Genomic DNA, 72,089 nt, shown 5'->3' on the forward strand with positions numbered 1-72,089 from the left:
TAAGTGAAAATTCACCTTTGTTCTCTCATTGTTGCTAGGTGATCACATTAATCAAAAGTGACCCTCCCATTTCATAAGCTGCTTATCTTTAGTGATAGTATAAAACCCTAACTGTGCCTGTGAGCATATTCTATGCTTATATATTTTGGGGGCAGAGTGAGTGTCCCAGAAATCTGACCTTCTGAACATCTCTCTAAAATCTGTCAAGGGTCTGGAAATTATGCCAAGCTATGTCAAGTTTTCATTCCCATTTCTCACCCACTTTTGCCTATTCAGAGGCATCTTCTAACACATGCATGCAGTTCTTGGTGTACAGAAAATGGCTCAGAGTTAGGCTTGCACTTATTCACTTAAAAGGCAGAGTCACAGAGACAGAGGGAGAGACAGCGAAACAGAGAGATAGAGATATCTTCCATACATTGTTCACTCCCTCAGATGGCTGCAACAGCTGAGGCTAAGCCAGGCCAAAGCCAGGAGACAGTAAACTGGTATACCATCTGGATCATCCATGTGAATGCAGGGCCAAAGAGTTGGATAATCTGGTGCTGCTTTTCCATGTACATTAGCAGGGAGGTGGATCATAAAAGAGTAACTTGGACTCAAATCAGCATTCAGATGGGGTGCTGGTATTGCGGGAGGAAGTTAAACTCATGGTGCCACAACGTGACCCTAATTGTGTCTTACTACTTCAACCAGGGAGCGTCTCCAACAATAGTGTTTAGATTCACTTCTAAAAAGACTTCAGTAAACAGAATAAGCCAATTCTGGGACTAGAATTTTGAAAGTTTTCAGATTTTTTTTAATGTAGCCCTGGGCTATCTGGAGTGTTCATGTAATGAACAACCATTTTATAAATAATACTGTGGGACGTTGCTCTGTGACAAGTCAGGGGGCCAGAGTCTAACTTTTCCTAAGAAGCACTATGATACAGAGCGGTGGGGAGGGATGTGGCAGGAAAAGGGGGAAAAAACTAGAATTAGAAAAATTAGCCCCAAAGAAATATTTGTAAGAGATGTATTTTGAGCCTAGTGAAACAAAATGGTCCCGAAACATTGGATTGTAGTGTTTAAACAAATTTCAAAAATGTAGCAAATTCAGTTAACTGGGAAGGCTAAACACCATATCTTCCATGGCTTGAGAATTTGGTTCTGCATGAGCTCTTTATTGTCATGCAGGCAACACCAGGTATTTTAACAAATTTCATAACATAATCACTAATTTTATGTTTTAGGTGAAGCTGAATTGCTCAAATTCCTGTAAATATTGTAGCTGGATCAGGCCCAAGCCTGGAACCAGGAACTAAATTCAGGTCTCCCACTTGAGTGGCAGGAAACCAACTATCGAATCATCATGAATTGCTTCGCTTGCATTATTAAGAAACTGTAATCACACAAAAATTCGGCGTCTAAGGCCAGGCACTCAGATATCGGATGCATCCCAAGTGGTGAGGTGAACACTGTGACAAATGCTCACCCTTCAGATCCCATTTAACCAAGAATGACTTTTATATCCAACATGTCCCCAGGCTGCCTTATTCAAGTTTAATATATATTGAGTCTTCATGAAGGGAAGGTGTTTCACTGGATTCTATAGAGAAAAAATGAAATGGAAAATACAAGAGATGCCCTCTAGGGACTACCATTCTATGTCCCTCTCCATCCTGTCTTTTCCATTTTAATCCAGAATTTGCAATGCCTGGATTACTCAGAGTAAGACTCACCCCTCGACCTTTCAGGATCACTTCCATGCTCAACCTGTAAATGAGCCTTACTGAATGCAGAAGAAACAAGGAGTCAGCCATGCCTCTGGGGTTCAATGGATTCCACAAGGAAACTTGCTAATGGGGAGACAACATGGCCAATAAGTGCCGAATCACAAAAGATACAGGCAACACACATGTGGATGTGATAAACACAAAACAGTGTTCTATTCATCAGACTTTTCTTAAGGAGAAATGTGATTTACCAAAGCAAAACTGTAGAAAATGTTTCCTAGCTTGCATGAGGATCTCAGCCAAATATCAGAGTTTTCTCTAAGATACAAAGTCATTGCTGATACTCAACCAACATTTTCAAGAAATCAAATATGGAATGAAGACAAGTAAGGTACAGCAACCCATTTATGCTTTGTCATGTTTCCTGGTGAATTCTCAATTATGAAAAATTGGAATTTTTCCATAAGCAAGATACATATGTAGGTGTGTTATGGCAAAGCAGATTAAGCCATCAATGGTGATATAATCATCACATAATAATATAAGTGCCACTGGCTGCTCTGTTTCTTATACAGCTTTCTATTAATGCACCTTGGAAAACTTAACAGACAGAACAAGGGCATAGACTCCTATCACTCAAGCGAGAGAGATGGAGTTCCAGCCATCTGGCTTCAGCCTAGCCAAGTCCTGGCAGTTGCAACCATTTGGGGATTGAAACAGTGGATATAAGATCAATCAATTGAACTTCTGTCTGCCTCTCGCCCTCCCTTCCTTCCTCCCCGTTTCTGCCTTTCCCTGTATTTCAAATGAATAAAAAAATCTTTTAAAAATTATATTCAAAGTCAAATATATTATCATTGTAGAGAAAATAAAATTTCTTGATGCCAAATTTAGTATTGCTTGGAGTTTGAAATGAAGAGGTGCTAATGAACATTCAGACTAGTAGATTTGTTCAATGAGATATTGCTCAGCCAGCAAAGAAACGAGCTCTCAAGCTAGGAAAAGACATGGAGACACTTACATGTGTATTACTAAATGAAAGAAGCCAAGCTGAGAAAATCAAAGACCACCAGGAATTGAAGAAGAGGGAGAGGCAATGGTGAACAGGTGGAACATGGCATTCTTAAGCCTGTAAAGTTATCAGTGTGCTGTTATAATAGAGTGTATGTATCATTCATCCATCAAAACCCATAGATGGACCATAAAAAGACTAGAATTTAAAATGCAAACTATGAACTTGAATTATTGACAATAGTTCAACATTCGGTTCATCAACTATAACCAATGCACTGCACTAAAATGGGAGACGTTATTAAAAGACTGGGATTGAGAATAAGATGTGAAACATAGGGCAACTCTACTGTCTGAGTTTTCATATAAACCTAAAATTGCTTTAAAAAGCCTAAATTTTTAAATTTTTATTTAAAATTTTGCATTTTATGTCACAGTTCTGTAGAATCTGATTCAAATATTCCATAGTTTAAAAAAAATGTAATCCACTAGGATGAAAATCTTAGATCAAAATGAGAGACAAGCATGATGATGCAGTGGGCTAAGCATCACATTACAGTATCTGTATCCAGTGCCAGGGTATTGGTTCTAGTCTCAGCTACACTGTTTCCAATCCAGATCCCTGCTAATGGGCCTGGGAAGCAGCAGATGATGGCTCAAGAACTTGGGGTCCTGTCATCCACATAAGAGACCCAGATGGAGTTCCTGGATCTTAAGCCTGCAGGTGGAAGATGCCATTTGCATATTATTTGTTCTTTCTCTCCTCTGTTCCTTGCTGTGTGTGTATATATATGTATGTGTATACATGTCTGTCCTTTTGCCTTTCAAATAAATTAACATTAAAAAAAGAAATCCAAATTAATATCATATAAATGCAAACTTGTTTTTAATAAGGAAGCACAATGTAAGAGCGTCGCTTATGTTTTAATTCTCATTTTATTATTCATAATAGGAAGAACTGACTCTCGTGTAGAAAACCAAGTATTTTTAAAACTACAAAAAGATAAAACACAGCAACATACCAGCCAGCAGCCCTGGGAATCACCCGGGGCAACCAGCAAAAGCTGAGATAGAGAAGCAATTAGAAGAAAGGAAGAACACAAAGATACTATCAAAAGAAGAATTAGGGCCTGGTAATGGTAGCCTAGCAGCTAAGGTCCTCATCTTGAACACACCAGGACCCCATATAGCGCTGGTTCTAATCCCGGCAGCCCTATTTCCCATCCAGCTCCCTGCTTATGGCCTGGGAAAGCAGTTCAAGGTGGTCCAAACCTTTGAGAGAGAGAGACCTGGAGGAAGTTCCTGGCTCCTGCCTTCGGATCAGCTCAGCTCCGGTCATTGCAGTCACTTGGGGAGTGAATAATCCAATGGAAGATCTTCCTCTCTGTCTCTCCTCCTCTCTGTTTATCCGACTTTACAATAAAAATAAGTAAATCTTTGCAAAAAAAAATTAAGGTAAATGAACAATACACAAGAATTCATGGGAATGTTCTGAACCACACATCTGCTGTATGGCTTCACCACAGAGGTGCAGGACCTATATAGCATTGTGTAGTCAAAGAGAATTACTTGGAATGTTCACGGTCTCGCAGGAATGTAGCACAGGGAACCACAACAGGGTGTATCCCAGCACTTCCTTGAAAGGTTTTGGTGCTTCCTCACCCCTGGTAATTTTTCTCTCATCATTTTCTATTTTGTAGGGATATTTTTCACATTCAAATGGTTTGTAGACACACTACGTTTGACTGCAACTCAAGAGGATGAACTAAAACACTTCTATGTGGGTTCCTTCTCCAATTCTCTCTGTACTCTGAGCAATGAAGCCAGATCAAGTATAAGAAGGGAAGAATTACTAAAGTGAGGTCCTCTCCTCCCAGCTTCTGCAGTAGGATAAGAGCACATAATCCTTCCCCTCCACCCAAAAAATATAAAAACAAGAGAAGTCAGTATCGTGGAATAAGGAATCAAGCCATTGCTTGCACTGCCAACATCCTACATCACAGCACAGATTCTAGTCCCAGCCGCTCTGCTTCCAAGCCTGATCCTGCTAATGTGCCTAGGGAAAAAGATGTTCGCGAAGTACTTAAGCCCCTGCCACCCACGTGGGAGCTGCAGTTCTGGGACTTCTAGCTTCAGATTTTCCCAGGCAACAGTTGGAGCTATATGAAGAACAAGCCAGCAGATGAAAGTCCCTCTCCCTGTCTCTTCCTGCTTTTAAAATCTGGACAAAATCTGTAAACACTATCATTCCACTGTTGAGAGTGGAAACCACTGTTTCTTGCACAATAGATGCACAAATATTGAAGAACCTTGGCTGAGGAGAAACCAAAATGAAGGAAAACTTGGGAGACTCCTACCTGTGACACTGTACATCCAGTTTTACGGTACTCAGCTCTACTCATATACACGTTATTCTTCCTGGGAGAAAAACCAAATCACAAACATGCTAATAGCACCTGCTGGAGACCGAGAGATCTATTGCATTTACTTGTCCTGTGGAATGAGCAGCTGCTATGAAACACTTCTGGAGATTCAATAATCTTCACAGAAAGGGGCTGTTGCTTCCTATGAGGGTCACAGGATTCTTTAGGTTTTCATCAACATAACCTTCTGTTTAGCTTTTAGAGTGTTTAATGTGGAATTTGTCACAGTGCTTGCACAAGATATTACTGTGAGCAAAGTCTCTTGTCAGAACAAAACCTGTGAAATGACACATGATGTCAGCTGTTGGGCAGCTAGAAATTCATATTAGAGGATGAGTGGTGGTCTGTTATGCAGAGGCAACACTGTGGTGGTTCTGTACCTGTTACACCACACAAACCTACCACACTGAAAATAGAAGATGAATGTGTATCTATTGCAATTGATTGACTGTGGAAAGATGCTGCTAGAAGGGTAAGCTAAGGAAAGAAATTGCAAGTTTGCAAAAATAAGTATGACCAAAATGTGGTTTGTCAATATTCTTGGCCCAGTAGCCCTGATAAACCTTCAACTGAATAAAATGTCTCTAAACAAAGATCTAGTAAAGGGGGTTGTTTTACTTGCAAGGCAAATGTCAAAAACTCTGAAAAAAAATGCAAGGAAAAGGCAAGCTTATTCTCACACAAAATGCTTTTAAAATCTCCAAATTTCTTTTTTCATCATCCCTATTTCTCATGCAGTATTTGAAGTAGTCTCATATTGGTCCACACAGCCTCAATGTAATGGTCACTAATTGTGCAAAAAAGAAAAAATGAGAAAGTAAGTATAAAGTGGATTTGAGATCTGTGCCTCAAAAAAAATGCCTGAATATGGCTATTAACTCATGGGACATACCAGAAACAATTATTAGAAGCTTATTGGATTTCTTAAGGGACAAGTTTTGCTGAAAGAAATCGGAAGCTGAGACTAAAAAGCCTTTGTGACTTAAAATGACTCTCAGGTTTCCATTTTTCACAAACAGGAAGCAGACTAAGGAAAAGATTGTATAAGCTTTTGAGGAGGGAATATTACATCGTGCTTCCTCCAGTCTTTGTCAAACAGATAAAGGCAAAAGAAGAAATCACCCATAGGACTGGCTTACAGCCCACTGGAGAATAATGACAAAGAACTGGAATCAAGCACTCCCCTACACCTGGATGGAGAAACTGTTAGCCAACATCTGGTATATTTCAGACTACTGTGAATCACTCACTGCTAGGCGACTCCACTGTTACCCTCTTAACAAAAAAAAGGGGGGCGGATACTGCTGCATCAGGAAACGAACACGCTTTGTCTTTCTAGTTTGTGGAGCTCCACACCAAGTTAAGACCACATACACAGCTGAGAAGTGATCTACTGGACATTATTTGGAGATGCTGGACTTTGAGCTGGATGCAGTGACAGTATGCATCCGTTTGTCATCCTCAGGAAGGAGTTGCAAATATATTCTATGTGTGAAGAAAAGGAACTGTCAAATTGACTGATAGTGAGATCTGCAGTGGCATCATTGGTCAGTGCTAACCAGACATCCACATATTACTCTGGTCTCCCAGATGCTGAGGTTGGGCCATGTGGCTAGTTTTTATGAGTAGATTACAAGCCAACTTGTTCTCCTCATCTCTTTCACCACCATATCCCCAGCCCTTTTATGGAAACATGGCAGGCCGTTATCACCCATGATATTGCTTTATAGGTCAACCAATTATAGAAGACCTTATAGAAGCAAGAGATAATCATAGGATTAATTAACCTTGGGGGTTGGGGGAGAACATTTATTTGTTATAGTTCTGGAGGTAATCACCATATTATGTCATTTGTTTTATGAGAAAGATGTTTTAATCAGTGTTAATAGAGCAAAAACTCTGTCTACTAAGGAGTCAAATTCAGAGTTCAGTGCACTTTGGTGTCAGCACTAGATTGACTGCAGGATTCAGAATGAAGCATCATTGGGCAAGTCTTATGATAATTCCAAGCTTCTGCTTATCGCTTGTAATAGGAAAGGACAGAACCACAGCATTTCCCAAGTCTTCCCAGCCATAAACATGAACATCCACAATTCTCTTCCATCTAGAATACAGTCTCCCATGTTGGTTCTTCCATTAAATTTCCAAATTAAAGCAACGATTCTGCATTCAGGGGGAAGAATGGTTCATAAAAGCTTTAGAAGGAATAATTTCTATCTCGAACAGCGGTTCTCGGCTGCAGGTGGCCACAGCCTGATGAACAACCCACAGTCTATTCAGAAGCATACCCCAAGTTAGGGATTACTAATCATGGTTACAGAGAAGAATGTTCTCATTTACCTTACACATTGGAGCTGTAAGTTATCCCTGGCAGAGACAGTAAACCTCTGTAAGCAGGGAAGAAGATGGGAAAACAGCGTTTGCCTTGGCATCTCTACAACTGCCTAAAGGCAGAGCCCTTTTACATGTCACTATCACTGTGGCAGCTATGAACTCAAACTATACTGCTTAACGTCCCTGGAGGGTTTTTTTTTTCATAAGCTTCACCATATGGGAATTATTGCCATTCACCCTATGTTCAAGTGTTTTCCTGACACCAACACATCTTCCTGCAGTCTAATTCTGCCACTACCCATCCACAGGTAGTGCAGAGTCCACAAGATAAAGGTCAGGCCCATCAGATTGTTCAAGTGAGATGCCCAGACTGCCTGTATTCCTGCTCTACAGACCAAGTGCTTGTGAATTCCTGTGACAATTTTCTCCTCCTCAGGCCGCATAATTCATTAGACTGACTCAAACTCAGCAAAGTACTGCACTTACTAAAACTGGTTTATTAAAAAGGATTCATTTCAGGAGTAGGTAATGGAAGAGAGGTATAAGGCAAGAAGGCAGAGTCCCCATGTCCTTTCCCATGCTGCCTGCATTTTCCTGTGCTTACTAACCTGGAAACTCTCTGAAATCCATTGTTGAAAGGATTTCTTGTTGGGGAGGGCATTACTGAATTCAATCTCAAGCCCTTCTCTCATTGTAGAAATGTGGGAATGGGTGAATTGGATAGGGTCAGGAGTATATTCTTCTGTCAACAAGTACTATCATGAAAATAACTGAGGACCCATCAAGAATCACTTTATTGTTATAAAGTTGGGTATGGTTCACTGTGGAGCAGGGGACTTATGGATTTCCATGTTTCTCAGGAAAATCAATTAATTTGGAAAGTTGTGTTCCAGGAACTAGGCACAGAGACCAAAAATAATTGATTTGTTATACTACTGATTCACTGGGTTACCCTTGGTTTTGTTTTGGGTAATTGACACTCATGAATGTACAGACATTATAGATTCTAAATAGCTGTCCTTCAGGTTCTATTGGTGCTCTGGGAGCTGGAAGGCAGGCTTTGGCTTGTCACTGAAAAGCCCAGATGGCCCCTCAGTTGGCTTCTGCCTAGTGTGCTGCACACAGACTCCGTGCTACCATTAGCATGTTGACTACAGCTGCAGTTACCTGGTGACAGGGAGAAATTATAGACAGTTTACTTGCAGACCCCCTGCATGGCAGTCAATTTTCTGAGTGTGCCTCTCTTGTAGGGAGTGTGTAATTTTGATACCTGTTTAATTTCAATCCTTCCCTCTTGTTTGACAGAGTGCTTTCTCACCCCTTTTTGATGGTGCCATGCACCCTTCAATTGGGTTTGTTCTCCCTGCTGTTACAGACTGTGCCTGCCTGAAATATTTAGAGCAACAATTCTCCAAAAACCTGCTGATTTAATTGAAAATTCTGGTAGGCAGGCACATACACATTTCTTTCTCCAACACGAAGGAACTGTCTGAACATTCTTATTTCCTGGTTTGTTGAGTTACTTATATTTGGTCTTTACAAATCAAATTGTTGCTTCAGCAATTTTCAAAGTTAAAACATACAAATTATCTTTGAAGAAAATTCAAAAATGGAATTGATCCACATTGACTTTTCTTCTGGTTAGAAATAAACAAGAAGGAATGAAAAATTTCCAATCTATCATCAAGGAGTAAGCTGGACGTCAGAAGCTTCATTTAGATATCCCATATGGGTATCCAGGACTCAAACCATTGAGCCATCTTTCACTGCTTTTTCCAGAAAATTAGTAGGAAGCCAGATGAAAATAGAGCATCCAGGACATGAATTTGTACCCATATGAAATGCTGGTGTCATCTTTATATGCCAACCACAATGCTAGTCCCTCCTCACCTCAATCTTAACCTTCTCTTCTTAGATTTCCTGGACTAGATCTGCTTTAAATACCAGTAGATTTCCATCATTTTGAGGTATGTGCTCTTCTAAGCTATCATTTTGGAACAACTTAGGAACTGAACATTTAGAGTCTGTGTTAGACGCAAAATGCAGCCCTGCATTATTTAACAGTATTGTCACAACACTAAGAGATGGGCATTATTGCCTAGATGTATAGTCACTTACTCAAGACCCTACACCCTTAGAAAATAACTGAATGCAGAGTGAACTTTCAGTGGTGTCACTCCCCAGTCCTCTTTCCATCAGCTGTTTCCCAAGCAAAAAACCTGGAGTTTATTCAGTCAGTATCATAGACTAATGACACAAAGCACAACAACTGCCCTACTGAGCTTGCTTCTGCTACAGCTGGGCTTCATAGTTCTGAAAAATTTGATGCATTTGTCATTGTATACCAATTCTGTGGATGCCGGCTCTTTGGGTGATACATGAAAGAAACCCAACTCTAACTTAAGTTAAACAAAAAACAAAACAAAAACAGTTCTTTTGATTCTTATTTTGGAAGGGCAGTAAAAGCCTTCAGGTACAGAGCTCTGTATCCATCTGTTTGGTTTCTCTCCACGTGGCTTCACATGAGAAAACTATTCTCTGTATCATAGGAAACAGACACATCAGCTTCAGATTTGTTTGGCCTTGTAGTACTGACTTCCAAGGCAAAAATGAACTGCTCATCACCTTAGAGAACCTATCAATCCTTCACAAAGTTCATGGACCCTGCTTAGGAATCGGGCCCACCTTCGCCCCACCACTCTCTCCACAAGGCCAGATTCATACCGCTTTACCTGACTTCAGCTAATTATCACAAGGTAAGAGCAGCACATTATGGAGCCTTTCCTCCTCCCTGCTGACACCATAAAAATGATGTGAAATGAGGAATTAGGAAAAAGAAGGGTTACTGTAAAAACAACATCGTGAGTCCACAGTAGCCTTCATCTTTATATCAGATGCTGTAAGACTGTGAATCAAAATACACACGACATCTGTGCGAGTGATATGGAGTTGAGTTAAGTCCTTTCCATTCACGTTACTGGCAGTTGCTCCATACATGGAGTCAACAAATGAATGCTGGTTCACAGATTATCATCGTTGCTTGAAAAGAAGAAAAATTCACCCAAAGGAATTGCTTCCCTGTAGGGTCAATAAAAATGAACACTGTAATAAGACAAAACAATTTGCTTTGATACGTTCAAGGAAATGATTTAGCAATCTGCTATCTGCCTCTTGATCAGTTAGCCCTTTATCTGCATGTCATCCCAACTGGATTGGCTCCCATCGTCAATTGATGGAGAAAGAGAAATTATTCCACTTCCTACAAACTGTGCTGCTGCTACTCATCATACCATTTCCCTGAATACTGTCATCAGTCAGCTTATGAGGTCTGGGAGAGAGTGTAAAAGGTGTGGGGATTAGTACTGTAATGTCTTTTTATTAAAACACATTATATTCATTCTTCTAATAAAACACACTCAAGGAAGGGCCCCAGGGCATAGATGACTGTGAAGTTTTATTATGTGGTTATTTATGTTAGTTTAATTTTTGAAATCGATTTTCATTTTATTTGAGAGACACAGGGAGACAGAAACAAATAGATATCATATCTACACAAACAGTGTTTCTATCCAATCAGTTTTTGAATATCTTTTAAACTGACAGGACTTGCCAGATTGAGGCCAAGAGGCTGGAACTGAACACAGGTATCCCACATGGGTGACAGGGCTCCAACTACTTGACCCATCAATATTGCCTCCCAACATGTGCATCTGCAGAAAGCTAGAATCAAAACTGGAGCTAGGATTTAAACACAGACAACTTGATATGGGATGCAGGCATTCCAAGCTACATCCTAACCACTTTTCTATCCACCTATTGCTTTTGTTTTTCTAAGTTTACTATTTATTTATTTATGCAAAAAAGGGTGATCCAGAGATAGAGAGATGAGTGGATAGAGAGTGAATTAAACAAAGATCTCCTTTATAATGATTCATAACCCAATGCTTGCAATGCCTGGAGATAGACCAGGCGTAAGAGCCAGGAGCTGAGGATTTAATCCAATTCTTCATGAGTGACAGGGATCCAACTACTTTAGCCATCACCAGTAACTCCCAGACTGTGTGTTGGCAGGAAATGGTATCAAAAGCAGAACTGGGACTTGAACCCAGGGTGTCGGGTGAGAGACACAGGCTTTTCAAGCAGCATCTTCATGGTCACATCCAGTATTGGCTAATTTTAACATATTCCTGCCAAATGTGCAAGCTTCCTGCAGCACTTCTCAAAATTCCACATGCACACAGGTCACATTGTGATTGTTAAAATTCAGTCCTGAGCTAGTAGCTCCAGGATGAAGTCTAAGCTGCATGTCTCACAGCATCCCATGTGATGATGTTACTCTTTCTCAGCCCACCTTATAACACAATGCTATGTGACTGGGATTCTTTGCAGGAATAGAGGATGCCAGATGATTGCCATTTTTCCAGTAGAGAGTAAACTACAACTCAGTTTAAAAGTGGAGAAAGCTACACTGAAATTCATGAATGAAGGTTCTCTCTACAACCACTGTCACTCTATTGCCTGTTGCACATACACAAGGACACCAAGCACTGGCCTCCCTGCTTTACTGTGATCATGGCAGGACATATCTGTGTCACCATAACAAGGGCTCTTGGAAGATCACCTCTCTGTTGCATCAAGTCTGGTGTTATATAGTCCAATGATGAACTGAAACAAATGAGAGAGGAGCAGAGACACTAGTAAACTAATCAGATGAAAAATTCAATTTCAACAGAGGAACTAAGGAACTGATGTGGAAAAGGAGAGAATCAGGTAGATATGGATTGAACAATTCAAACGTGAGGGTTGAGCTGATTTATCTGAAACGCAGAAGGTTCTCCCTTCTCCTATGAATCACTCAGTAATTGAGTAAATAGCCTGTTTTTGAAAATGGAAAAAAAAGGACATAATATCAAATTCCTAGGTTCTTTAAATACTCAAAATTCATAGTTTTACCAAAAATCTGTAATACTTGATGAAAACTTGGATACACTGAACAAAATTCATGGTATTCCCCTTTTCACTTATTTTTAACTTATGAACTTTAAAACTAATAACTTCAAGACAAGTGTCATTAGTTGAGGTCCTGCTTTTGTGTTGCTTTCAACACAATTGTAGCAATAGATTGAAAACTACATTGTAATACATGAATTACAACAAACACCACTAATTTACCTGTTTTCCTCCCAAGCTTTTCCCCAAAAGAACCTCACAGATTCCTGCACGGATTAGCATTATATAAAATGTGACTATGTAAAACATGCAAAGTCTACTCACAGGGCAGGGCTTGATAATACATGTGTATTAGAGTACTTCTGAAAACTGAGTCATTCGGCTCCTAGCAAGGTGATAAGTGGCTGGGCTATTTCTATCTGTGTATCAATTCATCCTTCCTTTCCCTTTCCTCCCTATATCATTTATCTACTTCTTATATATTATAGACAGATATAGATATGCAAAGATGCATACAAATACATGGAGTATAATTATGAAGAAATGGTTTACACAATTACAAGTTCTAAGAAGTATCACAGTCTATGATGTGTAAGCTGAAGACCCATGAAAGCTGGTGACATAACTCAGGCAAAGTTTGAAGGCTGGATAACCAGGGCAATTGAGGTTATAAATCTCAGTCTGAAGAGGAGATGAGATGTCCCCACTCAAGGAATCAAACATGAATAAGGAACTGACCTTCCTCCACCATTTGATTCCACTTACGCCCTCAACAGATTGGATCATGCCCACCCACATTAAAGTATGACAACCATTTTACTGTGTCCATCAATTCAAGTGTTAATCTCATCTGGAAACATCTCCACAGACACATCCAGGAACAATGCTTAATCTGGCACTCAGTCTGGTTGACATCTAAAATTATCACAACACAAGGCACAATCTCAAAAATATGTCCTTGTCATCATCTCAACTTTAGATGAGTGTATTTATTCTGCTAAATTGCCTCTAAATCTTTGTATCTATTTCCACAGTTGAATCTTATTCACAAATATTCACCCCAAGCTCCTTCTACTTACTATCAAACTAAGTTGCCAATGGACCAGATAAAGTGATCATAGGCAGCACAAGAGCAATGGCATGTTGGTGTTTTATCTAGGTCCCTTCTGTTAAGGGCAAGCCCAAAACAAACAGCAGTTGGCCCCACCTTGTAGGTGACACTCCTGCCACTCTTGGGGAGAGCTACCTACCCTCTTGGGCCCTCTTGGAAGGCCTTTTGTCCTGGTCCGGGGAGAAGGGGAACTCTAAGTCCTGAATCCATGACATTAACTGTTTAGAGCAAAAACAGGACAATTCCTTAGACCAGCATCAGCTCAAAGTGTTGATGACTAAAGCTAAATACAGAAGTGTCACTCTACTGAGATTACATTAAACTAAGCAGAGGGAGGCAGCTGCCTTCTAAAATGAAAACATTTGTTGAGATTACTCACTCAAAAATCAACAGAGGAATGAGAAGACTGGCCATGGATGATTAGAAATAGAGGGATGAAGCGGGGAAGACAAATGAGCTCATTATCAAACCCAAACCAACTGGGTCATCACCGATGGCTAGGTCAGACTTGGAGGCTTGGGAACAGACTCAACAATCAAGGTGTCCCTTAGGTTAGCTCTTTCGACTTAGCAGGAGCTCAAGAGCTTGGTACAAAAGCTTACTCAGCAAACACTCTGAAAGAGTAACATCCTCAGTAGTTAGAACTCAAACACAATTGTGGTGCAAACACTTTTCAATCAATACATAATTTTTCCACATTACATATTCCCTGGCAGTTTAGAAGACTCCCTGTATCCAGCTATTTCAGAAACTCTTTTCACCAGCTTTTACAATTATAATTCCATTTTCCATGAACTTTTCCATGCACTCTTGTATTCCATGGTTTTGTTCACCACTAGCTGAATAATGGTGAGTAAATAGGTTGCTTCTTCTAACCTTAGCTTTCTCATCTGTTACTTGTGTAAACTATGAGCTCATTATGCACTGGGCTTGTAAGGATGTGCTATGCTAACCTCTCCAAGGATTTGTCTCACAGAAACTGAAGAGTGATGGTTGCCATTGATCCAAAGGTCACTCAACTCTGAACCAGAGTGTGGGGCTGGTCCAAACACGATAGGCATTCCTATCAGGCAGGGAGTTTACACGGGTTCCAGGGAAGAGAAGATCAGTGGATTAGGATTTGGAGACCTATAGTTGGACCATGGCAGGTGCTGAAATTATCTTAAACTTGATCTTTTGTTTTTGGATTGTTTTTGAAAGATTGATGTATCTCTCTCTCTCTCTCTCTCTCTCTCTCACACACACACACACACACACACACAAACACACTTTAGAGATTTAAAAATTCTTTTATCCTTCAAAAGAAAATTTTTCTCGTGGACCTCCATTTTGCAGATGCTTCCTGCTCTTCCTCCTCCTCCCTACCATCACTGCTCTCAATAACTAGGAAGCACACTTTTATATTCAAAAATGAATGAAATCACAAAACCAATTAAATTAACATTAAATTAATGATATACAAGTTACACGAAATTACCACTTGTGTGTTCTTGTAAATTTACTGGGTTCATATCAAGCTATTGTTTACAAAATGCTGTGAGTTGGGTGGCAGTGGGAAGAGGGAGGGAAAGAGAGAGAGCAGGATCTTTCATAAGCTGAATTACTCCCCAGACACCTCTAACAGGGCTGGGCCAGGATGTAGCTAGCAGGGAGTCTCACACAAAATCTGGATTCGAACTGGGGCTGGAACTTGACCCCAAGCATTCTTATATGCCATGTGGGTACCACTATTTGTAACTTAGAAGTGGATCATGAGCTTGGTGTGGTAGACTAGTGGTTAAAGTCCTCACCTTGCACCCACCAGCATCCCACATGGGCATCGGTTTGAATCCTGGCTGCTCCACAACCCACCCAGCTCCCTCCGTCTGGCCTGAGAAAGCAGTAGAGGATGGGCCAGGACACTGGGACCCTGCACCTGCATGAAGGTGGTTCCTGGCTCCTGACTTCGGATCAGCTCAGCTCGGATCTGAATATTGCAGCCACTTGGGGATGGGACATCATTCTCTATCTTCATTTTCTCTTTCTATCTGCTTTTTCAATAAAAAAAATATTTTACAAAAAATAGGTGACAACATGTACTTCTTGCATGGAATTGCTTGTCTTTATTGTGCTGAACCATACAATTTATGGAAAGTGCATTTCTATTTCTTATTCTGTTTTACCAGTTGCCTTCCACTGGCTCTGTGGCAAGAGGAGACCTATGAACTTGGAGAAGCCAGAGGCAGCACAGATAACAGAGAACTCTAGATTTATTATTCCAGATAACATTCCTAGTGAGACGGATCCACCCTTCTCCATCAGGTATGTATGAAGCTTTTTAATGTGGAAGCCAACAGAGATCGAATAGAAGTCCCATTCATTCAGCTTTCTAAAGCAAGAATAAGAGTCTCCCTTTCTTTTAGAAAAAATAAAACTATGACACATAATAAGGGATCAAGTCCAGTCAGAACATGGTCACAGTATATATGTTACCACCAATGCTTCAGGACCTGATACTGAATTCCATCCCCCCAATAAAAAAGCATATCCAAGACACTCTATTCTTAAATATGTTCAATTTAGTTTGAGATTGAATTAAAAAGTGATTTAGAATTTAATTTTCAAATCAATTTTCTTGTCATGAAGTCAATGAATGTGGTATCCTGGGAGTCAATGAAAGTGTAAATGCATAGATCTGCTATATACCCTCGGTTTACTTGTGTGTTTGAGGAATAATAACACAAATTTGAAATGGAATAAAATGAAAATTTGCATGGATTTTTTAGTTAAAACTTGATCCTTTCAAACATTTTTTGAATTTGGCAAGTTATGTATGGCTGCTCTCCCAGATATAAACCCTTAAAGGTGCATTTTCACCCTTTTCAGCATTAGGTAACTGGAGGTGGAGAGGAGTTAGAATCATTGGAGCAGTGATTCGACCCAAATCATGGCTCATATCTCACCAGTGAGCTATACAGACTCCTAATGTGGAGATGAGGCTGACAAATTTAGAAGGCAAGATAGCTCATTTCTGAGCAGGCAAATTAATTCTATTTTCAGGGCAGTCATGAGAAATGAGTCTCTGTATTAGCCATTCTAAAATTATTCCAGAAGGTTGAGCAAGATGGTGGCTGAAGAGGATGCTCCAGCATCATCTCCCCATGCTGACACCAATTTAAACAGTCACTCATGTACCATCACCTTTCACAAGAACTACCATAGCCAGGGAGAGACTGCAGTACCTGCCTTCAGTATTCTCAGAAGATATGCATGCATTAGAGAAAGCAAGCGGTGAAGAGTTGTCTGTGTCAATCTCCACCCCGTCCCATGCCCACACACTAACTCCAAGTGGTGCAGCACGCAGAGACATACTGTCTCCTGATTAGGAGAGGAAGAAGGAATGAAACACTTGGACTTGAATCCCAAAGCCAGGTCCACTGTGATTCAAAATCAAGGACTATACTACTGTAATAATACGGGGGGAATCAGTGTGAGGGAGTGGGCGGAAGGGAGATAACAAAGCCTATGGAACTGCATCATAAAATTTTTAAAATGTTATTATGGAAAGAATAAGAAAGTAAACATACAGAGGAACCAGAAATAATAATTTAAAACCCACATGGGACCCAATGGCTCCTGCCCCCATGTCTGCATCTGCACAATGAATTTTCAAATCTTCCTTATCCAAATACCAAGTAATTATTTCCACCCATCTCTTCCTCAACTTCTGACAGCAGAAAAGACTCTAGACATTGGGAAGCAGGGCAAGTAAATGAAATTAATGCTTTATATTAAAGGTCAGAAACAGTTCATTGCTGTAAGACTCATGTCTAATGATAAGTACCTCCAGCCTTAAAAAGGCAATCTTGGTTCATATACTGACATCAGGAAGAAAACTGCACTCAAGCGAAGTGGGTTAACTTCAGTGCGCATCACATCCAACCTCATATGAGCCCAGTGTACATTCTTGATATTGTACAGGAACTGGCAATTGAGAAACCCACATGACTCACCTCAGTGTCTTCCTGAATGGCCGAGACTGTATTTGTCACCCCCTATCAATCTTGGGAAGGCAACAAGGAATCACAAAACTGAATTTCGGTACATATTGATGACTTTGTAAAATTCGATACTCGGGGACCCGGCATGACAGCATAGCGGGTAAAGTCCTCGCCTTGCATGTGCCAGGATTCCATATGGGTACTGGTTCTAATCCTGGCAGCCCCGCTTCCCATCCAGCTCCCTGCTTGTGCCCTGGGAAAGCAGTCGAGGACGGCTCAAAGCTTTGGGACCCTGCACTGCGTGGGGAGACCCAGAAGAGCTCCTGGCTCCTGGCTTCAGATTGGCTCAGCTCCAGCCATTGCAGCCACTTGGGAGCAAACCACTGGACGGAAGATCTTCCTCCCTGTCTCTCCTCCTCTCTGTATTTATTTTCTTATTGGAAAGACAGATATAAATCTTAAAAAAAAAAAAAACCAATACTCGGAAGATTCCAACAGTCTCCTTAGCTAGTTGGAGAGAAAAGAATGACAGGAGGACTCATCTTGGGCAAATTCTTACAGTTGTGATCCCTAAGCCACTGCCTGAAGACATTGCCTCTGGGACTGTTTCAATGCCAACTGGAGTCCCTGATGCAGTTTATAAGACTCTTACTGGAGCCAGCATCACCTGAGGCTTGCTGGGGTGGCCTCAGGCAGGGAGCTTTGGTTTTACCCTAATGCCTCACTGGTCTCAGTGTGCTTCTCAGAAGCCTGTAGCTAAACAACAGACTAAAGAGAAAAGACTAGAATAAAATCAGATGCAAAATGGGAAGCATTACAGGTGACACCACAGAAATGCAAAGAATAATTAGAGGGACCAACATTGTAGTGTAGTGAGTTCAGCTGCACTTGCAGTGCTGGCATCCCACATGAGCACTGGTTTGAGTCCCACTTGCATCACTTCTGATGCTGATCCCTGTTAATGTGCCTGGACAAGTGGCAGAAGGAGACCCAAATGTTTAGGTCTGCGCCACCCATTTGGGAGGCCCAGATGGAACTCCTGGATTATTGACTTTGGCCTGCCCAGCCAGCTACTGCAGCCATTTATGGAGTGAATCACCAGATGGAAGACACCTCTTTCTCTCTCTCTCACTTTATGCAGCTCTCTCTCTCAAATAGATAAATAAGAACCAGTACAGATTTAAATGGACATTATGGAATTATGAATAGAATACCTAAAAAGACCAATAATGAATGATGAATAAGATTGAATTAGTAAAACAATCTTCCATCAAAAGAAAGCCTAAAATTTGACAAGTTCAACAATGAATTCTACACAACATTTAAAAGAGAAGTGACTCCAATCCTTCTTAAATATTCCAAAAAGAAAAATAGAGGGATCTTCTAAATTCCTTCTATGCTATCAGCATACTGTAATATCAAAACCATCCAAGGACACAGCATAAAAGGAAAAATCAATCTACTCATTGAGCAAAGAATACACGAATGTATACACATATACACAGACACACACAATTAGGGATGTTGAACCATATAGACTTGCGTGTATATAGCTGAACATACCCAAATCAACAAACGTGATACATAACCTCAACTGAATGAAGGATAAAAAGCATATGTCATCTCAGAATATGCAGATACAGGAAAAAAACCCATCACATAAACAGTGAAAGATAAGGCACAGAAGAAAGTATTTCAGCACAGGATGGACCACATATGCACAGTCCACAGCTAAGGCAATACTGAGCAGGGAGAAGCTGAAGGTTTTCTAAGATCTGGAACAAGATGAGGATGACCACTGTCACCACTTTAATTCCACAGAAATCTTAGAGCAATTAGGCAGAGGAACAAAGTAAGGGACCTCCAAACTGGACAGGAGGAAGTCCAAGTATCACTATTTCCGGATAATTTGATTTTTTTTATATAGAAAATCCCAAAGAATCCATCAAAAGAAAACATTACAATTAGTAATTGCATTCGATAACATGGCAGGATACAAAGTCAGTATATACAAATCAGTAATATTGTTCTGTACCAACAGCAAATTATCTGGAGAAAAATCGAGACAGCACTCCTACTTCCAAAAGCTACAAAAAGCATAAAATAATAATTAATCAGAGGAGAAAACTAAACCACAAGTAATTAATGAAATTCATTCAACAGGAGACAAGGAAATGGATAACTATCCCATGTTCGTAGATTGTCAGAATAATTTTGAAAATGTCCATAATACTCAAAGTAGATACAGATTAATGGCAACCTATACCAAAGCACAGATGACATTTTTCATAGAAAAATATCTCAAATAGCCAAAGCAAACCGGGATGAAAAGAATAAAGCAGCAGGCATTGTACTGATTTCAAAATGTTAAAAAATGTCCAATAGTTAAAACAGCACATCATTGTACAAACAGAAATATAGACTAATAGATGATTCAAGACTCTAAAAGTAATTCAACTGGTTATGACAAGACTTAAGAATATGTATTGGAAAAAGAATAGTCTTTTTAGGAAATGGTGTGGGGAAAATTGGACAACAATATGCAGAATAAAACTAGAAAGCTTAACTTTAAGACGTAATACATACAGAAGCATTGTTTTCTTCAAGAAGGTTTTTAAATTTCTTTTTCGTTTCTACAGTAACACACTGGTCACTCAGTGACTACCGAAGGTTAGGATGAATTGAAGGGAAGGAACATGGTGAAAGATCAATTAATGAGTTAGTTACTTAATGTTAACAAGTTCTGCTATTTTACTGAACTATAGGATGGTTACAGACAAAGGACAACAAAATATATCTAACATTTCCTTTAAAAAGTTAGAGGATTCGGGTCCAGCATGGTAGCCTAGTGGCTAAAGTCCTTGCCTTGCTTGTGCTTAGATCCTACATGGGCACCAGTTCATGTCCCAGCTGCTCTACTTCCCATCTGGCTCGCTGCTTGTGGCCTAGAAAAGCAGTCAAGGATGGACCAAACCTTGGGACGCTGGAGCTCCTGGTTTCGGATCAGCTCAGCTCTGGTTGCTGGAGCCACTTGGGGAGTGAGCCAGCGCATGGAAGTTCTTCCTTTCTGTCTCTCCTTCTCTTTGTAAAGCTTACTTTTTAATTAAAAATAAATAAATTTTTAAAGTTAGAAGATATTGATTGCTTTCACCATAAATACATGAGATGCTTGAAAAAAAACAGGTATATTTACCTAGATTGGACATTATCGAAGATATATGAGTATAAAAATATCACATAGCATACATGTACAATTTGTATGTATCATCTAAAGTTTTAAAAGTTCATTCAGAGCAGGTCACTGAAAAGTCAAAGTTCCAGATCCACCCACACCCTAAAGTAAACACACACACACACCCCCAAAAGTAAAGCAAATAGTAATAACATCAAAAAATCAGCTGAGGCATTTCTTAGGAGCTTGCAGAATAAACATGGGATTGTTTAATAGATAGAGTTTTAGTTCTGCATCATGAACAGTTCTGAAAAGTGGGTACTAAACCATGTGAATGTATTTAATATGAGTGATTAGTACATTTAGAAATAGTTATGATACCATGTTCTATGCATATTTTACCACAACATTAAAATGTCTACTGGGGTATCCAAACTCAAGAACCTACAGTTTCTGTCTTTAATCGAAGGACCTGCATATGCAAGTTTCAGGGCCCAAGGAAAACACTAAGGTGATATGCATCAGCCGACTGGGAGGTCTTAGAGATTTCCACCACAGAGGCCAGTTCTTCCAGCTCTTTGGTCTGGAGCACAAGCAACTACTGCCTCTGTGGGGACCACCTAGACAACACTGGGTCCTGGCTTTCACACCCGTTTTTAACCCTTTAGATTATAAGACCTTTTGTCTCCCTAACACGTTAAGCATCCCCAAGTAATGATGTGCAAGCACGTGATGGACATAGGGCATGAACTATCCGGGCTGTGCTAAGAGCCTGGCATGTATCTTTTACACAGATGCTGCACCAATCTTGGCAGGTAGGTGCTATTTTTCCCTCCAGTCTTACACCTACAACGCGGAGCCTCGTTAATGACATTTATTGACCTGCCCACGCCTGCGCTTCCTCTTTCCAAGGAGAGCCACCCACCGAGGGAATGAGAGGAAACAGCTTCTCTTCACTCTGCATCTTAATCCACTACCTTCCGGGTCCTGCACAGCATGCCGAGAAGTTCCAGCAATTACTCCATTCACTTTAACTGAAGGAACATCTGTGGGTGTGTGTGTGTGAAATGCATTCCTTCTGGGCTCAAACACAAAGACTTGTAACAGCAACTTTCTTCATCTTCACACAAAAGAGACGGACTGAGAGCCAAGGCTAGGGGGAAGGCTTCAAGAGGAGTCAAGTGTAGTTGGATATAAATAACATCATTTGCACCAGGAAGTGGCTTGGTGACATAGTAATTCCAACTCCAATCACTTTGCCAGAACAGCTTTCAACTCTGTTTAATGTGATTTCACAAACCCTTGACCTGCACAGTTCCTTCACGCTTGCAGAGGTAATGAATGCCTTTAAGAACCCTTGCAAAGTCAGTTGGCAGAAGTCAAAGCAGCTGGTGGAATACAAGCTCTCCAGAGGCCTTTTCCCCATTCCACACCCGCTGTGCCTCAGTGAGTGGAGAAAGGATGGTGTGCGGGGTGGCTGTAGGCTCACAAACACAATGTCTTCTCTGTTGGAGCCAGAGTCTACCACACTGCATCAGGGCTTGGAAACAAAGGTGAGAGTGCCTCAGGTGGTACAGTAGTAACAAAACAGTACTGCCTGACCTGCCTAGCTCAACTGTAAGGACTCTATTCACAGCCCGCATATCATCTAGACACAGTGGCAAACAGTGCGCATATGCTGTTTGTTTGCCTGTTAAAATCCTTATCTTCAGTCCAAAGAAAGGAGATTTCTGTCATCTTCCCTTTTGCTACCTCCCACCCATCACTTAACTTGGAATAAGTGTCCGAATACAAAGATCGGCCCATGTCCTGCATCATATATTCAGAGAAAAAGAGAAGCTCAGATATGCCTACTGAGAAATTCATAATCAGCATCCCAGTAAGATTTTCAGAAATTGCCTTTTGTGAACATTTCGCAGCAGTGGATTCCACAGCACAAAGGAGAATGTCCCTTAGGAATTTATTAGTAGTCTAAAAGAATTCTATGAATAAATTACACAAACTGTGTGACAGTGTGATCAAGTTAGATGGAATTACTGACTCAAAAATTCTAGTAAATAGACTTAAATCATATGTGTTACATGTTCCACACAATAATTGCTTCTTGCTAGGCACTAGGTGGAGAAAGAAATGCCACAGGAGTGGTTCCTGTGAACAAATGTATCCCTGAATCCCTCAAAGAAAGATCCGTATTGAGACAGAGTGAAATGAAGAGAATGCAATCCCTTTGATGGACTCTAATATACAAACATTCCCTGAAGATGAAATCTGTTGAATGTTTTCTCTGACTTTAGGAGATAGAGTGGGCCTGAAGAATCTTTAGACCATTGTTCATGGTGTTGAAATGGCAGTGAACACAGAGTTCCAGGGCATCAATGATCAGATACTACCAGCCTAACCAAAGGCATTGGATTCAAGTGTCTTAGAGGCAGCTGGTGGGAAGTAAACAAGTCTGGGTGTCAGGGAGACTAGGATTCGAGCACTCCTTCTCCTTAGCCTTCTGGGCGGTGCATTTGGCCTGAGTCTCATGTTCATCACATGTGCAGTTGGAAGAGCATCCCTACTTCAGAGGGTCCTTTCCAGGATGAGCTAATTAACACATCCGTTATCTGACCAATCCTGGCCACAGAGTAAGGTATGCATGGAGACGATTGTGATGCTTACTGAGGGAATTGAGCCTTTTTCTTCTCAGAGAGGTAGCCATGGGCTCCTTCTGGCAAGCCAGGTACAGCATCTCCTTGTCCTCCCCGTGAAAGTGAGGTAGATCTAGTCACTCAAAGATCCAAAGCTGTTTCATCAACTCAAAGTTTCCTACCTTCTGGCTCTTTAAATATAGAGAAACTAGGGATATTTCTCCTATATTGCCTGAGCTAAAAATTGCATTCCTTTGATCAATAGCAAAATATTAATCATTCTTTTAATATGCCTTGTTATAAACCATCTTAAGGCAGATATGATAGAATAGTTTTAATAAGGAGGCTGTAATAATAAAGATACCCAGCTCCCACATTAAAATGTCAGATTTGAGCTCAAACTGCTCTACTTCCAATTAAATTTCTTGCTAAGGCACACTGGTAGTCATCAGATGGGGGCTCCAGCACAAGTCCTAGCAGTCTGTATCAAAGACCTATGCTAGGTTCTAGGATCGTGGCTTCAGTCTGGCCCAACCCTGGCTATTATGGGCATTTCAGGAGTGAATCCATGGATGGAAGACTTCTGTCTTTGTTTATATCTTTCAAACAGTTAAATGTTTAAAATAATAAGCCAGATTGCACATATTGCCACCCTCAAATTGGGTCTGTAGTGTCAGAGTCACAAAATGAACCCTATCAAAAACATATTAAAAATGCTTATTCACAACCTACATGTTATACTGTTTGGCTCAGAGAAAGCATGTCACATACAGAGAGTGAGTGAGTTTTCTTCTGGGTTGATTTGTCCCCCGACTAGAGAAATTCCTGGTTGCTCCGAACACCTTTCAGTGCCTTACCTGGCTCCTCATCCAGTGTGTTTACTATGCTTTCCTCTGAGCTTGCATGAAATCACAGCCCAGACACATGGAGCATTTCACCCACGAATTTGTACTCAGCTAGTATTAGGAAAATGCATCTTACTTTTACCTAGAGCCTGAACCTAGTTTTCTGAGCTTCTAAAAAGTTTAGCAACCTGCCTATCTGAGAAACACATCTTGTACCCCTTTGATCATTCATCAAATGCCTAGCACAACCCCTAGCTACAGCTAGAATAGGGATGCAGAACTCAATCTGAGTCTTGTATATGGGTGTCAGAGATGCAAACATATAAGCCCTCATCTGCTCTCTCCCAGTGTCTGCATTAGCAGGAAGCTAAACTGAGGAGTAGGGACAGGACTTGAAGTCAGGCACTTTGGGGCCCAGCACAGTAGCCTAGGGGGTAAAGTCCTCACCTTGCATGTGCTGGGATCCCATATGGGTGCCAGTTTGTATCCCAGAAGCCCTACTTTCTTTCCAGTTCCTTGCTTGTGCCTTGGGAAAGCAGTGGAGGATGGCCCAAAGCCTTGGGAACCTGCACCTGCATGGGAGACCCAGAAGAAGCTCCTGGCTCCTGGCTCCTGGCTCTGGATCGGCTCAGTTCTGGTGTTGCAGCAACTTGGAGAGTAAATCAGTGGATAGAAGTTCTTCTCTGTCTCTCCTTCTCTCTGTATATCTGACTTTCCAATAAGAAATACATAAATATTTTAAAAATGTAAATAAAGTTGGGCACTCTGATATAAAATCAGGGTATGACAAATGTCCTGACCACTGAGCTAAATGTCTGTCCAACAGGTTTCCATTATCTAATGACTAGACCCATCCCCACAATCACAGGTGAGCACTTACATTGTGGAGGGCACTATTAAAAACCTTTGTGAGTGTACCTTGGATTTTTACAAAAAGGTGCAAGGAGGGTACACATAGGGAACCCATTTTACAGCTAAGGAGATTGAGGCTTAGGGCACTATTGTTTACTTACAATCATGTGGAAAAGGTGTAGCAATCAGGACTTTATTTACAGATAACCTGACTTTCATTTTTCTACTGTTACCTTTTCATAGAGGTCACCTCCCAGAGGATGATTTGAAACCTCTAGGAAGATATTATTCCACATAATAAAACAGTGACTGTTACATGATTGTGTGTGTGAGAGCATGAGAGAGAGGGGCATGTTGTATTTCAGTATAACTTAAACCATACACAGAGGACCATAGGATCTTATTCATAACAAAGGATTTCCCAGGGCCCTGTACAACAGCCTAGTAGCTAAATCCTCACCTTGCATCCACTGGGATCTCACATGGACACTGGCTGGTGTCCCAGCTGCTCCACTTCCCTCCTAGCTCCCTGCTTGTGGCCTGGGAGAGCAGTGGAGGGTGGCCCAAACCCTTGGGACCCTGTGTCTGTGTGGGAGACGCAGATGAGGCTCTGGGCTCACAGTTTTGGACCAGCTCAGCTCTGGCCATTGTGGTCACTTGGGGAGTGAACCAGTAGATGGAAGATCTTTCTGTCTCTCCTTCTCTCTGTAGATCTAACTTTTGGATAAAAATAATCTTAAAAAAAAAACAAAAGAAGGAAAGCAAAGACAAGTGAAGGCAAGTGAAAGAAGGAAGGAAGGAAAGAAGGAAAGATTGATTTCCCAGAGTGGGCAATGCCAAGTCTTATTCGTTGGCATATGGTCATAGTGCAAGGTGGTACAGATACAGCCTAATAATTGCTCATTGATGCAGATCTTTCGCATTTGAACAAGTCGTATTTTTGGTACTTAGTATCTAAAAGGAGCAAAGTAGGAGGGAAAAGGACACTTACTCTGGCTTACAGTTTAGAGAGTCACATTGCAAAGTAGCACCATTATTCTGGGATCTGCTGGGAGCTAGTATTGATGGATCAAGTGCAAAGGAACCATCACATGGTGAGCCAGAAAGCAAAGGGACACTTGATCTACTTTCTCAGAGCAAGACTCCAATAAACTCACGATGTCCCACCAGACCCAACTCCAAACCCTACAATCTAATCAACTCCACATCCTTAACCCATCAATTGCTAACAGATTTAAATCTATTCAACCCATCAAAACATCTAATCCATGACAGTAATGTGAATCAATGAATCTACGATGAATAAATGACACTGTCAAAGTAGGACATCTAGCAATTGTCTCCTAAAGAAAGTAGTGGCCCAGCACAGTGGCCTAACGACTAAAGTCCTTGCCTTGAATGCACAGGGAGCCCATATGGGCACCGATTCTAACCCCAGCAGCTCCACTTCCCATCCAGCTCCCTGCTTGGTCTGGGAAAGCAGTCGAGGATGGCCCAAAGCCTTGGGACCCTGCACCCGCGTGGGAGACCTGGGGGAAGTTTCTGGCTCATGGCTTCAAATTGGTGCAGCACCGGCTGTTGTGGTCACTTAGGGAGTGAACCATCAGATGGAAGATCTTCCTCTTTGTCTCTCCTCCTGTTTATTTGACTTTGTAATAAAAATAATAACTCGAAAAAAAGAAATCATTGAACATGTATAGGTGTAGATGTGTGTATATATAAGGGGAACCAAACAGGCAGGTGTGATGACCCATGGTAAGTAGAGGCACAGTTGTTAGCATTCCTAGGTCTCAAGGAACAGTGTAAGAGCTAGCAGCATGAAGTATCTTAAAATGAGAAGTGGTCAACGGACACAGTTAGGTAGGTTAATGCTTTGGTGGGGAGAATGAAGGAAGGAACAAGGCCCTGTATTAATTGTTCCCTTTGATTCCAAGTTCTGCTGGGAATCTCAACAGATTAAGCTCCACTAGAAACGTAAAGGTAATAGAACCCACTGGCTTGTCCACAGGTATGGATGGGCTTCCTGGGCATAGAGCAAAAGGGAAGGGAAGAAAAGTGGACGTAGAGAGAAGAAAAGGGAAGATAACTAAGTACTCATCCACCTGTGCAAACACAGACAGACCAGGCCTCCAACACAACTATCTTACATCTAAAAGGTGATGCTTCCATTTCATTGAATTTATTTTTATTGTTTGCTTCTATTATGACAGATGGTGTGTGTTTTCATTTAGAGAGGTTTCTTTTCTGAATATACTGAAGTTTTTTTTAAGTGGGTTTATTGAAAGATATATATGCTTACCAGAGCACAGATGGAAGGAGACGATAGCAAACATGCTTAAAGTTGTATGAATAGTGTGTGGGGAAGCCTCACTGCAAACAGGGAACTACTGAAAAGTTCTTGGGTAGAACAATAGGACCAAGCTGCTGCTTTGAGAAATTAAAATGCCCGCAAATATACAACAAGCAATGGGGATGGGGAGAGGGAGTATGTGGTCATAAGACAGTGCTGATGGAATGGAGAGGGAGTACATGAAGAACTGAGGAAGAAAACACCAAGAATCTCTGCTACTCCACTTTATGGAAGACAAGCATGACGCAAAGGAAATGATAATATCTGTTACCAAAATTGCCTTAAAAAATAAAACCTCATTACCAGGCATATGGGATCTGATGCAAGAAAACAAAATGACAGCAATCAAGGCCTGTTAACAGGTAGAGTGCTTACATAATGCGTCTCCTGTGAGGCCGTCTGTGATGAAAGATAAAAACATGAACATTAATCTATGTGGGTCACTGCCTGAAGTTTTCTCCAGAACAGCTGGGTTTGTTTTCCAGCTTGTAGTAGGAAAATTGGGAAGGTCAACCAGGCTTGGCATCCAGCACCAAGAGGGTAATTTTCATGCTTTCGATGACACTGTGGAGGAGGTGTTTTAATAGTGCACAGATAGTTTGGAGGCTTAGAAATGTGCAGTAAGTCAGGAGATCTATTCCATGAAATAAGTGTTTAGTTAGAAAAAAAAAAGTCAAATAGGCATAATCAACCAAGCGTCACAGCAAGATCGTTTGGAACTGGGCGGGGTGGTGGTTAGGAACAGTAACAGCTCATCAGGGTAGAAGCAAAGTTTTGTTTTGGTAAGGACCTTCAGACTAGTTGTTCACTTTATCCTAAGTTTAAAAAAAAAAACGCATGCACCACAATGTCTACATCATGCTTCACTTATACAAAAATTATTTTCAATTAAATTCTCAAGTTCTGGTTCCTTGAGAGTTTTAACCATCTTGTTTTCAAATGAACCAGTGATTCACAGGCACAGGGGAAGGAAGAGGACTACTGGATTATCAAGTCTGTCCCACAAGATTTCTGGGGGAGTGTTCCCTGCAGCTCACTTTCAATTGCTTTGTTCAGGCTTGGTTTCAAAAGACTCCAGCCATGGGACTCATCATCAATCTAAGAGGCCCGTGGGAGCCCTTTCTCAGTTGAAGAGTCTTCATTTTAGAAAAAGAAAAAATGTTCTGATATTAAGTCTTGTTCTACCTCTTGTTGCTCCCAGAGGACCCTTTCTTCTGTGCATTCATGCCCCTCAACCCCTCCAGATGTAAACAAATGGCAGTGGCTTTCTTCATCAGTTATTCTCTCCTTCCCCTTCATCATGTTTTATTTTTTTTAATTGAAAGATTCCAGCTCTTTTATCTACATCCCTCGTCCCTAGCACCACAGTAACTGAAGCCTTTGCCGGGACTGCCATTTCAATAGAGGCCAGCAAAGGCCAGACACCTGCCCTTGGCCTTCATCTATGGTATATAATGATGTTTTTGAGAAAGCTGGGGGTTGCAGACCTGCGTGAATTTCTTGGGTGTCCAGTTACTCACCTGATGGCCAGGATTGACCAGGTCAACTGCCTTTGACCATCACTCAATATAAGTTGGTGGTCAATTTGATAGTAATTCCTACCTTAATGAAAAACTGGCTGTGTAATTGTTTGTAGAAGTGTTAGCAAGAAGAAAAATCAGGGATCCTTTATCTTCTACACTCAACCACTCAGCCATCTTCCACTTTCACTGAAAGAAGGGTTTGGGCTATGCACCAACCCTAACAGCCATTTATGCAACATGATGCTGGAAAACAATTTCAATTTGAACATGTAGCAGTAATGCCTGCTACATTAGGATGCCAGATTTAGCAAAGAAAAACCTCCGGACATGCAGTTAACACTGATTTGCTGCATGCATGTCCTTTGCAATATTAGTGCCATACTCATAATGAAAAAAACAATTCATTATACACATAAAATTCAAATGTAGCTAGATGTTTTATACATTACCTGATTTTCACCTTCCAATTTCACTCTCTTGGTTGATGGCTGGCCTCTGAGTGGCTGAGGTGATGCCTGGCATTCATCCTCTTGTCCCAATACCTGATTGAGTTTACGAGGGGTGACAGAAACTCCATTCTCAAATTTCTCTGAACATAATGTGTGTTCAGTTGCTTCTCAAATTTTTGCAATAGTCCAAAGGTGACCAAAAGATTGAAAATATTTTGTGAGTTAGAAAGTTCTGTGCATGTCAATATTAGACACAAAAAGCCCATAGAAAAATATGAGGACAAAGGCAGTATAAGGCTGCAGTTCCTGCGCTGGAGTCACACACTAAAAGCCAGTCTTCCTTGCTGGGGTGTGAGCACTCACCAAAAAGTGCTACCTACATCACAACTACAACAGCAGTAAAACAACTTGTTCACTTTTTGAAAATCGCCTGTGTGCCAAACAGTGTTAGGGATTATATGCATCTTATGTTACTTAATCAAAGGTTCTATAACAATGAAACTGTGCTTTTACTTTACAAATGAAAATGCTGCTAGGGACACAAAGTGACTGCCTTGAGTTCACGCAGCCCAATCCAGCAGGAGAGAGGATTTTTGTAGTTGATGACAAATTTTAAAAATCTCTACCTGAAAGTCAAGGGTCCAATATACCAAGACACTCCAGAAAGAGGCAAACTGAGATCTGCCCCATAGAGAGTAAGGCTTAGTTTCACACTACCCTGATTAAAACAGTGTCTCCAAAGAGGTAAACAGAAAACAGGGCTGTGAAACATACCCAAGCCTGTCATGAAAACCCTCACTGTGACAGAGGACATGCAGAGCAGTGACTCCAGGGGACTGTTCCATACAGAAGTAGACAGCCAATGGCCTGTAAGGCAAGTTCAAGTTCAACCTCCGCCTCTGCCATAGTTTCACATGTCCCCCATGTTTCAACACTGGAAACAATCCTGATATTCAGATGTTAGTGTTATTTGAAGGAGAGATCTATGGGTCTGTCATGAATGGGTAAGTCTATTGATAAACTAATGGGATATTGAGGAACTGGCTTTCTTTAAAAGTGAGCTCTCTCTGGCTTAATTGCCCTGTCCTATCTCACCAGCAGAAGCTTGCTCTCCACCCTGCTATGAAGCAGCAGGAGGCCCTTACCAGACATTGACAGTTGCCCTGTCTTGGTCTTGGAGTTCAACATCTCCAGAACTGTAAACTACATAAATTTCTCCTCTTACATCATCCACTTTCAGACATTCAATTACACCTAAAACAGATGAAGGCAACCACACACACACACACACACACCACGTAATTCGGTACCATTGTCTAAAGATGAAGGAAATAAATTTAACTACGCAAGTTTTTCAAATTTTAAAAATGACACAAAATATTTTCATTGGCTTTGCTTCGACAGGGATTTTTTTAGTAAAATGCAAAAAAGCATCCAAAAAAGATTGATCCCATGTGATGATGCTCAAGGGAAGTGCTCCTATTTATTATAAGAAACCACTAAAGCAGTGGAAACAAGCTACAGATTGCATAACACTATCATTGTCAAAGGGAAAACAATTAAGTATGCACTGTCAAGTATGTGCCATAAGCACCAAGGTTTGCTGAGCAGGTGAAATATAGTAATGCAACTGGAGACTGGTAATGAGTATAAAAGATGTGACAGAATTCAAGGATTTCATTAATAATTTACATTGATAATAAGAGTGCATTTGGATGAATAGTGCAATGAGTTGTTAAAATTAGTTTTTGTGGTTTCTTTGGCCCTTATTTATGTACTTGGTGAGCAGACAGACAGACAGAAACAGTTTCCATTCATCGGTTCAACGCCTTCCCTGCTGTCTCTGTCTCCCACCACCCCGCCCGGGATGGAAATGTTTGGGACTGGCAGGGCTGAAGCTGGCAGCCAATGAGGGAAACCTAATCACTTGACACATCACTACTGTCTCCCAGAGTCTGCACTGGCAGGAAGCTGAACAGAAGCTGGAGTGGAGAATTCAACCCAAATACTGATCTTCAACATCACTAGGCTAAAAGCACATTTGTGATTTTCTTAATATGGCTACTAGAAAATTTTACGTATGTGCGGCTTGCATTATATTTCTGATGGATAGCACTGATCTAGAATATACAAATAACTCTTGCGAGCTAATGCAAAGAACATTCAATAGAATAGGTGAGACAGTCATAAAGAGGTTTATACAGAAGAAGCATGAATAGCCAGCCACTAAGAAAATATGCTCAATCTTAGAAGCAGCTTAAAGGAAAGAGTAAAACTGCCACTAAATATCTCACATCTTTAGGTTAATGCAATAGAAGAATTCTAACCATCTTCAATTTTGGTAAACATATGGAGTAATGAGAACTACTGTTTAACTTCTGGTGAGGGTAAAACTCGAAGCAAGCATGCTAGCAAATCACTTGGCATTAGACCGCGTTAAAGACCACACAGGGCCCTGTGACCTTGCAGCTCACCTCCAGTTGTCCGATAGATCTCTTCTGCGTGTGCCATCTGAGAAGCACACAAATGTCCTGAAAGCTTTGTGATACCAAATCAGTAAAGGACTCACATTTCCACCAATTACAAATTGATTAAAATAGCTGTGGTACATTTATGTGATGCAACACTATGAAGAAAGCTTGAAAAGGATGAAATGGCACTACTCACAGCTCCACAGCTTCAGTAACATGCAGAGATATGTGTCTCCTACAGTGGAGCTGTAGATGTAATAACCAGAGGGTTCTCTCAGCATGAAGGAACTGGAGGAGGCATGGTTGAAGGGGGTACGGGAGCTGTCAGTCTGGTCCCTTATCTTCCTCTAACTTCAACTGTAAGCATTCACTGCACATCCTGCTTTTAAACAATGGTATTTGAAATTTAAAGGGTTTTGAAAACACACATAGCTGTGTGTTCATGGTGTTTATTTCATCAGAAAGCTGCTTTTCACTTGCTTTTAGTGAAGATGTGTCTCACCAGACATGCTTTCGTGGTCTTTTTTTTTTTTCCTATAACAGGGGTCCTATTTCCTGTCTCATCTATCATCTCCAGATTATTCATGCATAAATGTGTTAATATGAACAACCTTAGAAAAAACCAACAGACTTGTTGCTTTGCTCTGCTTTTGTCTTAAGGAATCTAGTTACTTTCTCTGAAAACAACACAACTGATGGAACCAGGACCCTGATCTCAGGTGGCCACTGAACTTTCAAGCCCTCAGCAGTACATAAAATCCAGCAGCCCTGGATTAATATCCACACACACTCCCTATTCAGCTATATCAAGCCAAATCTCTTTGCTTTCCCTACCTGAACTCCTGCCACAGTTGAACATAACTGGAGACACCCCTGATGGAGGATTAGAGGCATCTTGCTCATATTTCTGGATTTACAAGAAAATAATGTGGTATGGACTCATTGAGTTATGTTTGGTATAAGCAGGTTAACACAAGATTCCATGTCTCTCAACTCAAAATAAGGCAAAAGATTCCCCCCCACCAAAAACAGATTTAGCCAACCTGACAGTCAGACCTATAATCAGGACCAAAACATAACTAGAGAATTTTTTGAAATAAAACCATGATCACATATATTTCTTTTACATATATTCATCATCTTTTAAAATGCCAAATTAAATCCTTCATTGAAATTTTCCACAGATCTAGCATAGTTCATTTTAGAAGACCCTATATTTATATCAGCACATCTATATGTTTTACAGCTTTATTCAGAATACATGAGATGGGAGACTTAGGTATATTGGAAGAAGAGTAAAGAAAACACGATGTTCATACAAAATGAAATACTACTAAACCTTACAAAAGGAAATCCTGTTGCTTGCGACAGCATGGACAAACTTGGAGGTTATTAGTGAAGTGAATCAGCTAGACACAGAAAGGAATATCTTGCATAATCTCACTTCTGCACAATCCTCTAAAAAGCAGAACTCAGGTACAGAGTGGCAGAGTGGACACCAGGGGATAGGAGTGGCCACAGGATAAAATCTTGCTGTTAACAAGTAATGCTGGAGAACAAATTACAGCCTGGTGACTATATCCAATGCTAATGTACTGGATCGTTGCGATCTGCTGAGCGAGCATGCACATGTTTTCATCCCTGGTAGCCAGGTGAGGAGATAGGTCCATGAAGTAGCCTGATGCAGTCATCATTTCACAATGTGTAGATATATATATAAACATGGCATTGTCCCCCCACAAAAAACATATACTTTAAATTTGTCACTTCTAACAGAGATGAAAAAAGTCACCTGTGTTAGTTTCGTGGGTTTTTAATTTTTAATTAGTTTTCTCTGGCTTTAATTCTGTCACCTGCAGCACTTCAGTGTCATCTTCACCTCAAATGTATTACTAAATCAACCTGAAAGCACCTGAGGGCTTTCCCAAGCAAAATCATTTTCACAAGAAGAGATTCCTACGCCTGCCAATCCCATCGATCTTTGGCAGCCTCCTCTAAGGCCTCCACAGCCCCTCGAGCCTGCCTTCTCTGGATAAAGCCCCAACTGCAGCATGTGGAGAATCAGTGTAAACACTGTTGTTCTCACCGAGGAGTGGAACAATTACTAAAATCTATTTGCCAGTAATGTGCCTTGACTTGTAAATCATTGGGTCGTTAACCTTAACAATTGCCATGTGCTGTCTCTAGCCAATTAAAGCACAGACAAGGTAACAGTTAAGAATACAATTCAGACAAAGGAATATACGGTTATAGTATTATATCCTCATGAATTAGATGATACATTTATTCCTCTCTTTGAAAAGGAACACTGCATGACAAACACAGAGCAGAGGATAAACAAAAGCAGTCATTCTAACAATTCTCGAGGGCCCGAGTAGAAACAAGAACAGGAATCTTGAGGCATGACCAAGTCACAACCAACCTCCACCCACTCCCCAGCACTGCTGAACATTTCTGCACAAGTACACTCATATGCTTAGATGCGCGAGCCATGCCTTTGTGAAATGGAGGTTGAACCATGAGGTAAAAACAGCCCACAATCTGTCCCCAGTCTAGCACTACCATGGCTAAAAATGCAAAGCCAACAAGTAAGATAAATTCCGAGCCTTGGCATGAATCGCTGCCATCTAAAAGGGCTCCCCCTCTTTCACACATTTTTCAGAGCAAGTCAAGGAAAGCTGCCTTTTTAACACCTTTTCTCAGTGTCCATCCTGTCTGAGGAGTTAGGGGGAGATGAAGAGGAAACAATGAACAAGTCTTGAGATTTATATCTGTCGAGATTAAGGCATGACGATTCATTTTCTCAGAGTAAAGTAACTTTTTCCCCAATTCCCCTCCAAAATGTCTTCCTCCTGAACCACTTTCTAACCAGCTACAAGCCTCCACATTTTCATTTATAAGCGATATTAGTCACCTAGTACAGTCAAAACAGGTGGGCACAAAGTTGGTGGCTGAAAACAAGACCAATGTGATATCTTAGTGTTATGTCAATTGGAGCTGTACTGCAGGTTACACTAGCTGAAATAAGATGTCCCCGAGGCCAGGCTGTCCTGGAGGCTCTAGGAGACAATCTCTGCTTCCCTCAAGGTGTTGGCAGAATCCAGTTATTTGTCAGTTGGGGGCTTTTCCCTTCTACGAGCCATGCAGTTCAGAGGGGGGTTCTCCTTTCTGCTTCGTAAAGCCATTAATGGTGGTGGATTACTTCTCATACTGGGAATTCCTCCCACTTTTCATTACTGTGTGCTTCTCTCTAAATTTAGCCAAGAAAGGTTCCTCTCCACCCTGACACCACTTCTTTTTAACCTTAAAGGGTCTGTTTAAATGGTTTTACTAACAAGGGGAAATCTCCCCATTTTAATATCTTAAACTATCATCTGCCAAATCGCTTCACCTGTCAGGCAGCACAGCCCTACGGTGCAGTAAAAGAACTTCTTTTGGGAGCATACAGACATTACTCAGTCCATCCCCGTAAAGAAGCAGTAATCCTAAAGACAGAAGATGTATCACCCATCCAGGTCCTCTTTTTTTCCCTCGTCCTCCTCCAAATTCCCTTTTTTTACTCTGAGAGCAAAACTCAGTCACTCACCACAATCCGTTTTCAGAGACAGTCAGACTCCACCTCGCCGTGGCCAGGAAGACTCGTCCACTTCTGCTGGAGTCTCTCTTGATAAAACCCTGCTGTCTCCACCCACTGGTTTCCCAGCATTCCTTTACATGAGAATCACCTGGGAGGCATTTTCCACCATGGAACCTGGTTTCTGAGGCCCGGATGTTAGAAACTGAGTTGATGTAGTGGTCAACACATGAGGTGCAGCAGGCTAGTGGGAGCCATTGTGAGAGCAGCAGGCTGAGAGCCATCAGATAGGACTGGTCTAGAGGAGATGTTTTACTTTGTATGTGATTCCTGGAACAGGTGCATTGTGAATGCCTCGCCTCTCTTTGCCCTGTGGCCAGAGGAGACTCATTTTCCTCCTTAGTGGTCACACCTGTTCTTTTCAGCCTCACCACTTTCTTAAGCAGGGCCTGTGAGCAAAGCTCATCCAATATGAGATGATAAGCAAAGAAGCAGCTAAGCAAAAAGCTCGATGATCCTGGACTTCCCCCAGCATTTTCAGCAACTAGATGTGGGTAATAGCAGCAATGATCTTCGAAGGTAGTCATGAAGATTCCCAGATTCGTTGGGTGAAAGCACTGAGTCTAGTGTTTAAATACTCAGAAAAGGGAGCTGTTTGGAGATCATTGCTATTGTTATTATTTATCATTTTTCCCAAACCACTCTGTGATCTGGGGAAAGGTTTGACCCCTGCTGATATTTTTGCTCCTACTCAGAAAAATGAGAAGCATAGTGAGAACTTCATTAAAGCATTTATTTGCTTCATTGCCCAAACCTGAGGAAACTCCCAATGGGGACCAATTATAGGACTTGTGGAAATGATACACATCTTATGTTTATTAATTTTTTTTAGATTAAAGGCCAATGAATTTTACAATAAGGAGTCAGGTGATAAATTACTCTTCTTTTTCTTTCTTTTTTTTTTTTTTAAGATTTATTTGTTTGAAAGACAGAGTTACAGAGAAAGGAATGGAGGGAAGAAGGAATAGGGGGAGAGAGCGAGAGATCTTCCATCTGCTGGTATACTTCCCTAACAACCACAACAGCTAAAGCTGAGTAGTTCTCAAACCAAGAGCCAGGAAGTTTTCTTTCTTTTTTTTTTTTTTTTCCCTGTGGTCTCCCAAAACTTAGAGGCTTCAGTAAATCAAAAATAATCTCAAGGTTAAAGGTGATTGTTCAAATCCATCCTTGGGCTTGCAAGTTGGGGGATCATGAGTCTGCCAGTAGGGTTAGTTTAATTAATATTTCCCTAAACAAATTTAAATTTATATTCATCGTAGCCACTGTCTCTCAGGTAGGCACAGTTCATCTGCTGCCTTTGTAGAAAAGAGTTATATGCCATTATCATGGTCCCAAAGCCATTGGAGTGTCTGCTCCTTGGTCCAAACCTTTAGGCTCTGGGTTTTATTATTATGACCCCAGCTTCTCGTGTCATGGTCTCATTGCCATCAACATATCTAGAAGAAGAGTCCTTATCTTTTTGAAAACATATGGCCAGTTCCCAGTTCCAAATGATGTCATGAGACAGGTTAACTGCAGAATAAGATGTTTGCTTCCTTCCTTGCTAGTCACTGTCAGACCTCACAGAGAAAAGCTGGCTGGGTCTCTGTTTCCACATTCAGGGGAAATGTTTCTTTAGGAGCCTTCATGCATTTTCAAGGATTACTGCTAATATCCATGTTGAAAACCCAGGAGTCTTCGGGGACACACAGGATATTATAGGGGAAATCTAGCGTCAAGACAAGGAGTCACCCTATGATCCAGGGTAAAATGAATTGGGCACTGACTCCTGGGGAAACAGAGTTTCTTTTCCATGATTAGGGTCAGGCAAACAGGCAAATGTCAGAGGTGTGACTAGTTGCAGGCCTGGATGAATGCCCCACAACAGGATTGCTTGTTCACTGCTGACAAAATTGCCTGAAAGCTGGGCATCTGGTACACCATCGCAGCAAGCAGGAGGAGGTTCTGGTAGGTAATTTTTCAGACCTCTTTATAGTTGGGCTTGGCCCTGGACTTTTAGTGTGTGAGTGCTCAACAGTCACTGGTATCCTGGAAATTACAGAGCTGGCATTTGATTAATGCATTCTGCCCAAACCAGAGTCTACAGCATAGCCATACTGAAAATATTATTCCTAATGTGAAAAGAACTGAGCAATTATTATTAATATGAATTAGATTATATCACTGTCCTCCCCCAACTTCCCATGTCTTCTGGTTCCCTTAAGTAAAACCAAACACCCCATGACTTACAAGATCCTACAGAACCTAGTGGCCCTTCTCTGTCCACATTTCCAGTATCATTCACATCTCAAACAGCTCACTCATTTAAAGTTATATACACTAGTTGGTTCTGGTATGTTCACAGTCATGCAACCGTCACCACAATTGCTTTTAATACATTTCCATCACCCTGAAAAGAAACTTGTATCTCTCAGCAGTCAGCTCTTTTTTCTTCTAATCTTATTATCATTGACAACTTCTAATCTATTTTCTATCTCTATAGATTTGTCTGCTGTGGCCATTCCATACAAATGGAGTTATATGACAGATGGTCTTTTGTACCTCGGATGGTCTTTTTCTGTCATTAGTAAAATATTATCAGAGTTTAGTCATGTTGCAATATGCATTACTACTTCCTTTTGTAGCTGGATAATATTCTGATTTATGGATATACTGTGTTTTGTGTATCCATTCATCTGCTGACTGACATTTGAATTGTTTCTGTTTTTGACTACCATTAATAATATAGCTAGATTATTTATGAACAAGTTTAGCCTTGCAGTATGCACCCAGGAGCTGGATTGCTGAGTCATCTAGAAGCTGTATGTTGAGAAAAACATTGAAGAATCATCAGTCGGCTGTACCATTTTACATGCCTATCAGCAGTTTAAGAGTGTTTCAATTTTTTCACATCATTATCCACCTTTGTTTTTTTTTTCTGTCAGCATGATTCTGGTTGATGGTGATATGTCATTAAGGTTTGAATTTGTATTTCTATTAACTAATTGTGTTGAGTGTCTATTCATGTGCTTTGTGGCCATTTTTTGAAGAAATATCTATTCTGATTCTTTACCTATATATTATTAAGTTATTTATCATTTTGTTATTCACTTATAGGTGTTCTTTACAAATCTTTTATCATATATTCGAAGTAGTTTACTCTTCTTGTGAATTGTCTTTCTGCTTTCCTGATACTTTCAGCACAAACATTTTTAATTCTGATGACATCTAATTAATCTTTACACATTCATGCATTAATATTAGAAGTCAAGAAGAGAAGAGAGGATAGGTGAAGAGGGAACACAGAGAAGATGGGATGTTTGAAGGTGTAATGGTTGCAAGTCTCCCAAATTGATGAAAAATATGTATCTACAGATGTGAGATGCTCAAGGAACACCTGATATGACAAACTCAAAGAAATCCACACTGTCAGAGAGAGAAGCTGAGTGTCATCAGACACAAAGAGGCCCACAGAAACAGAACATGAAAATGGAGACAGGGAATGAAGTGCCATGGCCACAAATCAAACAGCATCATGGAATTCAAGGAAACGAGCAGTAACTAGAAGATGCTCCTCCAGAGCCTCCAAAAATTACACCCTGATGACAACTTGATTCAGACCTCTGGCTTCTTGGAGTATAGGAGGACAAATGCATGTTATTAAAACAAAAGTGGCAGTATTTGTTATGCTACCCACTACCCAAAGGAAAAGGTATTCAGCATTCTTAAGCTTGATATTCTGTACATTCTTTTCATAATAAAATTAGCTTCTCTTCACATGCAGGCATCTGTCATAGTGCTGAAAACAATAATAAAGAAAATTTTGTACAATTTCAGATCATCTGAGTTTCATAGCCAGCTCCAGCTCCTGACTCCATCATCCTGATAATGCAAATCTTGGAAGTGAGTGGTGATGGGCTCAAGTCATTGCATTGTTAATACTCATCTGAAAGACCTGAACTGAGTTCCTAGCTCTGAGCTGCAACCGTGGCTCTGCCCTGGCCATGAGGGTCAATTGATGAGTGAAGTGGTGGATAGGAACTCTCTTCCTGCTCTCTTAAATAAATTATTACTTTTTTATTAATTATTTTGCATTATGTGACAGTTTCATAGGCTCAATTATTACTTTTTTAAAAGTTGTTTTCTTCTGGAGAGAACTCATGAGCTCTCTTCCTATGTCCTGTTTCTCCTCTTGGGCAAAATGACTAGATTCTATTCCCAGAGCTGATGCACTTCTCTCTGGAGGACAGGGCTGAGGTAGGACAATGGCCTAGAGTCTTCTTGGTTGACTTTTCCTAACATGGAACATCTGCCAAAAACCAAATGGGATACCAGTAATGAGAGCCCAGCATTCTCATTTCAGAATACCTAAAGGAATGCCTACCCACTCTGAGTGTTGATTGTGGGGAAGAAGAAAGCCGCCCCAGCCTCTTGGCAATACTACATGAGCCTGGAATTTTGCTTCTGCACCATGGAGCTGTGATGTGGGAGGAATAAGGTAGATCCTGACTCAACTAGCAAAGATTCTGACTATTCTTGTCAATATTTGAGTGACTTTTTAAATGAATGCTTTTTCTTGCTAGGTGTTCGTATGATACCTTTTAGATAATTTAAGTGGTTTCTGTTTCTCAACATATTTTTCATCAGTTATGGTTGCTTGGCCAGCAAGAAGATGATATTGCTCCGCACAACACATTTTGAAGTCAGTTTCCAAGATGAAGAGGATTGGGAACCTGCTCCTGGCTGGGAAACATTCTAGGCTATTGCTGCCTCAGGACCTTCACACCTGCTAATTTCTCGGGCTGGGTAATTCTTTCTTGAAGTAGATCGTTGCTTGCCTATCTGACTGTTATTTCTGCACTGGTTCTGGAGGGCAGCATCCCATCTTGGCATCACTTAGGGAAGATCCTGGTTAGGCTAGGATACAAATCTGCGCAGCCTTGGGACAAATTTTTCCTGTGACATTTTAAAATTGTAAATAATAACAAAAGAACATGCATTGCACATAAGATTCTAAAAAATTAAAATTCTAGTGCCCATAAATAAAGTTTGATTGGAGCTCAGGCTCATTCCTTCCCATTTTGTCCTCTGGCTATAGCCAAACAGCCACAGGTTTGAATGATGACATACTACAAGTCACAGGAACAAATGTACCCTCCTCAGATGGAGCATTTCTGGGCCTCTTGAAGAAAATAGCTGGTGAGTTGGGTAGACCCTCTCCCACTTCACTGACCACTCTTCCTAGCATGGATCACTAGCTGTAATGATCTGACTAGGTACTCTCCCCTCCTCCAGTAATGTAAGAACTTTCTGAGCTCCATATCACTGTCTCATTCACCTGCTACACTGAGGCAGAGAACAGAGTCTAACATCAAGCAGATACTCTGTAGATAACTGTGGAATGGATAAAATACTTACAATATATGATTGAGTTAATGACATTGTTGAATTAGTGTTTCATTATTTCATTATTATAACTTTAATTCATCATTCATTATTGATCAAATCTCAAATTATGATGAAGTTTGCTAAAAGATATTGTTTACTACTAACTATGAATAATGTGTCTTATTTAAACTAATACTTTCTTATATTTACTGCAGGCAGTAGAAGATGGCCCTATAACCATGTGGTAGACCAGAAAAAGCTGCTAATTCCCCGCTTCAAACTTGCCCAGCCCTAGTCATTGCAGTCATTTGGGAAATGTAAACTAGAGGATAAAATATTCTTTCTTTCTCTCTCATACTGTTTTTCAGGTCAGTAACATAATTTTTAAAAACTATAAAAGTCCATTTTCTGCATGATAATCTACTAATAGATACCACTGAAATAAAAATAACAAGGATAACAATATGTTTCTTTTAAAAGCAACACACATAAGTGAGATTTGTCACTGGGCACTTGGGATTGTATTAGTGGATATACTGAACTGCAAGGTTTGCAAAAGTTCTCACTACCATGTCCCCAATAGGCACAGCTGCAGTCAAAGGAGGAGAATGGAAGCAGGCTGACCAGTGGGACATCACAGACCCAATTTGTCAGTCAAGTAGCGATGGTTATTGCATCTGACTCGAAGCCTGCTCTTCCTCCTCAAGGAGGCCCTGTGATGTCATGCAGCCACTGTCCAGCTCCTTGCATGGTAGCAGACGCATGCTGAGTGGCTGCTGCAGCTCTCATGTTTGCTTTTGCTAACTGCTCTCAAAGCTGGCTGGTTTCCATCTCCCCACACCTGCTTCTGAGTGGCAGGTGGACTTAATGGTTTGTTTTCCCCAAATACTTAAATGTGGCTCTAGATGATCTCTATTTTAAATTGAGTAACTGTCTATGACATGATCTTCTCCATGCCAAATTACTGCGGCTGTCCCAGAAGGAATGGTCTATATAAAGTAATGTCTAGTCCCCTAAGTCAATGGTCACTGTTTTCATAGCATCAGTGTTCACTTCTGTCTCTATTTCTAATTAATGTGGTGGGTGTACTTCAGATTATCTAACCTAAAATATGCACTTTGTAGGCTCTGTGGCCTCCCCCAAATTCCTTGTAGGGCTTTTTGAGAAACGTTTTCCTGGAATAATTTCAAAGAGGTAGAGGGGAAGGACTCAGATTTTAGTTTGGTTTGTCCAGTAGTACTTACTGCAGTGATGGAAAAGTTCTGTTTGTGCTGAACAGTACAATACAGTAGCAACTAACCATGTCTGGCTATGAGCCATTGACAAGTGTCTAGAGTGACTGATAAAGTATGCTTTCACATAGCTAACATGGCTAGCGACTACCATAGCAGACAGCACAGGTACTAGATACTGATCTATGACACTGTAGCATCAAGTTTGTAACTGTGTTCCTGGGGGTGAAGCAGGAATAATGACACTTAATGATCTTCCTGGACAATGTTTGGAAAAAGCCAGAAGCTATTCATAATGATGAAATTGACAACAGGATTCACATAAAATTCTCACACAACTTCATTCAAACTCCACAAAAATCCTATGAGCTAGATCCTATTTGTTTTATGTGAAAGAGAGAGAGAGAGAGAGAGAGAGAGAGAGAGAGAATATCTCCTGTCTGCTTATGTACTCCTTAAATCTCTGAAACAGCAGGGTTGAGCCGAGCCAAAGTTAGGAGCTGAGAACTCAACATGGGTCTTTCCTATGCAAAACAGAGATCCAAGAACATGAACCATCAGTTGATGCCTCCCAGAATGCACACAGCAGAAAACTGGAATCAGAAGTGGAGCCAGACAAAAGCCCAAGCACTCAGATATAGGACATAGTCATCCCAAATGTCATCTTAATCAGTTTCGTATCAAAATTTTAGTGACCACACAGTTACAGTGGTTGGCGAAAGACTAGACAATTTGACTTAAAATCCTATGTACACTGTGCTGTGTTCATTCTTTTGGCGGTTTTTTAATTTTACAATTTTCCAGCAGGATTGTCCCATGTAAAAATCAAATTCCTACAGCATTATCAGAAGCACGACAAGTGCAAGCCTGCCCAGCTGCAAGGGCTGTGCTTCTCAGAATTAGCGAAGCTTGTTGCATAGAAGATGAATGACATGTTAAGATCAGACTCCGCTATCTCTGACGGGGCCTGTGTGTTGGCCACAAGATTCATATTAACCCCATTTGACTGTGATAACAAAATTGTGAAGGTGGTGTTATAACTCCCATTCTCCAGATAAGAAAAAAAAAGAGTTCCCTGAAGTACTTACTAATTTGCTAAGGTTTTTTTAACCCATGCAAACAGACGGGAGCAAATCCACCCCCATGTGTTTCTGGAACCTCAAATGGGCTCTATCCTAGTAAATGCCCAAAGTTGGGTGACACCCAAAGGAGCAGCAACAGGAAAGGAAGAGAGCTGCAACCTTTGTCAGAATGACCAGAGAAAGGCCACAGCTGCCTGGCATTTTCTTGGGATCCTCTCACCTCTTGCTTTGGCACACTGAGGCCAGGGGTTCCAGGATTCACAAAAGCCAGTTCTTACTCATGTCCTGGGACAAGTGATTCCAGGACAGAAGCAAGCATGAGAGACATCAACAGAGTCCCTCTATGGGCATTGGTTCAGAACAGCTCTGTTAGAAATAACAAGGACTTGAACCTAAGCATGCCAGCATGAGATGTGCACATCTTAACTGCCAGGAAAAATGAGCTCCGATTGGTGTGATGTTATAAGCCACTAAATGGTTAATAATTTGTTATTATAATCATCAGAAAAAAAGACATCAAACAGGGCAGGCAAACAGCTTAGGGTGGTCCCGCCTGAATTGTTTATCACCCCCTCAGTGCTGCCATTTTTGCTGTGTGAGTGGGGCCAGCAAGGCCCAGCGTAGGCTGCTCTCAAGCCTCCTTCTAGCCACTTGAAGGCCTTTCTCACCTCTTAGCTGTCAAGTGCCAAGGTAACAGTGCTGCTCTGCTGACACAGGTTGAGCCCTCTAAATTATAGAGAATTTAAAGTGAAGCAAAACCACACAGCCTCTGCTTCTGACTTGGGGATCTGCAGCCCTTAAGGCCTTAAGTGCTCAGAAAAAATGCTGCTTTTCCTTTCCCACTTTTTGCCTAAGAAATTGCTTTTGGGAGCACCTAAGGGTGAGAGCTCATGGCAGGGATCTCTTTTTCTTTATTCCATCCTCTCTCCGGGGCACCAGTGAGATTGGATATGGCTAAGCAGAAGCTCCCAGACGTGGGAGGAGAGCTCAGGGACAACCCGACGGTCTGATAAAATGTGCAGGTGATTTTTTTGATCAGTGCTGTTTAAAGACAAAGACAGACTTAATGGAGGCGAGAGCTTGCTACTCCCTGACCCTGGTTGTGTGTTTTTCTCCACCTCCTGTCAAGCTGAACACCAAGAACAAACAATAGCCAGATGAGCTGGAACATGAGAATGCAAAGGGCAGCCAGCAATCAGACGGAGGGAGAAGCTGAATCTTGCTGTCTAAGGGAAGATGGACTTTTCCCTGGTCAAGAGGCATAGGTGGATGGAGGCGTGAGGCCAGGAATATTTGCATGCGTGTGGGGTAATCCTGTGCCAGCTACCTAGCTTTAAAGAGTGTGGTCTCATTATCCAGGGGCCATGCTTTCAGGCATCCTACCTGAAGCCAGTCAGGTGCTCTGAGAGGCTTGTTTGTGACAAAGAAAAGAATGAAGGAGGGGATGCACAGACCCATACAGAACCCCCAGAATCCAAGAGCAGAAGCTCTGATCAGCTGTAGCTTCCAGCACCCAGTTCCATACAAGAATCACAACCTGAAGCTGGTCATTTAACTTACCCCTTAATAACCACCACCTCCCACTTCATAAATGAGCTATACTTACAACAAAGCACTTAAATCATACAAGGGTAGCTCAGTGAATTTGTACATGCACAGACACACCAAATCGAGATACAGATTCTGGGCAAGTGATTGTCTTAATGCATAAATGTTTAGCTTGGGCACAGGCATTTGGCACTGTGTGTAAGACACCACCTGAGATTCTGCATCCCATTCAGGAATGACTGGTTTTGAGAGCTGGCTCTACCTTCAAGTCCAGTTTCCTGCTATTGTGCACTCTAGGAAGTAACAGGTGAAGGCACAAGTAGTTGAGTCCCTGTCACCTATGTGAAATAGCTAGACTTTTTTTTTTTCATCAAAAAGAAAGCATATTTATGGGCCCAGCGGCGTGGCCTAGCAGCTAAAGTCCTCGCCTTGAAAGCCCCAGGATCACATGGGCGCCGGTTCTAATCCCGGCAGCTCCACTTCCCATCCAGCTCCCTGCTTGTGGCCTGGGAAAGCAGTCGAGGACGGCCCAAGGCTTTGGGACCCTGCACCCGCGTGGGAGACCTGGAAGAGGTTCCTGGTTCCCGGCTTCGGATTGGCGCGCACCGGCCCGTTGCAGCTCACTTGGGAAGTGAATCATCGGACGGAAGATCTTCCTCTCTGTCTCTCCTCCTCTGTGTATATCTGGCTGTAATAAAATAAATAAGTCTTTACAAAAAAAAAGAAAGCATATTTTAAATTTTCTAAATATGTCTGTGTTCCATATAAGGCAGTCAGAGTGCGAGACCTGCCTCCAGAGCCTAACTCCAGCACCTGACTAACGCAGAACCTGAGAGGTAGTGAGCCTGAATCAAGTAAGTGGGTTCCTGCCACCCATGTGGGAGACCAGCATGGGTTTCCAAGTCCTGGTTTCAGTTCTAGCCCAGTCCTGGGAACTGTGGACAAGTGGATATGAATCATCAGATAAGAGCTTCTTCCATTATTTATTCTTGTTTGTTTTCTTTAACATGAAAGAAGAAGAAATAGATGAGCAGGCAGCAAGCTTAGGTCCATAGGCCAAATCCAGCCTGCCACTAAAAACAGTTTTACAAGAATCATCGAATAACAACGGTATCACTGTATGTTAATTTTGCCTGTTGAGTTGCATATAAATGGGTTACTGTAGCTGTTGTTCTTCATTCACTCAGCTTGATGCCTATGCAGCTCAGCCTCCTGTGCACTTTCACCACCATTCATGGGACTCCTGTCCCAGGCCTACTTCTTTCTGTCCCCATTCTGGCATGTCCCTTTTACTCACTGACCCTAACTCCCATCTGGACTCTTACTTCCTTTGTCTCCTAATGGTTCTGCACTCTCAAGCATCTATTTCTAAACCATGAACGCCACTCATCCAAAGGGTCTCCTAGACTCTAAATGGAAAAGTAATAAAATGCTTAAATAAAAGTTAAATTTTGTTGCTGGGTTGTTTTGTTTTGTTTTCATTTCTTTTCTTCTGGGCTAGTGAGAGGAGTGTCTGAAATCCCCCTTAGATTTATGACACTTTATCTCCCCTAGAAGAAAAGGGGGTGGGGCTGGAGAGGTAAAAGCATTAGTATCCTCACTATGAGCTTCACAGCCAAGAGCAAGTAAAATAGAAGTGTCCCTGTGATGGGCACAGACAGGGTGGAAGAGGACACCCTGCTTCAAATGGGGCCTAACCCAGAGCTAGACTGCACCAGACTGCCTTACCATGGAGCTCTGAGACCTTGAGCCGGCTCTAAGCTACTGCTCTTGTCCCCACTTCAGAAGCCACACAGGTGTCATTACATCCAAACAATGATGATATTGGCTGCTGAATACAGCAACTGAGCCTTGATCACGACTCCCATGAAACTGGGGAGCACTAGTAGCAGGGGCTTCATCAGCTTCTTGGCTTCAGGGTGGGAAGTGGACAGGGACTTCAGGACTACAAAACCCCAGCATGACTGCAGCACTCAAGGGTTGAGGAAGACTTCAGTAATGAAATTTTGGCTGAGAAATGGAGCAACTAATCAGTAAATAAGAGCTGTAATTCCACATGTACCTCAAATTTGCAAGGCAGTTCATACTATTCATACAAATAAACCCCAAATTTCACAACTAATTTAAATGGGTTCACAGACCCCATGCTAAAAATCTCAATTCAATATTCTATCCTTTCTGCTTCAGTTGCTAACTTAAAATTAGCACAGCCTTTCCACACTTATATTTAATTCCCAAGAGTGTTATTGGCCATGCTAATATTTTTAATTAAGCTGCACAAATTCCAGTCTCTGGTCTAGCCTATGTATTTTTTTTTTTTTTTTTTTTTTTTTTTGTCCTTGCGTCAGCCTCTCAGCCTTGGTTTGATCAAGCATGACAAGTGGGAGAAAAGGGTGAAGTGAGGCTATGTGACTAAGCATCGCCATCGCCCCCTGGGCAGCTGGTGGGGGAGAGGAGCGTAGACTCCCCTGGAAGCAGGTATGTGCAGGAAAGGTACAGTGATTCTGTCAGGAGACTTGGCAATGATGGGTAGAAGCAACTATGTACATGCAATGCTGAAAGCAGGTGCATACTCAATCAAAGGGAGAGATGATAATGATGGCGATGGTGATATAGAGTAAATGGCAGCACAAGAAGAAGAAGAAAATGAAGAAAGAGGAAGAAGAATTTTTCATTGCTCGTGATATGAAGCATTCATTCCCTGAACAATCCCTTCTGGAGGCCTCCCCTCCAGCTCTTTAACTCACTGATTGTATGGCACAGAGTCAAGGGCATCTGTACAGTGACACAGGCAGACAAGCTTACAGAATGTGAGCTTGTGATCTGGATACCCTTTGAAAGGAATTAAAGAAGGGAAATGAAAAGCGCTCCTCAAGCCATTAAGATACAGGTAGGCCTGAGGTTTTGTTTTTGCTTTTTTTTTTTTTTTTTTTTTTTTTTTTTTTGAAAAACAAGTCTCTCTAATAAGTACTTTAATAAAAACTAAATAAAGATATTGCACAGTAATCTGAATGGCAATACTGTCTGATTACAGAAGTTGTTTCTTTCAGCTCACAAATTTATGTAATTAAACTAATGTCACAGTTTGCTCTTGCGTGGTAGCAACATGACAGAAGTGCAAAATTTGTCCTCCTCTGCTGGCTAATTAGGATGACGTGTGATTCTATTTCTTATTTCCAAATGTTCTTTAGAATTCTGTGTTCAAACTCGCTTCCCCCTTCCTCTTTCAAAACCTAATGTCTAAGTAGTTATATAAATAAGTTGCCAAAGCCAGAACATTTTTAACATGAGCTCTACATTTTTAATTTGGAGCTCTATTTTCTTTTAGCCCCAAATTAGTGAGGTGTCAGTAACAAGTTAGATTGAAAAAAAAATTGCATCTGAATTCTGGAGCATGGATGAGAAGGTTCTGGATCACTCAAGACTTCACTCCACTTTCTGTTTTGTTTTCTTTTTATAATTTTTTCCAAGGTAAATTTATGGTTTTTGAAAACCAGTTCAAGCTTACCATTGGTTTAACTAACAACCCAGTCCTATCACCAAGGAACTGGTTTCTTTACATTTCCACTCTTTTCTCTTTCATCATATTTTCTTCATCCCAATCCTGGATGACCCTCTTGGCTACAGACTGGTTTTTGTCTATCAGTTTCTATGTGAAATCAAATATTCCAATTAATGTCTTCCCAATTAATGTACAAGAAAGTGTCTTTCTGAAGTTACACAGAGTGTTTTGGTGACCAATTTACACTGAATCAATCTCTGTGGCTATAGAAGGACAAGGACCAGTTAACTAAATTGTTGAGGTCTCCCCAAATAATTACTGTGGCATGTGACATGCAGTTTTTGTAAAAATAAGGTGCTGCTACTTTGTACAGGAAGGAAACACAGCAGTAATTTCCCCTTTGTGTTTCAAATGATGCTGTCACCGCCACCCCCTGAATCTTGATGAGAACATCCTGGAAATGAGTGAGTTCTGCATAAAGTGTTCCTACAGACAGGGCTTTCAGAGAATGAGGCCTTGTGCAGGAGGTGAGGGCCCAAACAGGAAACTTCCCCCTTAGACTAAGTACGAGGGTTCAGGAGAAGACAGTCTAACTTGCCATGATCTGTAATCTGGAAATGAATATAAATTTTTATTAAATAATTAACTATACAAAATACAACAAGTTTTGCTTAAAGCAACTCCAGTATCACATGATATGAATGGTATATTGTATTTTGTGAGGCACAACTTCTTGAAGAAATGTGTTGTTTCTGGGAATAGTTTCAGCTGGGAAATATTAACGTCTTCTGAAATTTATGATCAGAATCAGTCTATTTCCATCTCTGCATAGAGTCAGTTTGACAGTGGGCTTGCATTTTCGTGGCACAGCACAACACAGAAAAAATCAGTGCTGTGCCATTAGTGTGCCCTGCTTAAAATGTAGACTCCAACACTGAGGGAACAGAACTCAACACTGAATGCAGAAATAGGCTAAGGCAGCACTTCTGTACTGCCTTATTCCTAACAGAGGGAAAGTGTATCCATCAAATTTCACTGTCTTTAAAATGTAATGATTAGGCAAATTAGATGTTTCCCAAATATGTACAAATTCAGACATGCAAGAAATGAATTTTCCAAAAACAAAATGTCTTTCAGACAATACTACAGATTTAAGAGTTATGATGTCTGTCTTATCTCAACTTCAAATTCAGGCTGACGTTAACCTGGCCACAACCTCAGCTCTAGCCAGCAGCCTAAGTCTCTATGTCTGCTGGTTGAGCAGAGGTGACTACTGACACAAAGGTGGCTATTTAGAGGCCAGCCAGTAGCACCCAAGGGACCTGATACAAAAGGATCTGCACTTTAAGCTAACAGGTGTCTCCTTCCTGGATAGGACCTAGAATATTCTGAGAAGCCTGGAGAGTAAAGGAGAGACAACTGGTTCCCCTAGGCATAGAAGAGCTGACTGAAGACCCAGGTTCCCACTGCACAGCAGCCCCATCCCTGAGCTCCTGTGGATCTAGAATGGGCATCCACTACCTTTCTAATTTGATTCTGACCTCCCTGCCTCCCTGAGTTTTCATTGTTTGCATTTCCCTGGGTTCCCCATGTTTATCCAAACAATGAACATGAAATCCCCACCAAAGTTATTTGGGCTGACTTAAAGAATGTATTTCATGGGCCCGGTGAGATAGCGTAGCAGTTAAAGTCCTCACCTTGAATGCGCTGGGATCCCATATGGGCACTGGTTGGTTCTAATCCCTGCAGCTCCACTTCCCATCCAGCTCCCTGCTTGTGGCCTGGGAAAGCAGGGAGGATGACCCAAGGCCTTGGGACCCTGCACCAGCGTGGGAGACCCGGAAGAGGTTCCTGGCTTCGGGACTGGCTCAGCTCCAGCCAGTGTGGCTGCTTGCAGAGTGAATCAAATGACAGAAGACCTTCCTTCCTGTCTCTCCTCCTGTCTGTATATCTGCCTTTCCAATAAAAATAAATAAATCTTAAAAAAAAAAAGAACCTATTTCACTGGGGAAGTCTGCTGTTTTCTTCATTCTCAGATCAATTACAACGTTTGGGTAGGGATCAGAGTATCCTAACCCCAGAGATGAGAATGCAATCCACACCTGACCAATATGAGTCCTACATCTCCCTGACCACACTGATTTTTTGGGAGGTGAATACATGACTTAAATCTGAGGCCTTGCTTAAAATTAAGGATGAGCTTTTCTCTCACTAAGATGTTGAGTCTGAACTTGCAGATTTCAACAAGTGAAGGAGACTTGTTTGGAAACTAAACCAATACAGTTGCCAGATAAGAGATGGATTTGGTCAATGTTCATTGAGATTCAGGATCTAGCTGTATCTGAAGCTTACTGGGCTAAGAACTTACACATTAAGGACCTTTTTAGAATAGTTTTAGACTTAGATATTAAGTTACCAGGATATAGAGAGTTCCCCTACAGCCGAAACCTAATGTCCCCCACTGTTAACATCTTCAAATAGGCTAATATTGACTTGGTATTAACTTTGTCCAGATTTCCTTAGTTTTACTTGTCCTATTCCAGGTCCTCCTCCAAGATAGTTGGCCATTAATCCTGCTTAGGCTTCTCCTGGAACATGTGAACAGCACTGGGCAGATAGTTTTGGAATGCTGCTCAGTTGGGTTTCCGGATGAGCTGCTCATGATCAGACTGAGGCATGGATCTGAGGAGGAAGACGACATGGGGAAAAGCTGTTTTCATCCCACCCTGTCAGGGGTACATACTATCCCATCACTGTGGATGTTCAGCTAACACACCTGGCTGAAGTACTGTTCACAGATTTCCCCATTATAATGTGATTTTTCCCTACTCCTCATTCCCACTTTCCGCATTGCGTTGTCTTTGTGAAGTCATTTTGTGCAGTCCACATATCAGGCACAGAGTTGCACTCTTATGTTTCCGAGGACAGAACATCTGTATAAACCATTTGGGAATCTTCTGCATGGCAGATTTACGCATTTTCCTATTGATTTTTATTTCTTTAGTGAGTGTGATCTCTTTCCATTGGTTTCTGTATTCTTTGACATGCCCCATCCTCGTTGGCATGTATGTTCTGTATTTTGAGCTCTTCTTTACTTTCTGGGTAAGTTTCAGAGGCTCCAGGCTCATTTTGGGATATTCTCTGCCCTAGTTCTAGAGTCTTTTCCCCCAAGGAGCCCTGGCTCTCTTTATTGAAGAAACGGCATTAGAGACCAAGATCTGGGCTCTGAATGTAGCTACAGATTTTCTAATAATGTGAGCCAATTCATCCAGTTCTCTTTTTCCCCCTTAAGCCTATTTTATTTGAATTTTCTGTCACTTGAGACTAAGAAATAGTTTTGATTATTAAAGATACAAAGACTAAAACAACTCAATACTCCAAAAAAAAAAAAAAGCCTATCAATTTTGGTAAAGAACAGAATTCATATAATCCTCTTCTGCACCCTGGGCAGTCTTTGCTTTGTTGTCTGTCTAGTGAACGCTACTGTGACATGGGAAGGTCAGAGCTAGGGCCCTTACACAAGAGGTGAGGTTTTCCCCTTACTTGTCTAGCTCTTGCATGCATTTCATAAACCTACAATCTTATATCATAAACCTATGATCTTATGTTTCTTTCCCCTCCCCTTTATTTTCTTTCTATCAGTTCAAAGCCTAAGAATTTTCTTGGGGATCCAGCCCAGCTTGAAAATCGTGGCATGTTTCTCTCTTTCTTAAGCCTATGATTTCCCCATGCAGCAAAAACCATGGTGTTGGATTCCCTGAAAGACGCTCCCATCCCCTAAAAGGGTACCTTCCAGGCTTCCTAAAACTCAAAAAGCTCTAGCTCATGGGAATTACTCATGCCAGCCAGGAGGTTTTTCTCGTAGAGGATATCTGCAGTGATTTGTTTTATTTGTTTATCATCCATATTCTTTAGGACACTGTGAGCCCCATTTGAAAAGAGGAAGATCGGTCTTACTTTCCAGTCTACTTTCAATCCTTCCCAGCATAGTACTTTGCACTTTTCCTGATATGCCACAGTCTGCATTCTCTTCCTAGTCTACCTGTTCATTGTTACTTTTTACATTAAATGTAATTTCTACTGAATAGCTGTTCCTGTTCTGACAATGATAAGCTTGATAAATGGGATGAAAAAATGGGGAGAAAGACAGGCAAAGGGATGTTGAGGAAAGTGAGAAAAGGCTGAAACAAATAAAAAAAAAAAAAGAGAGAGAACGAACAGAGCAAGGAAGAATGGAAGTGCCCTGTCCCTTAGACATTCTAAATTATACCCTGTACACTTCAAACTCCATAATCCTTGAAACAACATAGCAGCCATATACAGAGACTACACTCTGTGTCAAGTACAATTTATAGTGTAAGCTCCAAATAACAGAGGTTATTATTTCCCACCCTCCATTTCATGGATGAGAAAACCAAGGCCTGTAGGCACCAAATAACTCAACCCTGTGTCTTGTTCATTTGCTGTAATTATAACGAAATACCTAAGGATGGGTGTTAAAAGAAAACAGTTTTATTTGGTTTGTGGTTCTTGCATTTGTAGGATCAAAGAATGTGTCACAGGCCCAGTCTCTACTCCTCTCTGTATATCTGACTTTCTAAAAATAAATAAACAAATCTTAAAAAAAAAAAAGAATGTGTCACTGGCATCCTGATGAAGGTCCCCTGAATGTGTCACAATGCCTCAGAGAGACAGAAATGGAGCTGGCCATGTTTAGAAGGAGTGAATACATTTCAAAAGATAGCATCAATCTGTCCATGTCGGTAGAGTCCCTGAAACTTAGTTATCTTTCATGAGGCCCTGTCTTCTATTTCTTCCATCAACCAAACACATGATACTGGAAACCCAGTTTCCAGCACACAAATCTTTGGGGACATACTCAAGCCACATCCAAACCATCACCCCAGTCACCTTCCCAAAAAATTTAGACTCAGATTTTGAGTAAGAATTTGAACTCACTCTGTATAATCCTATGGTTGGCCCTGTTAGCTATTCTACTGTAAGATCTTTTTCCCAAATAGAGAAAACTGGGTTCCCAATGGACACACAGGATGTCCACTCTCGGCATGTACGCATCATGTAAAATATGCGGCAAGTGCCTTTCATCAGGCATCAACCCACCACAAATGCACAAGCAAAATGAATGCCAGTATGGGAACCCGGGGTCAGTGTCCCAGGCACTGGCTGCTCCCTGAGATGGTGGTCCTTATCTTTTTGTTTCTTGTGCAGAGTCTGGCTCCACATATACCTGTTCAAGGAACAGCCCGGGCATATCCTTGTAGGATGAGTTAGATCCTTCCTGCCAGGGAGCCAGGGAGGAATCTCACAGGATTTCCTTGTGAGAGGGGGAAACGGTGCAGCCACAGGGTGCTGTGGGTGAAGAACAAGACAGCAGCCAGCAGGTCCTCCTGGAGCTGCTAGCCTCTGGCTGCATCCCTCAGAATCATGGCCCTGCTGGCCAGTTCATCCCCTGCTGTCCTGTCCTCCAGCTCACAAGTTCTGATGGCAGAAATGACTCCATTACCAGTGAGTTACAAATCTTCTGCTAACGAGCCACTGGTGGCTTGAGACAGTTATGGACCTGGCTCATTCGAAGGGAACTAATAACAAAGAGGGAGTGAGTGGATATTTTTAAACTTTGGTTCTTTGGACAGCAAGAGTGGCTTTTTGGAGATTTTGCAATAAGTATTCCTTTTCCCTAGATTCTAAAACTCAAAGCCATTATTTCATTTTTAACTTACTGATTTTTATTTGTTTCAAAGGCAGACAGACAGTCTGATAGAGATCTCCTGTCTGCTACTTCATTCCCCAAATGCCATGGCTGGCTCAGGCAAAAGTTTAGAGATTAGAACTTTGTCCAGACTGCCCACATTGGGTGGCAGGGATCCAAGCCCTTGAGCCATCACCTGCTGCCTCTCAGGGTGCATATCAGTAGGACGCTGGAATTGGTAGCAGAGCTGGGATTTGAACGCAGACATTCCAAACACAGAATGCAAGCATCTCACGCAGCTTCTTAACACCAAATGCCCACTCCCAGAGTTGCCTTTCACACTTTTCCTTTACCCTTTCTATGCAGTCAACCACCAAGCCTCATGTTTATCAAATATTTCTTGAAGTTTCACCTTCATTCCATATCCACTTTCCTGTCCTAAAAGAATAGCATGGACCTACCTAAGCCCAGAGTCTGGTTGAGCCTTGGCCTGAAAGCTCCCTTAGGAATCGCGAGTGCAGGTCTGTCATCACAGAGACAAGAAAATGAGACCAAGAAGGTAAGGAACTTTCCTAAGTGCTGGCATCCTTGCCACCCATGTGGTAGATCAGAATGGAGTTCCTGCCTCCTGACTTCACCGAACAGTGATTAGATGGAAGATCTCATGCTCTCTGTCTACCTGTACCTCTGCCTTTCAAATAAACAAACTACATGCAAAAACAAACAAAAAGATACATTATGAGCCTGGGGGGTCCTATCCTTGGAACAGGCAGAGCTATCACAGGCTGGGTGTGATCCATGACTACTGCTCTGTCACTCTTGCTTGGCCAGCAAGGCCCTGAATTCCAACAGACCCCTTACACACCTAAGGCTTGAGTCCAAGCCCTGTGGCTACCAGGACTACACATCTCCTGGAGAGCTTACCCTTCTCCTCCCCATCCTGACCCATTGCCATGATGGGGGAAATGCAAGAGGGAGGGAAGCTCTAGGAGAATGATTTAAGGATTTACTATCTCCTGCCTGTGGGGCACTTCCCAAAGGAGCCTTGTGCCTCTGTCAAATACACCTTGAGCACCTTTGTGAGACTACTTTTCACAACTTACAATATGTTGTTCCAAATCTCAAGTGATAGAAAGTAAACCCGATTCAATGCCATTCAAATCCTGCTTCACACCCTCCTCCGCTTTAACTCTCTCCTCTGCAGTTGCCCACTGGATCCCACTCTCTACTTGAGGGAAGCTGGTCAAATGCCCGGCTATTCTCACCTTTATCTTTTGGCTTGTGGTCTTTCCCTCTCCTGTAAAGCCCTCCATTATCTTCTGTATCATCTAAATCCCAGTGTGTGAATCAAGGAACAGTTTAAGTTCTACCTTTTCCAGCAAGACCCTCCCAGACAGGTGTCTCCTCTAAACTGGTACATTCACCTCAAGTTTGATACATAATAATAATAACCCCTGTTAAACCTGGTGCCTAGAACATGCCTGGCTAAGGAATAAATCGAACCTTGACTTTCACCCAGTTGACTTGTCATGACCTCTAAAACAGCAGAATTTATTCTTGTTCTTCAGGTTCCCATTGCATTGAATCTATAGCTGTGCACTCTAGTGTGTATCATTCTGACTACCGATCATTGTTTCCAGTGTTAATCCATTAACTTATAAACTTCACCCCTTACCCTATTTTGTATACATTACATATGGCATATCCAAGTCCTGAGCTGTCCAATACAATTTACAATAGGTAAATGAAGCAATTTAAATGTAAACTTTACTTAATTGAAAGTACAAAGAATAAAAGACTCAGTTACTCAGTCATGCTAACACATTTTAAATGCTCAGTGATGACCTGAACACAAAGTCAGACAAAGAAGATACAGAACATTTTCTTCAGCATGGAATGTTCTATTAGACAGTAGTGTTAGTTATCTGTAGTATGGTAAACATAATAAACATTATGTAAGAGTTTACTATGGGCCTGGTGCTGTGGCTAGTGGCTAAAGTCCTCACCTTGAACACGCCGGGATCCCATATGGGCGCTGGTTCTAATCCTGGCAGCCCTGCTTCCCACCCAGCTCCCTGCTTGTGGCCTGGGAAAGCAGTGGAGGATGGCCCAAAGCCTTAGGATCCTACACCCACGTGGGAGACCCAGAAGAGGATCTGGGCTCCTGGCTTCAGACTGGTGAAGTGCCAGCTGTTGCGGTCACTTGGGGAGTGAATCATCGGACGGAAGATATTTCTCTCTGTCTCTCCTCCTCTCTGTATATATCTGACTTTGCCATAAAAATAAATAAATATTAAAAAAGAGTTTACTATGCAATTCTCCTTGTGGAAAATATATTATGTGCAGTATTTAGTTTGGGGAACAATGCTGCGAGAGATAGTCATATTGTTTTCATCTCCAAATAGGGAAAAATGAGGCAGAGAGGTTCATTAACATAGGTTAAGATAAGGAACTAACATTATAGAACCAGATTTTACTATTTCCAAAGGCAAATCTACACTCATGAACACTGTGCAATATCTCTTCTATCAGAAGATCCATATTTAGATCCTTAACCACTACATGCTAGCTGTGAGACCCTGGGAAACTTCATTTTCTCCCTAAAATGTAAATCATCATAGTTATTTCATAGGGTCATTGTGAAGATTGAGTAATGTGTATGACAGGCTCTAAATAGTGCTCAGCATACAATAGGTACCCAATTATTATTAAGGCATTTTTCCTCAATATTTTAGGCTTGGGGAGACCTTTGTGGCATTACAGGTTACACTGCCACCTGCTGCAAAGCCAGCATTCCACATGAGTGTCAGTTTGAGCCTTAATTCCTCCATTTGAGTTCCCTGCTAACATGCCTGAGAAAGCACAGAAGATGCCCCAGGTACTTGGGTGCCTGGATCCACAAGAGAGACTGGGATGAAGCTTTGAACTCCTGACTTGAGCCTGGCCTGCCCTGAACCATTGTGGCCATTTAGAGAGTAAATCAATGGATGGAAGATGTGTCTCCTTCTCTCTCCTCTCTCTCTCTGTAACACTGACTTTCATAAGTATGAAGTAGGCATATATATATTATTTTAAATTATTGATTGATATTATGAGATATTTTCTTTAGCTCCTTCCTTATATTTTTAATGTAGTTTTAAAAAATTGTTTGATCTTCAGTCCATTCAATCTGTGTCCTGCCAACTAATCTATCATGACAAAGGGTGGGCGATAAAAATTAACGTTGCCTTTTACAGTAAGGAAACAAGACAGGCGGGAACTACGACAGGCAGGAATTACTTCAGTCAGTACTAACAGAGGAGAATGGTATTAACTTTTCGCAAGCATTGACCTCGGGAGGAGTACAAGGCTGTGTCTCCTCCCTAATGGTTCAGGCTCTTACATTGCTCAGAAGAAAGCAAATCTGATTCTTAGTGACTTGACAAGAGCTGATGATGAGTAATAAATGCCACAGTTCCATCAGGTTGTTACCATACCAACTGAAGTTCAGATCAACAAACATCTGAGAATGAATTGGATTACATAAGATCAAGAAGAGACAGATCTGCTGCAGGGGGAGTGGGTGATATGGGGAAGACTTTGTTGGGCTTCCTGGGATAAAACACTTGGAGAAAAATTGATTTCTCTTGGCTCTTTGCATTGTTTTTTCCAATGCAATATGCTTATTCACATTCCTTGCCCTTTGTTCTCCAATGATCTGAAGAATATCCTCTGAACTGAAACAGTCTCAGCAGCAAGAAATAGGGAAATTGACCAATACTGCTGGAAGTTCAGAAATTGGTAGGACTTCAGCTTGATTTTATTCAGTGGCCTTAACTCTGCTTCTTGGGGTTTCTTCTGTAGCCCCTTGTCTCTGTAAATTGGCTTCCTCTGTGGGATGAAAGGGAGAGGACTGTTGTGGTTGCAAGTTGCCCACCTATACAAGCCCCTATAGATGATTGCCTAGAACATGTGCTCCATATGCTTCCCCATTCCTTTGATGATGGGTTTGATCATATCATCTGCTATTCCAACACAGCAGGTGGGCTAATGTGACGCTTAGCCATACAACTTTCTGTAGCCAATGAGATGTTAGCATATATGATAGAGCCTATGTTTGTGATAAGCTTTGTGTTTCTGTTGGTTCCCTGCACCTCTGCTATCACACTGAGAAAAACACTTCCAATTTATCCTTACGGTCTTGAGTAGAAGTGGGTGCAAGTATAGAGCACAAGTTGACTCAGCTGACCCTCCAGACTCATTGCATGGCCAAATGGCATCAAGGGAACTGAGGTCTCCCAATCAGAAAGGCATAGAGCAGTTAACTTACACTACTGAGATTTTCTGAGGTTGTACTATCCAACAGTTTGGTAGCAGGAGTTAACATCTGATAATAGCCACTTCAAAAGAGAAATTTCTTCCATAATGCCAAGACAAAACTTTCTCATAACCTCCCAGAAATCTTATTTTTGAATTTCACCGGACCCAATTTCATTGGGTTACCTCTGCAATCACTGCTGGGATAGGCTTAACTTTAGAAAAACACGCTTCCTTCCCAAGTGTGGGACACCACACAGGCTATTTTTGGGAGGCATGCATATTTTGATAAAACCAGAGGTCCCTTTAAGAGGGAAATGAATGTTGACACGGTGATGTCTTCCTTCCCTGTCAGTCTCTGGGCTTGCTTCAAATCCTGACTCATCCACAAAAACTGCCAGAAGTCTTCAGCCTATCTCATTTGCTCTTTCTTGTTGAATCCTAACTGGACTGCTCTCAAGTTACCAAAACAGATTGTTTGCAAATTATTTTTCATACAGCATCAAAAGAGTTTTGCTGCAGTGTTGGTTTCAACTGAGGCATGGCAAAAGGGATGAAATCTTGGATTCCATACTCAAAACAGGATTCAAGTCTTGACCCCACCTATTACTAGCTCTAAAGACAAAGAAAGTGATCATACCTATTCTATATTTTAGTTTTCTCATATACAAAATCAGTCAATAACTGTTCTGGTATTCTATACCTAAGTCTCCACAACAAGGCATTCAGCATTGGCCCTGAGCTTAGAGTATATTAAAATTCTATTAAATGTGATGATCAAATATCCTCAAGAATTCATGTGTACTCTTAAAATAGAAAAATAGGGAGCAACAGGGTGAATGGCTAGAGAAGGGACTGCTTCCAATCTCATCCCCTCTCCTGGTAGCCTGTTGGCTTTATATTTGGTTAGGCCACTCTTGGTGTCAGCTTACGAAAACCCACTGCAGCTAAGTGTGTCTTCTCAGGATGTCAAATCAAACACTTAGCTATCTTAAACAACACTCATTCCTCACTATAGATGCCCAAGATCAAGGTGTTCTTATGCTTGCTCTCTGGGGAGGGTCTTCTTCCTGGCTTACACACAGTGTCCTCACATGGGAGAGAGAGGGGAGAGCTTAGGCATCCATTCCTCTTAATACATAAACACCAACGCTACCATGTTATGCAGCCCACCCCTGAACTCACAGACTCTTGATAACCTCTGGACAGACTTTAACCTCCAGTCATGCTGAGGGGATAGGGCTCCAACATATAAGTTCTGCAGAGACACAATTCAGTTTCTAAACAAGGTGAAGCAAAAATAACAGGCTGGGAATTCAAGGCAGGAATGCAATGACTGGATCCAGAGCATGGATTGGTTGCTTTGCTGTTTTCTTGAAACTCTGGAGAACATTTCCTCTCCATTTCGTCTCTCCTCGCCTTTCTCTGCTCATCTTTCTTCATACAGTATTAAAATTTGATGTCTCCATTTATTTTCCATATCATACAACTAACTGCTCTCAGAAAGGGAGCTCCTTGTCAATAAATTCCATTTGCAAAGTCAGAGGAAGATAAGACTGTGCTTGCATTTGTACCAGGTGTTTCTCCATCCAGGAAGCTAGTGACCACCGAGATGTCAGGGTGTCATCTCCAAATGGGTGTCATTCCCTGAAAAATGGAGGGCTTTCAGCTGAGCTCAAAGAGATCTCAGTAACTGAGATGTCCAATTTAAGAATATCTCCTGTCTGGGCCACAAAACATCCGTGGCCCTGTAATTCTTAGGCAGAAATTCTGGAGCGTGATGTGCAGCCTGATCTGTTCAGCAAGGTCTCCAGATGTTTCTACTGATTAACAACTTTAGGCAGCTTGATCTTGGAACACTGACAAACAAAGTGAAGATAGAGAAAAAGAAGACATGGAGAAAGAGTTTTAAAAGACTGGATATTTTCAACCTAAAGAAATATCAGGAATCTTGAAGCAGACAGAAGACTCACTGACAGACCAGTCCAGCTGTTTTGACTCTACGAAGAGCAGAGAAAGAGCATGCGATCAGGCAGAATGAAGCTTTTTGTTAAACAGGGAAAGAAGTTTTAACAGGCAGATGAGCTCAGAATCACGGAAGCACTCCTAGTGTGCTTGAGAATACACAATGAGGTCAGCTCACCTTACTGAGTGCCACTAAACACACAGACTCTCACCTCAAGGCCAGGGTCAGAACCAACTCAGGCTTGAAAATAGAAAATCAGATCTTTCGGATAGTATTCAGAGAACTAGGGTTACCCAGAGAAGTAAAGGAATGAGGGAAATGGCTCTGTGACCCACTTACTGGTCACTAAGATAGCATGCTCAGCATTTTTAAAGGAAAACAAGCAAATGAGGATACTTTCAAAGTTTGTACAATTAAAGGCTCAGTGTATTTTGGCGCTAAATTTTGTTTGAAATCTATGCATGCATACAGGGGTTCTTCAAAAGCTTCAGTCTTTAAATTTGGCACCAAAATAATCTTTTATTTTCATTTTTCTGTGGATTTTTGAAATCCCTTTGTATGGACACAGTTTTGTTCTGTAGGCAAAGGAGGGCGGTGACCCCATAGTTCTTTTTTCATCACCCAATTCTGGTCCCAGAGGAGGTAGCATTTTTGGTTTAGACAGATGGGACAGGCAGTCATTGTGATGTTAGTGATCACAATGGGGATGTGGCATGGTCCAAACTGGAGTTGCAGATGCTGCCCTGAAAATGGGAGGCCAAAGCTAGGTTAAGGTCTCAGTGTACCCCTAGTCAAGCAGGCTGAGACCAGGACCTAACCTGCTTACTCTTATTTCGCCCTTGTTTTGTCAGCAGAGTTCCAAGTGCCTCTTGTTCACTACATTGAATGGCTTACCTTGTTGTCAGGGACTGTTTCTTAGAGACTTGATGCTTACCTGTCTATTTCCACTTTGCCTTCCTGTCAGGCTGTTACCTGGTGAATGCACTGAGCTAGAGTTTGCTCTTCAGTCATTTTGTTGACTCTTCCTTATGTTATTCCTTGTATGTGGCTGGACAATGGTCAATACTTAAGGACTTGGTCTGTTAAAGGATAGGGAAGCAGTATGCCACATAGGTCCTCAAGTTTATACCAGAGCTTAACATTCAAGTAGCTGTAAATGCACAGATAGCCCCATGGGAATTCTTATTCCCAAGGTGCAGAACATTTTGTAGGGCCTCATGGAGAAAAGCAAAATAAATGTGACAGACAAGACAGGATCAGGCATTCCTGGGTCCCAAGAACCTTATCCTACTCAAACCCCAGCAGAGTCAAGGCTTGTGGATGCTACCCCCAGCACTGTGGTTGAGGCATCACTGGTTCTTCTCTGTATTTTATTTTCCTGGTATACAACACATCTATTGTTCGCTGATCCTGACCTCTCAAAACCAAAAAGAACTTTAAGGGTCCTTGTACACAAGCACAAGGATCTATTAGAGCAGCTTATTTCCACTGTTGCAGACTGTTCTCTGAAGTTTATAAAAGGAGCACCATGAGGAAAAAGAGCAAATAATGGCTCCCCAAAACACCAGCAGAGATGGCATGGGACCATGAGTATTCCCCAAATGCTGCACCTCACTCATCAGCCCTTCCCCTGTACAAACAATCCCCCAGACACAAGACAGGGCCTTCTCACACTTAGTTCCCAGATGCTGCTACCTCAAAATGTTCCTTGGAAACAATGCCTAAAGCCCAATAAATTCAGGTAGAATTCTGTCCCCTGTTGTTCCACCCTTAAACTCTTAGAAGCCTCTTTAGCAAATTCAGAGCATTGAGGATCCCCACAAGGAGACAGCTCCTTTCAAATGGTTGAGCTCAGAAAACCATGTCTTACCATTTGACACTTATTTCTAACTTATTTGTAAATTCTTGTGAAAAGAGAGTACTTCCAAACACAGAAACCTTAGCTCACACCAATGTCTTTAGTCCAAATGAAAGACATCTGCCTTGGGTGCATTTCCTACGCACTCTGAATGTCACATCTCTTGCTCTAGTTTTTAATACCTGGAGTTCAGTTGGCTCTTTTATAAAGTGTTCCTTGCTCCCTGTTCTTCTTGCCAAATTGACCTTTTTATTAGGTGTTCAGTGGCATCTGAAACCCAGTAAGCAGGCTTCACTCTATAGCAGAAACACTTCGGCAAGTCACCAAGAAACTTTTCATAAAGACATACCAATCTAGAAAGCTAAGGCAATCCACTCTATGTAATGCATTTAGAACTACTTGATGCCTTATTTCTCTGCTTAGTTAAAATACCACATCTGAAGAAAATATGTATAATTTGCATTGTCAGTATCAAAAATGACAGCAATTGTAATTTCCATGAGTGGAAAAACATGTTTGAAAAGAAATGGTAATACTCTTTAAAGTCAAAATCATTTTCAGGGTGTGGCTTATCCTATAATGTATCTCTTGGGCTTCAATGCTGTCTTTAGATGGCTCTGTAGTTATAATTCTATGCACAGCTATAGTCTTCCCTGTTCTGGATGTGTCTCCTGGGATTGATAACTGGTGCCATTCCCTGATGAGGCAGAGGAGGGTAAGAGGTAATCATTTCTGACTAGTGATCGATGGGGTAATCCTCTTGCCTTTCACGGCCTCCCTAAAAATGGAGGATGGCAAGGGTGATTTTTCTCAGCTTCAATTCAATACAGCTATTACCGATATGTAGGCACTAAATTAGAGACGAATGTGTGCTCCGAGGTATACATCATGTCTGGCTCTTTGTAGTGCAAGCACTAGGAAGCCAATACAGGTGTGGTTGCAAATCACTCCCTGACATAATGTTGGCAAGATAAGCCAATGGCTGCCTGGTGGTCAGGGATGGGGGCAATCATATCTGAGAATGGTGGATTGGTAAATGGTGAAGGGGTTAGAAATTGGTATTTATGGCCAAGTTTGCCCCCAAAGTATAACTCTGAGAGTTTCAAAATTGTCCATTTATTGTTTCTGCCAGCCTTTGTAGGCTGCTGAAAGGAAGCCTGCTGAGCCTGACAAGATCAAAATGACCATCTGAACTGTTTGATAATGGGCTGAACTCACAGCACTCTGAGCTCTCCCCACATGGTGCCTTGCTGCCACAGGAACGGAAGGCAGCTCTGCACAGAGTCCACCAAGAAACAGAAGTGCATCTCTTCTCAACCTCAACTTCTTCAGTCAGAAATTCTCTGGAGACTACACAACATTTCCAGGACCACAGATTTCCTGATCTAAGCCCCCAGGCACACTCCCAGTCTTGGCTCTCAGCATGGAACTTGAAGCCAGAATACTACAAGAGAGGCCTCAGTGTTGCAGGGAGCTTCCTCAGAGGTTGGCAAATTGGGCACATGGTAGCAACTACTTACAGATTCCCAACCAGCCAGCCAGTGAATTGGGCTGAGCTGGGTTCAGGAAGATTCACCCAGCCAGAATGGAAGAACGAGATGCTCTGCTTTGCATTTGGGGTACTGGACTTTCAATAAAAGAATCCCCAATACCCCTCATGCCCCAAATAATTGAAATCTGCTTAAATCTCAGGAAAAATAGAATAAGGAAATTACATCTAATTTACGTAACAAAAATGACCCAAGTCTTTGTGCAAAAATGACAGCCAGCAGCTTAATCTGTGGGACCCAGTATAAAATGAAAAAGTCCAGTCTCTTTCTCTCCATCTCTTTTTTAATTAAGAATTTCCAGGTGACAGCAGAACCTTCAACAATATATGATACTCTTCTGCCCTGTCCTTTCTCTTTCACCATCATCATCACTCTCTCTACATCTGTATCATTCTTCCATACAAGCATACAGAGACACACTCCAATCTCCATTGTCTTCCCGCTCCAAAGTTGTATGTCCAATTCTTTCCACAGAAGCCTCCCTGCCCTCTCTCTCTCTACACTGGCTCCATCTTCACTCATTATCAAGAAGCTCCACCCAGCTCCTTCCTTTTTTCATTTTCTCCCATTTAATTGACCTAGATTCAGTCCTAACAGAGTCAGTCTTTCTAACACAGAGAGCTACTGGAGAAGATTTACAACACTTAAAATCTTTTAGTTTACGTAAGGAGTCCGGGGATATTCCTATTCTCAGCTCATTTACCCAAACGTCTGTAACAATCAGGACTACACTAAAACGAAGTTGGGAATTCAATCTACATCCTCCATGGATGGAGGAGCCCAATTACTTAAACTTCACTGCAGTGTTCAATACCAAGAAGCTAGTCAAGAGCCGGAGCTAGGAATCAAATCAAGGCACTCAGATGTGGGGCATGGTCATCTTAACTACCAAGCTAAACACCTGATCTCAAGTATTTCTTTTTAGTATTTTCAGTTATTTATATTTATTAACTATTGAGGCATTCTACTCATTACAAAGTATTAGAATCTAATGTCCATAAAACTCAACTGTCTCTAATCTTGAGGAATTTCAACTGTAGAATAAGCCAAATGATGGAAAGAGAGCAGTTATGTGGCCCTGCTACATGAGAGGACATGTGACGAAACTTTAGTCAATATTAGCTGTTTTTTAAAGACTTATTTCTTTTTATTGGAAAGGCAGATATACAGAGAGGAGAGACAGAGAGGAAGATCTTCCATCTCACCTTTCTGTAGAGTCTTTAACCACTAAGACAATAGCTACAGAGAGGATGCAGATGAAAATTACCTTGATGGAGAAGAAAGTAGGGCTAACCTTTATGAAACAAAAAGAAAGTGAACCCATGGTTGGTCTTTCTGTGAACTCCTGTTCACCTCCCTGATTTCCATGACAGGGAGATTCAGACACCTACTGTAACTTTACTCCTTCAACCAGTAACATCCCCCAATATGTACATGAATATACACATACACATCCACGGATACACACGTGTGTGTGTACAGAAGCACACATAAGGAACTTTGAAGAGAGTTTCAAAGATTCTTCATTTCAACCATTTCTGATTTCAAAGTTTTTTTTAAGATGAGGAGTCGTGCAAACCACTGCAACTTATCCCAAGGCATTTGACAAATGATTACTAATCTCTTTAGCAACTTGGGGGAGGGGGAAGGCATACCCATGGGATCCGCATTTTAGTTATAGACTCTGTCCTTCACATTCTGATTCCATCTTAAAAACCTTCCTCTTGCCTTTGAACTACTTTTTTCCCTCCACCCTAGTTCCAACAACTCCCATTTTGTGGACTGGCAGTCACTCTGCATTCTACCCACATCTTCTCCTGGAAAGATAGAAGTTTCACATTGTGAGGATGACAGGAGGGAGAGTGGGTGACAGACAAGCCATTACAGGGACTCACTCTGGCTGGCTAATTAAACAATGGCATCTTGCCCTGTTAGGCTGCTTTATGTGCCACATGATCTTCATCTTTTCTTGGAGTTGCTTTACAAATATCTCCTTCCTTTGCCTTTTTCATGAGAAGCTCCAAGCCCCGGAAATAAAGAAAAAAAGAGAATCTCATTCAAATGCACTATCTAAAATGAACACTTACTTGTTATTTTATATAACCCAACACCATTATTTCTTCTTTTGATGACATTACTCAATATTCCTTTGTAGCTTGGAGAAGACACCAAAGGCTCCTGACATTGACTGTGTTTGCCTTAAGCCATAACTACCTAGTGATTATTTGGTTGCAGGAGCAATAAAATCCACTTTGGCTTTAACTGGTTTTAGTGTGGAAAATGTCACTGATGATTTTTGTTTTTACTAGCTAGACCTTTCTGGACAAGACTCTTAAGACATCTGAAGGTCTTAAACTGTGACATGCCAGTCTCGGGTAGCATGTCAGTGTTGACTTCGTTGGTGGCTGTTAATGCCTGAACAGGGAAAGAAATTTGTTAAGCAAGAGGGAGGGCTTTTCCCAGAATACAGCATTGATCATGTGGTAGCTTGAGCACACATAGAATGGCTACTTGCACCTTGGACTAAGAGTGCATTCTCATCAATCCTTAACCTGCTCTTCCAACAGACCTCCTGCACTATATGTAGCTGCAGAGTTCAGTATGGAAACAAACAACAACAACAAAAAAGACTGAGGGCCTCAAGGCAATAGCAGGATATCTCTCTCTGTTGGGAGAAGTGGAGAAACACTGCAATGGATCCTTGATACAGCAGTTAGCTCACCACCATTGGGATACTCACATCACATAGAAGAGTGCCCAGTTCAAATCCTGGCTCCTCAATAGTAGAACCATCTGACTGCTTCCTAGTATATATTCTTGAAGGGTGGTACAGTATATGATGGCTCAAATAGTTAGGTCCCCACTACCCATGTGGGAGAGGCAGATGGAGTTCCATGCTCCTGGCTGCAGCCTGGTTCAACCCTGGATGCTGTAGGCATTTGCGAAGTAAATCATTACATGAAAGCTTGCTTGCTGTTTCTCTCTCTCTTTCTCTCCCCCTCTCTTTCTCTACTCTCAAAACAAATAAAACTAAAATTCATACATACACAAATAAAAGTAGAAAAAAAAGAAAGAAAGAAAAGAGAGAGAGAGATGCTTGGGCATGGCACCCCTGCTTTAGGTCCTTGGAAATTTCCTGGTTTAAAGTGAAGTACTCATTTAATCTTCCCTGACACATATACACAACAATTTTCTGTGCCAAGCTTCCTTCTTCTCTGAAAAGAAGTAGTTCACCTATTCAGGCTTGGCACCCAGGGTGGACATCCAGGTTATTTAATTACCTCAAAGCCCAATTGCCAGGACTAACAACTGCCAATGTAAATGGAAGAAGCCATCCCTCAAGGGCTGGAGGCTTAGTGAGCCCAGTGAGAACCACGACCAATCTCAGACTTTATCAACTCTTTCTGCAGATAGCTACATCTTCTGAGCTCTTCTTGAGGGAAAACCAATGGTGTGCCCCAAAATCTAAGGAAAGCATAAGAAATATCTGTAAGATCTCTGGCTTTGTTTTTCTTCCATATAGAGTACATGCAGAATCTGTGTTTCTTTGTTCAAACGACCTGTTTTATACGCTCAGTCTGGTGACCCAAAATGCTGCATGGTCTTCTTTGAGACAGAAAGAAAAACAAAGCAAAACAAAACAGAAGCCTTAGGGACCAGTGTTCTGAAAAGTGGGTTAAGCCACCGAGGGAAACCTCAGCCAGTGTAAGTCCCAGCTGCTCCATTAACCATCCAGCTCCCTAATACTGTGCTCTGGAAAGTAGCAGAGATAAGCCAAATGTTTGGGCCTTCACCCACATTGGGGACCTGGAAAGAGCTCCTAGCTCCAGCCTGGCATGGTTCTGAGTGTTGTAGCCACTTGGGAAGTAAACCAGTCAGTGGAAGCTTGCTCTCACTCTCTCACTCTCCATTTTTACAATTTTGCCTTTTAAATAGGTTAATCAATCTTTTAAAATTTTAACAGAAAGGTAAAACTTAAAAGAAATTTTTTTCAATCCAGGCTTAGCTCAGCTGAAGTTGGCACAAGGCCATATATGAATAAGAAAGATAATATAATTATCTTCAAGATTCATTCCATCAACTATACTCACATCTGACTCCGTAAAACCACACCCCACTCCCACTTTTGCTTCCATCCTCTGGAACACAGGTAAGTTATGTTCTTCAAAAGGAATCTTTCTTGGTCATTTAGGATGAACTAGTTACCTGAGCTACTCCTTTCACATCAAATTATCGTCTTTAGTTCTGGGTACATTATAATTTTACAAATACCTGTTCAATTATTTGACAGATCTCTCTCTCTCTCTCTCTCTCTCTCTCTCTCTTTGTGTGTGTGTGTGTGTGTGTGTGTCCACAAAACAATCTCTAGGAAGACAGGAAATGTATCTTCTATTTCCATTTGCTACTAAGGGCCCTGAGCACTGGCCAGCACAAAGTGAATGTGAAAATAATGTTTGCTGGTTCACTAAATGAACGAGCATCTGAAAAACTCCAGGAAGGATGACTCTACGCTTAGTTTCTGAGCACTTGCTGGGCAATACTTACCATTAAGAAACATTAGCCTGCTGGGCATCTTAGTTCTGTTTTGTCACCTGTTCTTTCTGCTGAGCAAATGAGTTGATTTGTCCAAGATGGCCAAAGGATGGCAAAAAGAGTCATATACTCAACTTGACTATCAGTAAAGTTACTAAATGAAAGTGGTCTAAATAGATTATAAAATAATGAAATTCTTGAGTTAATAATGACTTTCATACAGTAAAAACTTGAATAAGTCATTATTAAAAAATATTGGTAAACTAATCCATTGCTTTGAAGAATAGCAGATGAACAGCAAGATCTGAACGCTTCTCTTGCTCTTCCTAGGTGATCTCCATCACCAGTTAACCACAAATGAGAGCTTTATTTTATAAAAATCTTCTAGCAAATGTGTAAAATAATATTTAAATTTCACAATTTCGAAACCGTGGATTAATTAACTGACTGCGGCAGATCATTTTTACCAAAAGGACATTACAACAGTATAGTTTCTAAAGTCATGACATCAGACTACTCCTTTCTCCTCTCTTTGAACTTGGAGGACTTTGAGGTTACTTCAGAAAATGGAAACTAGTTTGCCCCCTCCCCCACTCCCCACCCCCAGTATCTTCTGTTGATCTCAAAGAAGTCTGATATTCAGAAACAGTTATGGGTGCAGAGACAACCTTTCCTGAAACTCTCTAATTTAACAGAGTGGGGAGTAGGGAACAGGATCCCTAGAAGGTAGTGAGACTAGGGGAAATCCCCAGGGATTTGTCCTCTTCTCTCTCTTTCACCAGTCTCTTATAAATGGTTTATGATGATGCACATATACTTTATAGACACTTAACAGTCTAAGCAAGGGTGAGTTTCTTTTCTGATCAAAGAGACTGAGGTCACTAAGAGGATAGGGGATAATACCTAGTTACTGTTAGTCGGTTGTTGGTGGTGTTTCTCCATGCCTTTCTGGTGCATGTTCCAGGGTAAAGGCAGGGAGACAGACAGCCAGGCAAGCAGAAATCTCTTTTCTACTACTTTCCTCCCTGAATGCCTGCAATATTCTGCACTGATTCCAGCTGAAGCCAGAAGCCAGAAACTCAATTCCCGTTTCCCAAGTTGGTGACAGGGACACAACTCCTTGAGCCGTCTCCTGCCACCTCCAAAGGTACACCTTAGCAGGAATCCGGAATTGGAAGTGGAGCCTGGGACATGAACTTCAGCACTCCACTAGGAAATACAAACGCCCTGAACAGTGTCTTAATCAAACATCTGACACTAAAATAAATCTTCCAACAATTACATGTATTAGTAATCACATGAAACAAATGGAATTGTCATTCATTGTCAGTAGGAACAAAACATAGCACAGCCATTCCAGAAAACAATTTAGCAAGTTCTTTTAAAGATATACATTATTTGCTATATGATCCACAAATAATATCCAGTGGACTTATCCTAGAGAATTAAAATTTCAGGATCACTCAAGCAATATAGCTCTACTCATAAGTGTTCCAAACCATAAATAATTCAAATGACCTTAGCAAGTGGATATACAAACTGTGGTACATCTATATCACCAAATACTACTTAGCAATAAAAAGAATAAATCTCCAAATCATTCTTCCGATGGAAAGAAGTCAGTCTATAAAGATTACCACGTCTAAATTAATTTCTGCAACACAAAACGACAAGACTGTTACAGTGGAGGAAAGATCAGAAATTGAAATGAGTTAAAGATCAGGAGAAGGCACAGCTATGAAGAGGTTACAGTGAATAACAGGACTATTTAGTTTCTTGACTACAGTGATTGCCAGAAGAATTTATACATGCATTATCATTTTGGTCTGTACACTTAAAAAAAAGTCAATTTAATCTAAATGATTTTGTTTAAAGAACACGTCTGAGGGGGCTCTAAGTTGGCATTTTAGAAATGCTTAGTTTCCCAAGAGACCATGATATACAAATGCCCTCATTAGTATCCTAATTCTGTCATAGCATATTCAGGTGCTCTTTTCTAAACTTTATTTATGAGCATGTGATTTGTTTAAATTTCTCTTATCGAGGAAAAGCAAAAAGTTAGAAAGCAGCATCTCTTAGTCTCTATACTTCTCAAAAATAAATGTCAGTCTCCTTATACTTGCTTTACACCTATACCATCCTTGTGATAATGAAAATATGATGATGAGAAGTCTTAAAACCACAGGGAAGTGTTCTGTTTGAGTACAATAAAATGTCTCAGCACATTACCATTTCTCTACTGGTTAAGAAAAAATATTCCTAAAGTGCAATAAAACAGCATTTAGAAATAGGGATGCAGGCAAAAGGCTGGTCTTAAAATTTTTCCATAATATTGACAATACTCATAAAGAAACCATGTTTGGAAACTTTAAATACTTACTTGTTATTTTTATTTAATTAAGGAGAGGAAAAGAAAAGAAGATGCAAGCATACTTGCTGTCTTCTGATTCACTCCCCAAATACCTGAAACTTCTGAAATTGGGCCAAAGTGACAACTAAGACCTGGGAACACAACCCAGGTCTTCCACATAAGGGGCAGGAATCCAACTACCAAAGTCATCGCCTCTGCCTCCTATGGTCTGTGTTGGTGAGAAGCTGAATTCATGCTAGAGCCAGGAATCACATTGCAGAGCTCCAAAGTAGAACATGGATGTCCTACCACTAGCCCATTACCCACTGGGTACTAACTTAAACTGGCATTTGCATCTGTGGTGATCTTAAAGTGTGCTCCCAAATTCTTCCATGTTCCTCCCTTTAAGGACTGGAAACCGATTCTCCTCCCTTAGAATATAAGAAGGACTTAATGACTCATTTCTAACAAACAGAATCAAGAGAAAATGAAATGTGTATTCAAGAAGTTACTATTGTTTTCTTTCAAGAAAGAAGTTACTGTTGTTGTTACCTATTCCTTCCCTTCCCTTCCCTTCCCTTCCCTTCCTTTCCCTTCCCTTCCCTTCCCTTCCCTTCCCTTCCCTTCCCTTCCCTTCCCTTCCCTTCCCTTCCCTTCCCTTCCCTTCCCTTCCCTTCCCTTCCCTTCCCTTCCCTTCCCTTCCCTTCCCTTCCCTTCCCTTCCCTTCCCTCTTTCTCTCACATGTATATAGATCTGCCTCATCCCTCTGTGTGTCTCTGGGCTTGTCTCCTCACTGACTCTGGGTAAAATCAGAGTCGGCTGTTGTCCCCTGAGGACAGTCACATAACCATGTGCAGAAGCTCACAGAAATAGGAGCTAAAGCCTCCAACCAAGAGCCCTGTGGGGGAACCTTCAGACCACCACAACCCGGTTGGCATCTTCACCTTCACCACCTTAGAGACCCTGGGATAATACCACTGAGCTAAGCCAATCCTGTATTCCTCATAAGCTGCCGTATTTATAGGTAACTCCATTGTGCATCAAGAGGTAAGTACTCCTACTGCCATGACAATGTTCAACTGTTCTTTGATGTAGAAATAAGAAAAACAGAAGGGGAGGCAGCATTGAGGTCAGAATTTTGTTCAACATTTTCACCAAGCCAAATAACACTTGGATTATTTGGAGTTCTTCCCCTGCAGGCTGAGAAACTACACAAAGCACCAAGGCATTTTTTAGAAATAATTTTTAAGTCAATCATCTTCCTACATAGACATTATCGAGGTGATATACATGGCGACAGCTGGGAAACTATGCTGATTATCACCAACTTCTTCCCACAAAGGCTCCCAACCTACTCATTAATCAAGCAGTCTTTAAAATAGGGTATGTTGTATGACTTTTCCCAGAAAAGAGATTAGCAAAGTATAATGCATAAAGTAGACAGTACATGCATTTTGGCACTGGCAATGTTATCAAAAGAAGCACTAGCTGTTATTCTTTTGATTAGCAAATTCACAGTTCATATCCAAGTCAAAAAGATCAAACAGAAACAAACACCTAGAACCAAGGTTAAATCCCTGACCCTTTCCCCCCGCACTTGTGCATAAAGTATTTTTTTTTCTTCTCACTTAACATATGTCGTG

This window comes from Ochotona princeps, chromosome 21, assembly GCF_030435755.1.
Source record: "Ochotona princeps isolate mOchPri1 chromosome 21, mOchPri1.hap1, whole genome shotgun sequence".
Classification (NCBI taxonomy): domain Eukaryota; kingdom Metazoa; phylum Chordata; class Mammalia; order Lagomorpha; family Ochotonidae; genus Ochotona; species Ochotona princeps.